The sequence below is a fragment of the Enhydra lutris genome, unplaced genomic scaffold (genome assembly GCF_002288905.1).
Source record: "Enhydra lutris kenyoni isolate GAN:26980312 unplaced genomic scaffold, ASM228890v2 scaffoldscaffold96, whole genome shotgun sequence".
NCBI lineage: Eukaryota > Metazoa > Chordata > Mammalia > Carnivora > Mustelidae > Enhydra > Enhydra lutris.
Window position 1 is genome coordinate 1,208,401 of NW_019154180.1, and position 72,089 is coordinate 1,280,489.

The window sequence follows — 72,089 nt, forward strand, 5'->3', positions numbered from 1 at the left end:
TAATAGGAAGCATTAATAAATTATAGTAGTTGTATAACAATGGGATCCTATTAGTAGATACAATAAATGCAGTTAGATTCAACAAAATAGATGAATCTCAGGAGCATCTCTAGCAAAAAAAGCAAAGTCACAACAATACATGTAGTACAGTACAACGTTTAAAAACAAACAAAACTCAGTAATATGCTGTTTTAAAGTAACTATAGGTGTTTATTTAAATAAAATCAAGGCGATAATAAACAAAAACCAAAAAATAGAATATTGGCTAGTCCTGAGATGGAAAGGAAAGAGATATATGTTTTAAAAAATAAACTGAGTAGTAGCTACATGGGTGTTCACTGAATTACTATTCTTTTTTTTTAAAATATTTATTTATTTATTTGACAGAGAGAGGGAACACAAGCAGGGGGGTGGGGGAGGGAGAAGCAGGCTTCCTGCTGAGCAGGGAGCCCAATGTGGGGCTCGAACTCAGGACGCTGGGATCATGACCTGAGCTGAAGGCAGACACTTAACGACTGAGCTACCCAGGCACCCCTGAATTACTATTCTTTTTATCTACACATACATTATAAATATTTTTTATTGACTCATTATTTTATTTTTAAATTATCTGTAAAAACTAGTCATTTGAAGAACAGGAAAGAAAGAGCTGTAATTAAACCCATAATCACAGTTCTTTATAAGAAACAATGAAAAGATTCTACATACTCTTGCAAGCTCTAAAATGCTCCCTAAACAACCTCACCTCCTTGTATCTGTGGCCTTTTGTAATCCCCTCTCCTTAAATCTGGGCCAGACTTAGTGACTCATTTCTAATAAATAGAATATGGCATGAGTGACAGGATGCCACTTCCAAGAGTAGGTACAAAAGGCCTGTGGCTTCTGTCTTGCTGGCTGTCTCCTGGTCTCTCAGTCCCTTGTTTCTTTGAAGGAAGTCATCTGCTATGTTGTGAACTGCCCCACAGGGATGCTCATGTGGCAAGAAACTGAGGACAGCCTCTGGTCAATGACTGGCCAGTGAGGAGCTGGGGCCCTCTGTGCAATGGCCTAGAAGGAATGAAATCCTGCCTACAATCATGTAAGTGAGCTGGGAAGCATATCTTCCCCCAGTCAAGCCTTGAGATGACTGTAGCTCCAGCCAACACTTGACTGTAGCCCTGTGAGAGACTCTAAGCCAGAAGGCCTAGTCAAGGCACACCTAGATTCCAGACCTACACAACCTATGAGACCATAAATGTTTGTTGTTTGGGTGCCTGGGTGGCTCAGTTGGTTAAGCATCTGCCTCCAGCTCAGGTCATGATCCTGGGGTCCTGAGATCAAGCCCCTGGTCTGTCAGGCTCCATGCTCAGTGGGAAGCCTGCTTCTCCCTCTCTCTCCCTTTGCTTGTCCTCCTGCTTGTGTGCTCTCTCTCTCTCTCTCTCTCTCTCAAATAAATAAATAAATAAATAAATAAAATCTTTTAAATACATAAATAAGTGTTTGTTGTTTTAAACCACTGAGTTTAGGGGTAATTTTTATGGCACAATACAGACAAATATAAGGTTGGCTTGCTGGATTTATCTAAAGAAATCAGACATCTCTATAAAGATGTATATACATATATACTGAGCATATTTATAATGGTGAAATGTAACCTAAAAGTTCAACAACAACAGAATGGTTAAATAAATTGTTACTTTACATAATGTGCTATCAGGCAACCATTAACAATAACAATATACCATAAACATTAACAGGATAATAAGGGACTACAAACCATACTCTGTGCCCATAAATTTCACAACTTCAATGAAACAGAAGTTGAAAAGACACAATCAGGAAACTCTACACCTACTAAGTGAATTGAAGGGAATTGAGTTAAAATCTTCCCACAAATTCAAGCACATGAATTCACTTTCACCTTCTACCAAACATTTAAGGAATATGTAATACTAATTCTACAAAAACTATTCCAGGAAAGAGAAGACAAGGGGATACTTCTTAAAGCATTATATGATACCAGCATTACTCCAACACCAAATCCAGACAACACTGTATAAGAAAAAAACTAAAGTAAACTAAAAGCCAATATGTCTTATGAACAGAATGTGAAAATCTTCAACAACATTAGCAAATGGATCAAATAATATATAAAAAAACAAGTGATGTTTACTCTGGCAATGCAAAGTTGGTTCAACATTCAAAAAGAAATCAATGTAATCCATCACACTAACGGTCTAAAGAAGCAAAAATCACATGATTACACATCCATTTGTAATAAAACTCTCAGCAAACTAGGAATAAAAGGGGATTTTCTCTTCTTGAAAAGGACATCTACAATAGCAACAACAACAACAACAACAGCAAAACCCAAACAGTACATCCCTAACATCATAATTAACAGTGAAAGACCAAATGCTTCCCCAATAAGATTTGGAGTATAAGAATGTGATGATGTCATCACTCGTACTCAACATCATATCCAAGGCCTTGGTTGATGCAGTAAGGCAAGGACAAGATATAGGAGGCTTCAGATTGGAATGGAGAAAATAAAGCCGTTTATATTCACAGGCAACATGATTGTGTATGTAGAGAATCCCAAGAAATCGACAGAAAAGCTACTGGAACAGAATACAAGGCCAATATACAAAAAGTCAATTGTGTTTCTATGTAGTAGCAAAAAAATAGCAAAAGTATGATTTCAAAAAAAGAACAGAGTTGGAGTATTCATACTGTTAAATTTCAAGATTTATTATAAAACTATGGTAATCAAGACAAGGTGGTATGGTGAAAGACCCAACACGTAGATCAACTGAATATAACTGGTTTTTGACAAGGTACAAAGGCAATTCAAAGGAGAAAGAATAGTTTTTTTTTACCAAATGGTCCTGGAACAATTGACCATTCACATGCAAAGTAATGAATTTGGACCTATGTCTTGTACCACTTACAAAAAACTAACTGAAAATCGTTCAATGGCGTAAATGTAAAACCTAAAACTATAAAATTTCTGGAAGTAAACATAAGAGAAAATCTTCATGACCTTGGCTTATGCAAAGATCATTTTGAGAGGATAAACAAAGTATAAGCCATAATAGAAAAAAAATTGATGACATTTATAAATTGGACTCCATCAAAACAAAAATTATAAAATTGTGTTCTTCAAGAGATCTGTTGAGAAAATGTAGAGATGAGCCGCAGGCAGGGAAAAAATATTTGCGAAGCACATATCTAATAAAAGACAGTGAATCAGAATCTGAAGAAGTCTCTAAGCTTGTATGGTAGGCTGAACGCTGTTCCCCAAAGTCATTCAGGTCCTAACCCCTGGAGCCTATGGATGTTACCTACTGTGACAAAAAGGGACTTTGCTAATGTGATGAAGTTAAGAATCTCGAGATGGAGAAATTATCCTGGACTATCTGATGGACCCTAAATGTCATCACAAGTGTCCTGATAAGAAGCAGGCAGGAGGAGATATGACTACAGAAAAGGAGAAGGCAATGGGACCACAGAGGCACAGACTGGAGCAATAAGGCCATGGAATTATCAGCAGCCACCAGAAGCTGGAAGAGGCAAGAACAGATTCTCCCTTGGAGGCCCCAGAAGGAACCAACTCTGCTGACACTTTGACACACATAAGACTCGGTTTGGACTTCTGCCTTCCAGAACTGTTAGAGAATTTATTTTGGTTGTTTTGAGCTGTTAAATGTGTGTTAATTTGTTACAGGAACCCTAGGAAATTAATGTAGCTCACCAGTAAGCAAACAGTCTAATTACAACATGGACAAAGATTTGAACTGACACTTCACCAAAGAGGAAGTAAGAATTTCAAATAAGCACATGAAAGAAGCTCAACAGCATTAGTCATTAGAGAAAAAATGAATTAAAACAACAGACAAACTGGTGTTGCCAGAAGGGAAGTGGGTGGCGAGAATGGGTCAAATAGGGGAAGGGGATTAAGAATAGACTTATCATGATGAGCACTGAGTAATGCATAGAAACATTGAATCATTATATTGCATCATGTGAAACAAACATAACACTGTATGTTGATTATGCTTCAGTAAAAATAATAAAATAAAATTTAAAACAATTTTTAAAAAACCAATGAGATACCACCACTTTTATTACAGTGGCTAAAAATTTACAAAGAAATAACCACGTGGAGCAACTAGACCTCTCATACTTTGCTGGTGGAAATGCAAAATGGTACAGATACTTTGGACAAAAGTTTGGCAGTTTCCTACAAAGTTAAACACACTTTTACCATACAATTTAGCAATCCCACTTCTAAGTATATACCCAAGAGAAATAAAGACATAACCATTTGGGAAAGAATCTTTACATGAATGCTTATAATAGCTTTATTTGTGACCACTAAAAGCTGGAAGCAACCCAAGTATCCCTCCACTAGTGAATGGATAAACAAATTGTGGTACATCCATATGATGGAGTGTTATTCAGGAATAAAAATAATAAATTACTGATATACAGGATTGTGGATGAAACCTCCGAAAGCATTATTCTAAGAGAACTAGGCTAGACACAAAGGTCTCCATACTATATGATTCCATTTATATGACGTTCTGAGAAAATCAAAACTATTTTGACAGAAATCAGACAACTGCTTGCCAGGAATCTGATCTGCAGGTGGGAGAAGGCAATTTGACTATAAAGGAGCAGAAAAGGACTATTTGGGATAATAGGGAAATTCACTCTCTCTCTCTCTCTCTCTCTTTTTAAAGATTCTATTTATTCATTTGACAGAGAGAGACACAGCAAGAGAGGGAACACAGGCAGGGGGAGTGGGAGAGGGAGAAGCAGGTTTCCTGCTGAGCAGGGAGCCCAACGCAGGGCTCCATCCCAGGACTCTGGGATCAGGACCTGAGTGGAAGGCAGACGCTTAATGACTGAGCCACCCAGGCACCCCTGGAAATTCACTCTCTTGATGGTAAATCTTACACGACTTAGTAAGTTTGTAAAAATTCATAGAACTGTCTACCTAAAAAGGATCAATTTTGCTGTAAGTAAATTATACCTCAATAAATAGATACTTCAAATTGGTACAAATATTAAGTTGAAAAAATGACAATGTAGATCAATGTTTACAGACATTGGAAATTGTCCTTGCATCCAGTTAGTAAAAAAAAAAAAAAAAAAATTTTTTTTTTTTTTTTTTTCAGAACAACAATTAAAGAAAAACAGTGTGTATGTACATGTGTCCATATGTTAATATATCTGAAAGAAAATACATAAAAATATCAATAGTGGTCATCCGTGGATATGAAGATCTCTCACTCATTCATTCCTTCCTCGATATATGCTTTGAAAAAGACATGTTCTCTCTTTTGACCTAAATTTCTGTAGTAGCTAGTTGATAATACTGTAATAGCATCTTTTTTTGGTCTCAGGGCCTTTGTACTTGCTGTTCCCTCCCTGTTCCTTTGCCTGGGACATGGCTTGGCCCATAGCTTCATTCAGATTGGGCTTAAATGACACCACCTCAGAAGCCTTCTCTGTCCCCCACGACTGGAAAGGACCCCATCATTCTTAGTCCCCTTACTCTGCTTTATTTCTTCTTAATGGCAGTGTTCACTGTGCTGACATTGTCTTATGTATGTATTATGTTCTTTGTTTGTTTGTCCCACTAGAATATGAGCTCTGTGAGGAAAGATCTTTGGTCTGTTTTCTTCACTGTTGTTTCCTCAGCATCGAGAACAATGCATGGCACTTAGTAGGCACTCAATAAGTATTTATTAAATAAATGGTTGAAAGCATGCTACAGTGTGAGGCTTCTAGAATTTGTCACCTTCTCAAAAACATTCATGACCTTGAGAAATTTATAATCCAACCGCAGGGAAACAACCCAAAGGTGAAACAGCTACCCCTTGAGCCTCTGCAAGCAGCATTGGGATAGAATGGAGGGGAGTTGTGGAGTCCAAAAGTGAAAAGGGGGAGTTGGGGTTGGCAAAGTGGCTTCTGAGGATGACCTTTGTGTGACTAGGGTTGCAGGAGTGTCAACTGAGAGGCCTCTCATAAGAAACCTTGCCCTGGGAAGACACCTTGAGCTTATAGCTCTTCCTGGAGTCATTGCCTCCAAGAAAACCAGAATCACCCACAGCAAAACCTGCTGTACTTCATGCATCATTAAGAATTCAGGGCCCTGGGGCACCTGGGTGGCTCAGTGGGTTGAAGCCTCTGCCTTCGGCTCAGGTCATGATCCCAGGGTCCTGGGATCGAGCCCCACATCGGGCTCTCTGCTCTGTGGGGAGCCTGCTTCCTCCTTTCTCTCTGCCTGCTTGTGATCTCTGTCTGTCAAATAAATAAAAATAAAATATTTAAAAAAAAAAAAAAAGAATTCAGGGCCCTCCCAGTCTGTTCCACCAGACCTTCCAGGTAAGAGGAAGCTGAGTTTAGGAAAAAAGTGATGTAGGTCCAGGGAGTCAAAGGCTGAGCCAAGCTTTGCACTGCAGGTCTTCATTAGCTAAGCTCCCTGAAGGGCTCTGGCTCCCTCAGCCACCTCTGTGCCAGCTGCAAGGGTCCAGTGTGCTCCTCAGAGGCCCAGCAGCAGCCAAACTTGGCCACAAGTGTTTACCTTGCAGACTTCCGCACCTCCTCTAGCTCAACAGCAAACAGCTTCTCACCCTCAAGGCACCCGGTCTCTGAGAATTCTCTCGAAAGATCTTTTCCTGGTCCCAAAAGACATTCCTGAGCACAAGCAACCTTGGGTGCCTTAGTGAGATTTGGATAGTGAGATGCCCTCCCCGCCAAGCTGCAGGTTCAAGTTGATGCAGTTGACAAACAGGTCTCTCTGCGAAACCCGCAGTGACCACAGTACCTAAAATTGCAAGGCCCCACCTGCCTACTCCCAGCTCTCCTGACTTACTTTTTTTTTTCATGATAATTTATTACCTCCTAATGTGATTGATTTCCTTTGTTGTTTCTGTCCATTGTCTATCTCTCTCCATTAGGATTTAAGCTCAATAGGGTAAAAAATTTGTAAGTTTTTTTCACTGATGTATATATTTGCAGTGCCTGAAGCAATCGCCAAGGTTAACATAGACTTTGTGCTTTGTGCAGATCACTGTTCAAAGCACTTGGTGTCAATTAAATCACTTAATTTTCACAAGAACCTTTAAGGAAGGTACCATTATGATCCCATTTCACAGGTAAAGAAACTGAGGCACAGAGAAGTTAAGTAACCTATTCAAGGTCACATAGCTAGTAAATGACTAGCTGGTATTTGAACCCATGTGTATCCTTAACCACTAGGCCATACCACCAAAAACCGAAACAAAACAGTACCGTGCCCATAGTAGGCCCTCAATTATTGAACAAATGATTGAATCAATGGACGGAACTGTGAAGTGTTCCCCCTCACGTGGGGAATCTGGTCTACTATTTTACCACCACTCCACCACCCTTTGTGTGTCTCTCTCTCTAGGAGGCTCTCTGGATAATAAAAGTCTGTGTGTTTTTTCAGTTCTCAACAATGCTTCCCCATCTCTTCCCTCCCCCTCCCTTCTTTTCTTGTCCTTCCCTCCCCTCCTTGCTCCCTCCTTCCTCTGGGCCTTGTCAGAAGCAGAGTGCTGTTTTGTGAAGGGGGTTAGGGTAGGCAGCAAGCCTCTACTTCAGCTCTACCTTTCTCTGGGTGTTCTGCTGGGATCTCTAAGCACCTACAGTCCCTGGGACTGGAGAAGCAGCAAGTATGCTTGCAGCAAGTTCTCTGAGTTTGGTAAGTGAACAGTGGGAAGGACAATCTGGGCAAGGGAGAGAGACCCAGCACACCAAACTGGTCCAAAGCAGACTGAGGTAAGTTGAAGAAGAGGACAACTAGGGTCTTGGAGATAAAGAAGTAGGACTTGGGCATTTAAAAATCCTTCTCAGAAGAGGTGGCATTTTAGCTGAACTTAATATTAGATGGGCAGGATTTCGAAAGTATCAGTGAGAAGCACATTCCAAGTGAAGACAAACTCAGGGAGCCCTGAAAGCTGTTGGATTTGTAAATTTGGGACACAGCATCCCCAGAAGGGGTGTTGTCCATGCAGTGCAGAGACAAGGCTGGGCTTTGTGGGGCCTGCTTGTTTGCCAGCACCTCCTCTACAAGGATGGTCTTTCCTTGGGCTTCCATGTCACCTCTGAGGGAGATGTGGGCTAGTGTTCTTAGTCGTCTCATGTCACCGTTTCATTTCCAGCTCCTGTCTAAATTGCTGTGTCATCTTCCAGCTGCCTTTGGGTCTAGTTTAAGCCCTGCTGCCTTGCCTGGGTGAAGGAGAAGGCCGATTTCTCACCCCACTCTGCCATTGCCTTGTTTGGCCCACTGTCAAGCAGGCAGCCAGCAAGGCTCTGGTAGGTTCTTTCCATGTGCCAGGCCTTAGGCCAGGAAAGACATGCTCCTCCCCTCGCCCCCAAGCCAGTGCCTTGGCTTTGCCATCTGGGAAATGAAAGGGATGGATTCTGTGATCTTGAAAGTTCCTTCCAGCTGCAACATTCTACGGGGATAGTTGAACGCCCTCGTTTTGAAGCTCCGAGTTCTGTAGGAAAATGATTATCATAAAAATGTTTCCAGGTTGGTGCACTGGCTTCTCTCAGGGCCTCACTGTTTGACAATCACTGTGAAGACTTAAGTGCTATTTACATGCAAAAATGTTTTACTGTGGGACACCATCGTTATCCCGGTGTCAGGGGCCAAGGAGAACACCCCATCACAGGCCTTCCCTGTTATATGAAGAAAGAAAGATTCATTCACTCATTCAGCTAAGCCCAACTGTGTACACAAATCTGGACTAGCTGCTATAAAAAAAATATGCCTGATCTCACCATGGGCTCAGAGAGCACAAAATCATCTGATTTGGGGAAGAAGGCCCCGGTCATCTAAAAGCAATACATCCTCCAGAACAGGGTGAACGTCCACCAAGGGTGCAGATACCTTTGTACATCAGCTCTAATAGGCCAACAGGTAGAAAGTGATTCTTTAGAATGAAAAGAAACAAACTTCCCATGGCTTCTGTTCTTGGGTCCTGGTTCTCCAGCCCCTACTGCTTTCTACTCAGTCCTAATTTCATCTTCCTTCCCTGTGAAAGCCCTTCAAATACCTGAAGGCCGAGCTCTCCCTGCTCTTTTCTTCCTCAGGCTACATAGCCTGCTCCTGAAGCCATTCATCAGGTGACACCTGTGTATGAGTCTTGCTGTTGTGTTTCATCCTCGAAATCTTTCTCTTGCAGCAGATCTCAAAGCTGCCAGTGGAACAAAGACAACCCAAGGGTTGTGCTGAGATTGTAAAACGAAGAAAGAAATGACTTGGTTCTTTGAAAAGGAAGTATACCCTCAAAAAAATAGACAGTTCTCCAACTGCCACTTTTCTTTGCATATCCCAGAAGGGGCAGAGAGTTCCCTTCAGTCCCACCCACATGTAGTTCTGACACCAACAGTTGGGTAAATAAGAGGTTTGCTCTAGGGCACATGGGAACCCCAGACAGAGTCACTCCCAGTCCAGCTCTCTTTCTCTTGTGCCACATTATAACCTTGCCATTAATTAGGTCATCAACTTCTCCTAACAAACCATTTCCAGGTAAGGTAAACTAATCCCCAGAAAGGGGTACCAACCTGTGTGTGGTCGCACAGCTAGGAAGTGGTGAAGGAACCCAGATTCATATCCAGGCTTTGGCTCCAAGTCCAGCTCTTTCCGGTGGTAATCCAGCTGTTTCCCCACTGGCCCTCTGTGTCTGCTTTGTCAATGCATAGGTGAGATGCCACAGTGACCAATGTGGGGACACACATTTGGCTCTAAAAATCCACCCAAGACAGTACAGAGAAGATCTGGCAGCACCTGCATAAAGAAGATTTGAGGGGCTTGTTGACAGATGAACATGTTCCAGCAGTAAAATGTGGTCACCAACAAGTGCAGGCAAGGTTAATAGAGGCCAGCGTTCACAGAGCAGAGGAGATAGTTAGGCTGCCCTCTGCTACTACAGAGGTTGGAAAAGCAAGTCAGGTGTCTTGGGAGGCACTGAGTTTCTTCTTTCTGGAGCTGGGGAATAAAGACTGGATAACCTGGCAGTTTGTGGTCCTTTTGTGATGCTGTAAGCCTCCCTTTGCCCGCACATTCCCAAGGACAACATTTGCTCCACTTTGTCTGTGGGGCTTGAAGGCTTTTTCTGAGAGAAGAGGTAGAGAATGATGGCTTTCTTGACCGGGCCCTGAGATATGTGGAAAGGCAGATGCTAGTGCCATGTGTCCAGAAAAAGCATGAGGCACTAAAGTTAAGGTAAAGTGGGTGATGGGCAGTTGTTCTTGGTGTAGAACTTCCTAGTTCTGGGGAAATCTTTTAACTACTATTCTCTCACAGTCAGATCTCAGCCTGACGTGGAATCAGAGGACTGAGTGCACAACTTCAGTAAATCATGATTTCTGAAAGAGCAGCTATTTTGTGGTGTAAACTTTGGCCTTCTCAGTTGACAAAGGCCCATGGATAGGCCTGCCCGGATGGACTTCTCCAAGAAGCTGGTTGCTCTTTCACCCACTCTGATTTCCTCGGGCCTGAAGTACCAGCCTGTCCACTACAGGGGAGTGTTGGACATAGTTTCTTGCAACAAAACCTAGATTTCCTAGGGCTTTACACAATGGGGTGCTCAGAGCCTAGAGGGTGGGAGACAAACTGGGAAAGCACCTGGCTTAGCCCTTAGGCATTTAAAGTGAACTTGGTCAGCTCTATACCCACTCTTAGGGGAACCACTCTGGGAACAGATCTTGTAAATCCTTATTCTACTGGCTTAATATTCTCACAGCAGAGTTTAGGGAGCTGAAAAACAGAAAGAGGGTGGGAGGGAGAAAGCCATAGAAATGGCCCTAGCAGGATTTTCAGTGCTGCTGACTGAGGGTGCAGGTTCAGTGCACCAGCCATGTCCCCTCTCACCATCTATGGTCTAGTGGATAAGACCGGATGCCCCAAGTACATTCATAGGGTACAGAAGACATCATAGACTATCATGTAGTCCCCAAATTCCACAGGAGATATTGAGAGGAAAATGGCATTTGGCAGGTGGCAGAAATGGGGGCAATGGCACTTCAGGTAGAGATGGCACAGGAGCTGCTTCCCAATCAGCATGTTTTCCATGTTTTCCAAAGTCATCCAGGGTGTTTGTGTGAGGGTGGGGAGAGGGAGAAGGAGGGAGTTTGGAGGGTATGATGAGGGGGGATAGGGAAAGGGGAGAGCACTCTGGAGGGGTGGGTATGGCAGAGCCATGTGGACTTGGGAACCAAAGGAGCCAGCAAAGAGCTTTGTCTTAGTGGCAGGTTCTCACATGTGTGTGTATGGGTGCACATACATGTACACAGGCAGACACATACACACACACACACACACACACACACACACACACACACTTCTTGGCCTTTAGCAATTTGATATAATAAGGGCAAACGCAAATTAAAAATAAGAAGTTACATTCTCCTTGTGGAAAAGCAACTGGAAGAGATTCCCTCCTTTTCTTTTCTTTCACACTCTCTTTCTCTGTCCTTTCAAATGTATGTAAATTTTTTAAGGGCTAAGCCCCCTTGCCCCCTCACAACTCAAGAAAGTTCCTTCAGGGGACTGGGAGCCAAACTCTTGCAATGTAATCCTCAAGGAAAATAATGTCCTGTCTTCCAGTTTTCTGGGAGATGAGCCTACCTTTGGCTGTTTCCTGACCACAAATTATTCAACCTATGAGATGTAATCGTTTGTATCCACTTAGCTAGATGATATTTTTGTCTTTGCAATCCCTTCAGCTGGTTGCCTGTGACAAGCAGCACATTCTGGTTTCACACCTATTCAGTGATACGGTTGTTAGATTTCTCTTAAGCCTTTGTGGAGAGGTTTCCCGGGCTGGGAGGAAACTATTTCTCCAGCATTGCACACACACACAACTGCCACACCCATACTCATGCACAGCCACAGCTTGAGTGCACCCGCACCCCCTCACTGCTCCCCTCCAGGTAGGTGGTTGGTGTCTTCTTCCCGGACAGGCTTGGGAAGAGCAGCCTGGCACTGCTCAGCCAGGAAGTCCTTGGCTATGTGAGGCCGGGCTGGCGTGCTTTCTTTGTCTTTTATTGTCTTTTCTATGTTTTTCACATGGCGCCCACCAGCTCTGAGTCTGGCTTCTTCAGGATTTCATTTACCTGCTGCTACTCCGTTTTTCCTTTCTCCAATGTTTCTTTTTTCAGCTCATTCATGGGAAATGAAGAAGTAAAAATGGAGAACACCAATCACTACGTTTTACACCTGAAACAAGCTTCATGTTATATACGTCAATTATACCTCAGTAAAAGAAAATACGGAGAATAGGAAACCAAAACCAAACAAAATCAAAAATGATTCCAAACAAAACTTAACTGCTCTTTCGCATTGTGAATCTGCTAGAACTTTGGGTTTCACTGGAACTTATCTCTTGCTCATTCATCAATTATGTATTAACTTTATTCAACGGATATTAGGAGTACAGCTTGGGCCGCGAGTGTCAGCTTTGTTGAATGAAAGAGCTCAGAGACCCAGATCTCAACCCAGGGACCCCATTTGGTGGCGGAGCGCTAACATTCCTTGGGCCTCAGGCTCCCATCCTGTCTCGCCTCGCCCTGCGGCTGGTGGCGGGACTTCCCTTCCGTCCAGGCCCCGCCCTCGGCTAGCCGCGGAAGGTGGTGCTGCTCCTGCGCAGTGCTGAAGTTGTCTTTGGACCAATCACAGCCCAGTAAAACTGAGGAGGGCCGCGCCCGCGCGCCCTCCACTGGCCCACATGGCGTTGCGGAGGACCACGTGGAAAGCGGACTCCGAGGTCTCAGGCCCAGTGGCCCGCAGGCTCTCCGTGTGCGGTGGTTCTGGTATTTCGGCATCTCAGGGTCTGGGCGAGACCCTGCTTCACTTCCTCCTCGCCGCGCACTGACCTCTTCATTCACCCAACGGATTACAAGTACCTCCTCCAAACCTGGCCCTTGTGGAGCACAAAGTATGTCTGTTTTGGGGTGTGGGCCTGTCCCGTCAGTCCTCAGGTCGCCTTTGCGGTGGCAGGCCTGTCTGGAAAGCTCTTGGACCAGGATCCTTCTCTTTGGTACTGGCAACTGGTGTCCTGCCGCTCCTCACGGGTTCCCTTCATAGTAAAAACCCTGTGATGTGCCAGGGGCTTCGGGCCTCTAGGCTGACCTGTACCATGCTTGGCAAGTGATGGGGCCTGTTTCACTGTTTCCCAGTGTCTACTTTCCCTTTGCTAGAAGATATCCCAGGGCTCCCTTTAGTGCTCTACAGTTGTCAACTCCAGGGCTCCAGATTCTGTGGGGGCAGCCGGGTGACAATAGTTTTCCTCCATGGGCCCCAAGTATTCCCTGGCTCCATTGGCAAGTCCCTTCACCAACTCTAAGATCCCAGCTTGGCTCTCCAGCGGATGACAGCGTTGGGAGAGATAGCCTGATGTAAATTTTAGGAAAGTGATTGAGAGCTGGGAGACAGGAGGTGCTGTGAGGTTTTCAACCAACTTCAAAATTTTCCTCGGCCTGAGTTTTTCCACCTATAAAATGTAGATGGTATATAAATTGTAGAGATTGTGAATAGGCTCTGTAAACTGAAGCAGCAGGCACACTGTTCTGTGCAGTGGTGGTGTCTGGAGGCCAGTGCAGATGAGATAATGAAAAGAGGCTGGATTCGAAGAAAAACTGTCACCCTTCAGTAAAACTTGTATTTCATTACTAAGTGTTTGTGAAATAAATTAGTTAATTTTCTGTTGCAAGAGACATCAACAAATAAGCAAATGACAACAAAACTTGCATTTCATTGCCCAGGGATTCCTGAAGGAAGAGTTTTTACTAGAATAACCCCAGCCAAAACCACTTATTTATTCTTTCTAGAAGTGGAACTAAGTTTTTTCACCAGGGGGCATATTTTACCAATTTGTATTAGAAAAAAAAAAATCACACCCTACATTATAAAGAAGCCAGAGTTTCTTTCTGTCCCTCTCCCACTCTCTCTTTGCCCACCCCCTTCTCAGGATGATTTTTTTTTTTGATTGTATGGTAGAGCTTATTTCTATTTTCCTTGTGGCTTAGTTTTTAAAATGTCACACTGTGCGAGGATTGGCTTCAGAAAGTGCCAGTTGGTGTTTCAAGTATGGCTATTCCCATCCAGCCCCACCACCAGCTACCTAAAGAAGGACTGGGGTGGGTCGGGTGGCAGGGTTGCTGTGTGAGTCAATAAAGAAAATGGAGGGATACTACCAAACTCAACTTTGGGTGTACACTTTTTCTGTCACTGGGTTTATAATACAGAGGTTTAAGACAATATGTACAATGGACAAAACATGGGACTGAGAGTTGGGAACTCTAAATTCTCAAATCCTGTCACTAATCCAGTGAGTCTGGGGCAAGTCCCTACCCATATTTAGCTCTGTTTTCTCAACTGAACTGAAAGGGCCAGACTGGGGCTTTTGCTATTTAAGAATCATTTTCTGATTCTTAGGGAATAAAGGAGGTGCCCCTTAGGGTTGCCTCCATCATGACCACGCCCCCAACATGCCATTTCATTCCCATGGCAACGGCTGTTTGAGCTTCACTGACCTCCAGTTCTTTAGCAGCTGCTGCAGGTAGGAGGTTGCAGGACTTTGTTTAGGGGCCAGAGTGCTAATTTCTTTTTTTCTCTTACAGATTGAATTTATTCTAAAAGTTCTATCTTCACCTCAGTGAGCTCACAGTAAATGCTGGAGGAGTGTGAAGTCAGCAACAAAAAGAGGTATGACATCTTTAGTTTGCTAAAAACCTTCAAACACTAATATGTAAATGAGATTATGCATTTTGTCCCACATCAGATCTCTTTTATGAATGATTATTGTCTAAGTTATTACACAAATGCCACGCAGGCTGCTGATGTGAGACTGTAAAAGTGCTGGTCTGGAGGCAGGATTTGATCTTGGCCCCACTAGATAAATGTGTGTTCTGATAACTCCCATCCCTCTCTGGAACACAGTTTCGTCATTTGTACAAGAAGGAGTTTAGACTAATGGTATGGGTTGAATTGTTTCTCTCTTGCTCCTAGCCCAAATCCTATGTTGAACTCCTAACCCCCAGTAACTCAGAATGGGACCTTATTTAGTAATTGGGTTGTAGGTGTGATTAGTTGAGTCATACTGGAATATGGTAGGCCCCTAATCTAATATGACTGGCATCTTGATAAAAAGAAGATATTTGGATACAGATACAGACACGGAGAATGCCATGCAAAGAGAAATGCAGAGATCCAGGGGATGCTTCTACAAATAAAGGATCACAAAAGATTGCCCACAAACTACCAGAAACTAGGTGAGAGGCACATAACAAATTCTCCCTCACCATCCTTAGAAGAAACCAACTTTGCTGACCCCTCAATTGCAGACTTTTAGCCTCCAGAACTATGTGACAATAAATTTCTGTTCTTTAACCATTCTGATAGAGTAATTTAGACATGAGCTGGAGACAAAGGTGGTGAAAGACACAGGACAAATTACAAGCCTGACGGCACAACATCCTGACTTTATGACTTTTAACATCCTGGTCTTAAGTCTTCTAATACCCTTGGGCTGACAGAACAAGAGCCACAGGTATAGAACTTGCACTCTTCTCTCCAACCTCGACCCCCAGGGTAACCTATAGTTTTACACTGTGGTTTCAATCCCCACCCCTGTGGAGGAAAATGGCCATGACAGTTCCAGCAAGAACCTTGTAGGGCCAGAAGACTCCCCCTCACAACTGGTAGGAGGAGTTACTGAGTTGTTACAAAACAACTTCAGTTGGAGACTCCCCCCTAGTTATGACCTATAACCTATGCAAACATAAAAAGAAGAGACCCCTAGCTCCAGTGCAGTTGCCACTTCTGGGCCCAACCGCCCTCCAAACTTGAGAATGCACTGTCCTTAAAAAACTGCTTTGTGCTAGGTACTTTCCTTCTGGCTATCTTTATTTGTGCACAGATCCTTTGTGGGGGATCCAAGAGACCTCCATGCACACAATGCAGACTCTCTCCCACCAGTAACAATTCAGTTTGCAGTTCATTGTTAAGGTAGCCCCAGCAAGCTAATACTACTATATCAGTGGCTTGCAGTCTTTTTGCTACCAAGAACCCTTTTGCTCTTTGATCTCCTGTGGACCCCGTTCATTCATTTAACAAATATTTATTGAGCACCTACTATATACCAGGCCCTTAATGTAGGCATTGGAAATACACAACGTCACAAAGCAAAGTTCCCTCCTCTTGAGCTCATTCTGTATGTTTTAAAAGATTTAGTCGGCGAAGTATATTACAGCTTAGTTTAGTAATAATTTGTATATTTTCTCACGGGATAACCAGGATTACCTCATCAATGTGATAGAATTAGTGCCTAAAATCAAAGAAAGGTCATATTCCAAGTAGCTGTTGATCTCTTATGGCAAGTAAATACGTGGAATTTTTTAGGGTTTTTCTTTTTAACATATTGAAAATTATTCTCAGAAACTCCAAGTATGGATCCCTAGGGGTACAAGAACTTCAGTATAGGGTGATTAGCTAGAGCAGGGGTGGCAAATTTTTCCTGTGAAGGGCCAGATATTAATGGACTATACAGTCTCTGTCACAAGTACATAATATTGCCATTGTAGTTTGAAAGCAGCTATAGATGATACAAACTGAGTATGGTGGAATTCCAATAAAATTGTATTTATGGACACTGAAATTTGAATTTCATACCATTTTCATGTGTGGCAAAATATTAACTCTTCTTTTGATTTTTTTCAACCATTGAAAAAGGAAAACCCTTTCTTAATTCACGAGCTGTAGGAAAAGTTTGCAGGCAGGCTGTATGTATTCACCCAGCTGGCCACAGTTTGCCAACTCCACAGTTAAATTTTAATTTTGCGCTAGTTCTGGAATTAGATGATTCTTATCCCCCTAAGGTTCTAGATGAGGGCCAGAGAGAAATCAGTTTGAACTCAAACCCAGGCTTCTTGCAGCCCAGCCCACAGTGCTTATCGCTGTTTTAAGCTGCCCTGTTTAGTTACGATTTCACATGCGGTCTTTGTATCCATGTGGTGCAGAAAATAGATGTGTGGTCAGTGGCCCTTTCCAGGCGTTGACCATGTAAGGGCTATCCTCTTACTAGCTGCCAGTGGCAACCCTATTTTGTCAAGCCTGACCCTATGCTTACCGCACTGTTTTCGTTTATACCTCTCTCGGGTTGCGCGGGCCCGGAAGGCCCATCTGTCCCTTACTATTTGAGTCCCTGTTGTGTCATTGGCAGCTTTCTGAGCAGCTGCAAAATGTTTTTAACCTGAAGTGGAAGTTGGGGTCACTGGCATCGTCAGGCCCGGACAGTCACTCCCAGCAAGGGCTCCTTCAGCTCTGACGTCGACTAGCTTACGGACTCCGGTGAGTGTTAAACTAACTCCTCCCACTTTCCCATGGCTGGACTTTCAGTGTTGGTAATAATTATGAGGCGTTTCTCAAGGGCTGGGAAATAATGTGCACTTCTTTTTTTGTGTTGTCTTCAGAAATTGCTTGGTTGCCTAGGACCACAGTCTTCTGCCTGGGCGTCCCTCTTTGCGGCTCATCTGCTCGGGTAGCCTCGACACCGCAGCTTGGCGACGCGGTTCCGGAGGGGGACCAGAGGTGCTCCCGCGCGTTCAGGGGGCGGCGGCACCGCCGTCCACCTCGGAGGATCATGCTGCGAGGCAAGTCCCGGCTCAACGTGGGGTGGCTCGGCTACTCGCCCGGCCTGCTCCTCGAGCACAGACAGCTCTTCACAGAGCGCGCGCCTCGGAGCCCTAGCCGGTAAGTCACGTGAACGCCGGCGCCGCTCAACGTCACCATGGCGCGCCGCACTTGCGCATTGCGTCCCGCCGCCCGGCTCTGGCCGGCACTTCCGGCGCGGCACTCCTCTACGGGTCGCCTACGGAGGGGAGTGAGTGCGGTCCTGGAGCCCAGCCCGCCTCCCAGCACCTGCTGCGGGCGCGGCTACACCATGGAGCGCCTTGATAAAGCGGCGCTAAATGCGCTGCAGCCACCCGACTTCAGGTAGTCCCGAGCGGGCCCCAGGCCGGGTAGGGGTCCTGACCGCAAGGCGACCTGGCCCTGGCCTGGAGTGGGGTGTAAAGGAAGGCCCGAACCGAGCGGGCTGGCCTGCAGTGGGCGTGAGGTCTGGACCCTCGGGGCCGGGCTGCGGGATGGGGGAGGGGGGAGGCAGGTTGGGGTCTGCATCGTCTACACGCACGGAAGCTGGGGCTTGGGGTCATAGGGTAGAGGTCGGCGCGCCTTCAGCTCATGCTTCTGTTCTAGCCCTTCCTTTCGCTGTCGTCTATTTTGCGATCTTGCTCTCTGCAATCTCTCCCCACTGCAGGGTGAGCTCCCTGAGGACAGGAACCCGGCCTTCTCCATCTACGTGTCCCCTACGGGGCCTGCATCGTCAGGGCTTAAATGTTTGTTGTATGAATGAACGAAGGGAAGAGAGTAGGGTTTGAGACTACTTCACTTGGGGGAATTAGTAGGATGAGGTTTGGTGGCTGAGTACAACGGCTGTTCTGGCCCACTGTGGCCCACTAGCCTAGCCAGTGATACCTGGGTAGGCAAAAGGGTGGGGAGGGATTTAGCTGCCATTTGATGGTGACCTACTGTGTGCCAGACTCAACTTAGGCTCTTTATTACATACCTTAGTAAAATTAAGAAAGTGTTGTTCCCCCTTAAAAAAAAAAAAAAGAAGATGAAGTTACTCAGGATAAGTGACTTGCCCAAGATCACACAGTTAGGACACACAATTAGTAACTGTTGAAGCTGGTATTTGACCAATCCCACTGATTCCAAAGCCTGTAATCTTTGGAGTCCCGTGATCCTTTTCTCTCTCTTATGATGTCAGTATAGATGTTTTTAAATTATTTTTTACTAGGATACCAACAGATAATTTTGTCAGGTACACTTAGAATACAGTGTAGCCCTCCTACACCCGATTCTCGTGTTTCATAATGGAATTTGCCGTGAAATCTACTTGCAGTGGAAGTCTTGATTGCCACAGAAGGGAAGTGGTAAGCTGTGTCTGCCTAGTGCTTGCTACAGAAGTTCATATCAAGTGGGTAAACTATAGGTGGTTTAAAGAGTGGGAGAGCAGTAAGATTCATCCTAAGTTATTTCTTTGTTTGAGGCCCACTTTAATTCTGGATTTTTCACGTTCTTTATTTCTAACAAGTCTCTGTAACACCCGATGAGAGAGTCGTAGAAGAAATCAGTTGAATGATACCAGTTACTTTGTTTTAGAATAATTCACCTGTTAACACCCAAGCTGGCTTGTGCCTGCAGAACTGCCAGCTGTGGTGGGGATGTGGCTGGAAGCCAAAGAGAAAATGTCTTGTAAACATTAGAGGAAGTTTGCTAGTTTTCAAAAGTCTGTGTGCTTAACTTGATACTTAGTCCCATATTTGTGAGGTCATAACCCAGAATAAAAAATTTTGGAGCTTAGGGTAAAAAAAGTGAAAAAGAGTTGAAAATAAACTGCAAATTGTTAAGCTGAGTCCATGCCTGGTATAACAGTGTGGGGCTAGAAATTAACATGTAGAAAAGAAAAGACTAGGTTTAAGTGGTGGGATTGTAAATGCTTTTGTTTGCCTTAACACATTTTTGTATGGTATTATAGCATCTTTTCAATAATGATGTTTTCTGAAGGCCAGGTGAGATACTACATATTTAAGAGAGATGATCTGAAGAACAAAAGAACCAGTTAACACTCCCTTTCTCTAGATTCTCAAGCTTTGTTTCTTCATCAGGTTAGATATTTTAACTTTGCATGCCTAAAACGCATACTTGAACTCACCATAGAAATACCCAGGTCATGTTTTTTGTTGGGATTCATGAAAGAAGTGGTCAAATACTTACGTTGAATTTTTATAGACCTACTGTAGAGCTACTCCTATTCTTCATGAGGATTACAGAATAAATTTCCCTAAAAGTTTACTACTAGGAAACAGTTTAAGGGAACATAACTATATTAGATGAGGATTGTGTAGCTCAGTGATCATCGTAGGAGGATGTGTTGAAAGATGATCCACTGAAGTAGGGAAAGAAAATATTACAACTTCTACATGAATTTATTTTAACCGTATCCTTTTTAGTATCTAGTTTTGCACATGTTTTATATTTTAAGTAATGAATTGATAATATGTGTGTAGATGATCTGTTCAAAAAAATCAGTATGCCCTTATATGGGCTTTGTGCTCAAAACTTATATTTAAGATGGATTAATAGTCAAAAAAGTTTGTAGACCATTGTTTATAAACCATAAACTTGAGATGTTCCCTTCCTTTCTGGGCTTCCAGAAACCTCCTTGCTAATCATTTACACAGTTAAAAGAACCCCTTTGCCTGGATTTTCTAGGGCTCCAGAGAAATGTGCAGGACTAATACAAAGCAAGGTGGCACATTAAGTCCTGTAATAATAGGTATGAGCTAAGTGTGATGGCATCCCAGAGCAATGAGTCATTTCAGGCAGAATGATCAGGAAAAATGCCTAGAGGATAGGCTCTTTTGAGGGGTACTTTGAAGGCTTGGTTATCTCCTTCCTAAAGATACGGACAGGGGCGCCTGGGTGGCTCAGTTGGTTAAGTGACTGCCTTCGGCTCAGGTCATTATCCTGGAGTCCCAGAATTGAGTCCGGCATCGGGCTCCCTGCTCTGCAGGGAGTCTGCTTCTCCCTCTGACCCTCCCCCCACCCCGACTCTCTCAAAAATAAACAAATAAAATCTTAAGAAAAGATACGGACAAAAACTGGAACCTCTGAGGATTACCAGAAAGAGAATTAAGTTCAAGCGTTGACAATAAGCATAAAGCATGAAGTGCGTTAAGGTAGTCTGATGATAGATTTAAGAGACAAAAAAGGACCTTAAGCTAAATGATTAAAGCTGTAGGGTATACTGCGTTTACAATGTACATGGTGGTATTGTATGAGGTACAGATGTGTCCAGGGTTGCTGGAAACCTACTGTCGCTTCACTTTGCAGTAGTGCTGCCCATTTGTAGCAATGTATAGGACAAATCCTGACATATATCTACTTACTGAAAAGTCAGTGAAACAACATTAAGGAACATTTTGAAAATGGGAAAATAACTTTATTTTTGTATATTAATCTGTAGTCCTTTTTTATTTGCACACATTTTTAACATAATTGGAATAGTATATGTCAGGGGTTGGTGAAGTTCTTCTGTAAAGGACTAGATAGCAAATATTTTTTTTTAAAGATTTTATTTATTTGACAGAGAGAAATCACAAGCAGGCAGAGAGGCAGGCAGAGAGAGAGGAGGAAGCAGGCTCCCCGCTGAGCAGAAAGCCCGATGCGGGGCTCGAACCCAGGACCTGGGATCATGACCTGAGCCAAAGGCAGTGGCTTAACCCACTGAGCCACCCAGGCGCCCCGATAGCAAATATTTTAAGTTTTGAGGGCCATATAGTTCGGTACCACTACTCAGCTTGTCCTTTGTAGCTCCAAAGCCACCTTAGATGATACATAAACAAATGGGTGTGTCTGTGTTCCAGTTAAACTTTATTTATAGAAATAGGCATTGGGCCCTTAGGCATTATTTTGCAGATCCCTGATACACATAATATGATGTAGTTTGCCTTGTTCATTTGTCACACAAGGACTTTCTGAGTAATGGTCAGAATTTTTTTTTGTTGGATCCATATATTGGTACACATCAATTGTGAAATCATTTTCTTATTATGGACATTTTTGTTGTATCCAGTTTCGTTTGTGCTTTTATGTTAATCTTTTTTATGTTAGTCTTTGTATTAATGTTTTAAGTAGCAGATTATCAGACTTGTTTTTCTTTAAGTATAAATTTGAAAAGCTTGATTCCGTTCTTCAGAATGGTTTTCTTGTATTCTGGATCAAAACTTTCTCCGTTGGAATATTTCCTTGATTTTAAAATAACCTCCGGACAAATAGAATTCACTGAATAGAAGGTGTTTTGACATTAATTTTTTTAAAATATTTTATTTATTTATTTGACAGACAGAGATCACAAGTAGGCGGAGAGGCAGGCAGAGAGAGAGGAGGAAGCAGGCTCCCCGCTGAGCAAAGAGCCGGATGTGGGGCTCGATCCCAGGATCCTGGTATCATGACCTGAGCTGAAGGCAGAGGCTTTACCCACTGAGCACCCAGGCGCCCCTTGACATTAAATTTTTAATGAGTCCATGTTGCATGAAGACTTATCTAAGTTGTACTATAGCTATTTACTTACAAAGAAATTAAGTTTCCTTCAGCTGCATCTAAATTGTTCTAGACTGCTTTTTCTCTGGAGATCTCTCATGCCTTGTTTGTACTGTATCCAGCTGGCCCTTGATAGTGTGCTTTGTGAAGGAACGTCATTAGTTGTTTTCTCTCTTCTTTACTGTCTCCATTATATATTCTGTAATTAGGGTGTGCTTGCAGAGCACTTTGGACACTACAAACCACTTTCATAGTTTGATGCTTCCTCTCACACTGGATCTGAATGGCAGTCTCTTGGGTGTTCTCTAGGTCTTTAGGATCTTCTCATTTTGAGTTCCTGACTCCTCTTCTCTGTCCAGTGCTTCCAAGGCAGGGGCAGGGTTTCCAGCATCTTTTCTGTGGACACAAAACCAGTTGGAAATGGCTGTGCAGGTTCTGATTTTCTCTTTGTTTACTTTCTTCCAGAAATGAAAGTTCATTAGCATCTACCCTGAAGACGCTCCTGTTCTTCACAGCTTTAATGATCACAGTACCTATTGGGTTATATTTCACGACTAAATCTTATGTTTTTGAAGGTAATCCTAAATGATAAAACAAGACATTTCCCCCTTAGTATTTTTAAGATTCTGTGTGTTTATGATCTCTTTATATCTGTAAGCTGGGTATTCTTAATTTGCTTCTTCCATCTGTTTCTGTTTTGCTTTTCAAAAATCATGTTGTTCAAGTGAGTCTTCCTTCATGAAATTAACTTGTTCATCATTGAGTCATTTTAGAGTGACAGTGTATTTGTTGATGGTTCTGTGAAATGGCTTGCAAGTCCTTTCTCTTACTATACCTCTGACAGCAAGACTTGGCTGACATGGGAGGAGGAGTTTGGGGCAATGTACCTTTGGTAGCAGACATTAGTAGAAAAAGAAAATTAAGTCCCCCTTTGTATGTTGAAGTCTGTAAGTGAAGTGATCATTACAGTTTTCACTCAGAATAATGTTCCTTGTGTATACGAGGTATTCAGATCTTTAAATGAATACTTGATTTATCACCATCCAAAGTATTCCTTTTTAATTGCCTGACTGGTTAAATAAATATATAGCTAATAAAAAGCAGTATGCTTTGTTTTTTGCACTTTGATAAATTTGGGAATAAAATGGAAACTTTTTTTCTCTTGATAGGCGCCTTTGGAATGTCCAATAGGGACAGCTATTTTTATGCTGCTATTGTTGCGGTGGTCGCCGTCCACGTGGTGTTGGCCCTCTTTGTTTATGTGGCCTGGAATGAAGGCTCACGACAGTGGCGTGAAGGCAAACAGGATTAAATTGAACATCACCTTTTGATAGCATTAAATTGATTTTTAAAAATGGTAAATGTATCTGGGGTATTAATGATTTCAATAAAGTTGAGAACATATTAAAATCAATCTGAAGGAGTCACATTTGACCTGTGTAAAATTTGATCCTTCTAATGCAATGATTTGTATCATCAGTTTTAACTGTACGAGCCTCTCATTTGCAAATGAGAATTTGTAACGTTAAGTTGGTCACAAATAAGTATGTTAACTTAATTATACATTTGGGAAGAATTTGATTATCTCACAACAAAAAATGTTTTACAGCATTTTGTCTTTTGGTTGGTTTTAAGGTTCACTTCTCTGGATTTGTTATACACAGTGAAGGAAATCTGAGCTGGGTTTCACTGGAGTGCTTTCCCTTACTATTACTGAAGTCCTGGGTCATTGGATTCTAGGTTATAAATTCCTGTGCGAAATTGCTTGAATTGTGGATTTTGGACTTCATCTGAATGTCACTGAAAATTTTGCATCGAGTGTAATTGCTAGTCAATAGGAATCTTTCTCATTACATTATTTCATGGGAAGACTAGGCCGGATCACACCCACACCCTTTTGTGGAAAAGGACTGGTTCATTGAAGGATCTAGACAGCAAAGCAAAAAGATAGCTACCTGGGCACTTAGCCTTTGCAGGCTACCCTGTGCTTTTAGGCTAACTTTTTAATGATCTGCTTTGCTCTGGCATTGAATAGTGAAGTAATGCTTTCATTACAGGGTTTGTGTAAACTCCCTTTCAGTTTGTTTTTCCTACTTTTCAATAGTGTATATGGTAGGGATTAACATTTAGGTGTGCCCATTTTCACATACTTCCTGAAAGTAGATTATTTTTATCATCCAGGAAGTATTCCTGGGATGGCTAGTCGAGTCTTTTTAAATCAGAGCTGTTATACCCCAGATGTATATAGTTATGTAATCCTGAGGTCCTATCTGACGGGAAAAGACCCTGTCGTTTTACTTCAGTACCCTTAGTCTGTTCTTTCCAGCTACTTGGTACTACTTGTGTGCAGTCTAAAAACACACCTGGAAAAATGTGTATTGAAACAGGAAGAGAATTTAAATTCCATGTGATGTTTCCACCTGGAGATAAACATTATTTCCTAATGCTAGTTCAGTACACTAAACATTTGGTTTAAGTTCAAATTCTGCCTGTGTTGCCTCATAGCTATTTACATTATTTTTCTGGATGAATGATTATTGGCCATTTTCTTGAAAAAGCACATTCTACCCTTACTCCTTTTTACTAGTCCAATTTCCTGTTACTGGCAATTCCTCATATAGCGGCCCTTGCTCTTTTTGCCATTACTGATTTTTCTGTTCACCCCTATTTTCGTTGTGCAGCTGGACTAAAGGAATAGGGAGGTGGTTAGGCATAAAAGTAAGTAGGCATTTGTGTTTAATTGTTGAGAAAAAGTGAAAGATGACTATTGTAGGACTCTTATTTTTGCTTATAGTTAAATATTGTCTGCAGTTTAAATATCTTTAAGCCATTATTTTAACTGTAAAGTGTTTTCTTAAAGATTACAGTTTTAGTATAAAATTGTACAAATTTAAAATAAAGTTGTAGAATACCCTGGTTTAAGTTTGGGGTACTGTGTGGTAGATTTCTAAATGGTTGTCCCTTTAGAAGCCTTGTTACACGTAGAATTGTTGTCCACCTAATTTCTTTTCTATAATGCCAAGGTTTTGTACTTTCGAGGTCTCATGCTGTTTGTAAAATAAGAATGTCCAATGTTAGATTATTCTGATTTCAGATGTTTGCTGAGTAGAAAATGATATGGGTATTTTTCTGCAAGGATTTAAACCAGAGATTAATGCAAAAGCAGTTGTAATTTACTCTTGGAAAAAGTACCAAGTGTTTGAAAGTTAGAATTGGATGCTAGAGTTGATACTTAAGATTGTTAAAGTACAGGCTTGTCTTCAAACCAGTTAATTTTTTCCTGGAGTTCTGTTAATTCACTACTTCGCTGCTGTTGAAGTGACATATGGTATTTGACATACCGATTTATTTTTCAAGATGTCCCACTGATTTCCTCTTGCACAATGTACGTACTTCAGGATGTATAGAAAGAAAAGCTACAATTGAGCCCTCGTATGTGTTTTAAGATAGGACTATGTTCCCTGTTGTTTGAAAAGGGATTGTAAGAATAACCTCAATTAGGAAGCATAACTTGAAGTGTCGGCACGAGCTACTGATAAACACATTGCCTTCCTCATCTCACCTCCCATCTTGCGCCCACCTGCCAGAATATATAATCTTTTCTTTCCTGTCGTGCTAGAAGATGAAGTGTGTTGTAGAATGCATCTGATGTTATTAGCTCTTCAAGTGGATAGACACTGTTTGACATATTAACAGCAGAATTCAGTTTTGAGCTGTTACCGAAGGAACTTAAACATCTTTTAAAAAACCTCCTATTTCATGGAAATCTAACATATACATTGTAATAATTAGGCTATTTTCATCATAAAAATCTCATTACCTTTTCCAAAAGAGCCAGCTGATTGACATGTTTGATATTTATCTGCCATTTTCATATAAATTTTATATGTACAGCTAAGAGTACCCAAGGAGACCAGTAAAAACAGTTAAATAAGGTGTGCGCAAGGAAAGATGATAGCCAGAGGTACATGAAACAATTATCTAGTGTGTATTTCTCATCTCTAGACAAGTTCATGTTTATTGTTTTATTTATGATCAAGTGAAGTCATAGACCATTGTTGGCCCACTTTATAAATGGTTCAGCAGTGGCACAGAATTCGTCACTTGTCTGGGGTCAGCAGCAGATTTTCTCGGCTGTCAAGCGATGTGTGTCCTCCAACAGAGGAGTACAACTGTATTGGTTCAGACTCTACTCTTATATTGAAGATGAGTTTTGCGAGAGCTGGCTGAAGCAACACATTGATAACTTGACAAGATTTCTTTCTTCATTTGGCAGAAGGGAAAAGGGTCACCTGAGAAGCTACATTATTTTCAGGGACTTTGGGAATCTAACAATAGCTAGTACATGTAATTTATGAATAGTCAAATCCTTTATATATTCAGTAAAATAGTCTGAAATTCCCCAATTTACCCTCATTCCTGGCCACACTTTCCTTTTCTGTTTCATTGCTTCATGTTCTTGACAATGGATTCTGCATTCCTTTTAAGGTATTCTGTCAGTCATATTTGTCAGTTATACATGCTAGTCTTCCTTTTTCTCAAGTTCAGTGAACTCTCACTGGACAATAATAGCAATAGCTAACAACATCTGCACAGCACCTTACAGTTTGCAAAGAACGTTCACATATTCTTGTTTGAGTTTTGCATAGTGAACCTGCTATGAGATGTCTCTTGACATCCTTGCCGAAGATGTTAGAATCTTTAACTCAGTAGAGTCGTTGAGTATGCTGTAGTCTTTGAATAGTGCTATTTTGAAAGCTGTGTGTAATTATTGAAATGGGGGGCTTGAGTTCTTTAGCCACTTGAACCAGATTTACTTTTGTAAGTGATACTTTTCTAACTGTTACCTGGATGGATTTTGTATCCATTATATTCCAGCCTGTAATTTGTATAAATTTACCGTCTGTTGTCATTAAAAAAGTGTTCGAAATGCGACTTTGATGTGTCCTGATTGAATGAATAGTAAGTTTATTAACATCTCTGTTTTTTAACACTTATTTGCTTTTGTTTATACCATATAAAATCTATAGAGTTGTCAAGGGTAAGCTTTTATGCAATACTTGTAGACCAGAGGTGCTCAAACTGGTGGGGGTCTCTGAGGGGTACCAAGACAGGAAGGGCTGGTTATACCCCCTCTGTGGTGGCCCCATCAGAAGTGGTGTGGCAGTGGGGAAAGAAAGCAGCATCTTGCCCTGTGGCTTTTTAAAGAAAATTCATTTGGGAGTGAATGTGCTTCAGATACTGCTAAAGGAGTAATATTTGTGGCTAAGTAATTAAGTAAGGGGGCAGTCAATTCCTTGCCCTGTCTAGCATGCTACCCCCTTCCTTGTGCCAGTCGCCTTTGTCTGTGGCCAACTACCTTTTGATGGTGCTCCAGCTAATGTCTGTGCTTCTAAGGGCTCTAGCTAGTTCTTAATAAATAAATACTGTCCTCCTCTAAAAAAGATTGGAGACATCTCAGTGTCAAAACATAAAGATGATATGCGATCATATATATATACAAAAGTACAGATTATAAAATGTCCGGGGAACTCAGGACACATAGAGTGGCATTTCAGAGACCACTGGAATCACCTTATAGGATTTACTGCCCAGACCTACCGAGTCAGAACCTCTGGGGGTGGGGCCTGGAATGGAAATAGTTGTCGGTAACAGGCCGTATCTGATGAAGCCAGTTTGAGAACTGCTGCTAGAGATTGGGAATTGTTAATGTTTGTTTTTAATGCTGGACTTGAAGATGTTTGTATAAAGCTGGCCTGAAATAGATACTTTAATAAGCAAAGGTAGAGTTCTGCATAATGCTATATATTGAAGGCTCCGCTTAAAATCAGGAGAGCTGGGGCGCCTGGGTGGCTCAGTGGGTTAAGCCTCTACCTTCAGCTCAGGTCATGATCCCAGGGTCCTGGGATCGAGCCCCACATCAGGCTCCTGCTCAGCAGGGAGCCTGCTTCTCCCTCTCTCTCTGCCTGCCTCTCTGCCTACTTCTGCCTACTTGTGATCTCTCTCTGTGTATGTCAAATAAATAAATAAATAATCTTAAAAAAAAAATCAGAGCTTTCTTGGGTACCTGACCATCATGTTGACTTTGCTTCACTGTTTAGGAATTCTATGAAAACTGGTGCAGGGGACAGCCCTCTTAGAAACAGCTTCAGCCTATTAGGAAATGGCCACTGCTGCTCCTCTGATGCCTTCCTCTTATTTGGAATTCTTTTTTTTTTTTTTTTAAAGATTTTATTTATTTGACAGAGAGAGATCACAAGTAGACAGAGAGGCAGGCAGAGAGAGAGAGGGAAGCAGGCTCCCTGCTGAGCAGAGAGCCTGATGCGGGACTCGATCCCAGGACCCTGAGATCATGACCTGAGCCGAAGGCAGCGACTTAACCCACTGAGCCACCAGGCGCCCTTATTTGGAATTCTTAAACTATTGTCTTTGAAGAGAGGGGAAAACCTAGCACAGGCATTTAAGAGACTCTGGTTTCAAAAGTAAAAGAGCTAAGGAGAAGACTGGAATAGGTTTCCTAGGCATATTTGCTCTATGAATAGTATAGTATAGTATAGTATATATATAGTATATATATGGTATAGTATAGTATATACAGTATACTATACTATACTATAATCGTATGACCCCTGCCACCACATACTCTTCCTGTCAGCGCTTGCATCTTCCACTTCACTTCCTGTACAGCCTGCTGTTCTGCCTATGCTCACTCCCACGCCACAGCTTTCTACTGGCTGTGCCCTCTGCCCAGGACGCTCTCCCTCAGATCCTCCCAGGGCTGGCTCTTTCTCACCCTTTAGGTCTCAGCTCTCATGTTGCCTCTCCAGAAAGGCGTCCTCCGTCCCTCTCACAACACAATATTGGATGAACTTGCCCTGTTTGTTGGCCTGCCTCCACTATGCTGTGTGCTTTGGTATGTCCCCTAAATCCCCGGAGCCTCACACTTAGTTTAGTAAGGATGTTCTTGGCCATCTGGAAGTAACAGAAACCACAGTTCAAACTGGCTTAAACAGTGGAAGAGGTCAGAGATGGGGCCAGTCTATTCGCATGGTTTAGAGTTCCTGTTCCATTTCTCTGTGATTCTCTCTGCATGTTGTTGGTGTGTTGGTGACACTCCTCCTCAGTGTGTTGGTGACAGCCTCAGGCTTCCCTGTCTCGTGATAACAGAACGGCCACAGCCATTCCGAGGCTTCATTTGTCCACCACAGATAGTCACCCGGCCACTCAACAACCTCCCTGGGCTTCCCATACCCACCTGTGAAACAATCAGTTTGGCCGGGCAGTGCCAAGCGTCGGCGGGTTCATGTCGGACGAGTGACCAGTCCCAAACCATCACTTGGTTAACTTGGGCCGCTCAGTGAGCACCCCTGAGGAAGGAGTTTGATGCTGGTGAGGGTCCCAGCGTGTTTGCTGCGGGCCTTAACAGATTCGCGAAGTGAAAATGGCAGCACACAGTGTGCGCACACACGCGAAGCTATCGACATAGGTGTAGATAGGGATATCGACGGATATGGACGCAGGGATGGGAGTCATGCACTTCGGAGCATGGGACCAGTGTCATTGTCAGGAAATGGCAGGACCTGGCGTGGGGCCATCCTCCAGAGGACCTTACAGCTGCATCAGGGCTGGGCACCTAGTAAGTGGCAAAATATCAGCACAGTCCCTCTGTACCAAATTTTGTGAGTTCTGCCTTAGGAAGAAAACTGAAATAGTTGGAGAGTCATCAAAATCTTTCTGCCATCTGTCTCTGTGGCTTTCCGTTTCCAGGACTCTGCACTGTGCTCTGAAGCCCTAAAACATCCCTTCTCTCAACCCCTCCCCATCTTACCCCTCCCCACCACCACATCTGTGGTTCTTCAAAAACACAGGTAGCCAGGGGCAGATGCTTTGTGCCTGCATCCAAGCGAAGCAGCAGTGCGGCTGGATGTGTTCTTTGTGAGTATGGCACCTGGGGGTTTCCTGTTTAACCAGGTTTCACGGAACGTAGTAAATGCAGTCATTCACCTAGGATCCTGCTTCACACATGTCCCAGTGATGGTAGCAAGAGGCAGCCTAGCACCTGGGTCTGGGACCACTGGCCAGTGCTCTGCTGTGTAATTCTGCAATTATCAGCAATGTCATCAAGTTTACCCCTGGCCTGTTAATGTGCGCAAAGACAACAAAAGTAGAATAGAAATAATCTGATTTTTCTCAGCTATATGTAACTATAGAAATACTTGTTTTAAAGGAAAGTGTATATTGCATAGCCTGATGTTACTGCTTTAAAAATATTCACAATAGAAAATGAACATGTTTGGGGGCTGTGAAAAATGAAGTCTGCTCACAATTCTGTATTCCATTTCTTTCCTAAAAATTGGATGTAGAACACGCCAAAGGCACCATGCCTCCCCCTCACCCCCAGTATTTCTTTTCTCTTTTTTTTTCTTCTGTTTTTTTTTGTTTGTTTGTTTGTTTTGTTTTGATAGTGGCATGGAGCCCATTGTGGGGCTTAAACTCACAGCCCTGAGATCAAGACCTGAGCTGAGATCAAGAGACACTTAACTGACTGAGCCACCAAGGTGCCCCTCCCCTAGTATTTCTACTGCTTCTACTTAAATATGCAGTGCTCTGCCTCCACTCTTTGCTCAGTCCTCCCTCCTGACCCATCTTGGACCAACTAGAATTGGGACTGAAAGTTGAATGGGAAATGAATAGAAAGCTCAGTAAAATGGAATAAGCAAGAGAAGTTAAACCATTTTTTTCCAACTGACGTGGCAGAGGCTCTGGTGAGAATTGCCGTGTGTGGTAGGTAGGATTCTAAGGTGCCCCCGAGAATGCCACTGCCTCGTGTACGTGGCTTATATCTTGTCTACCTCTTGACTATGGATGGAACTTGTGAATGTGATGGGGTAGTAACTCTCTGGGTTAGATTAGTGCATGAATTTGCTCAGGCCACCATAACCAAGTACCACAGGCCATGTGGCTTAAACAACAGAAACATTGTCGCGCAGTTCTTCTGGAGGCCAGAAGTCCAAGATCCAGGTGTTGGCAGAACTGAAGAACCTTGGCTTATAGATGGCCATCTTCTCCCTGTGTCTTCACATGCTTTTCCCTCTGTATGCCCATGGCCTAATCTTTTCTTATGAGGACATGAGTTGTAATGGACTAGAGTTCACCCTGATAACCTCATTTTAACTAATTGCCTCTTTAAAGACTGGATCTCCAAATACCTTCACGTTCTGAAATATCGGGGGTTAGGACTTCAACATAGGGATTGAATTCGGCCCTGTAATATTTCCTTATATAGTCTCCTAGGCAGAATAATGACTCCCCATATATGGTCACATCTTAATCCTGAGAAATTGTGAAAAAAGAAGTAAAGGTGCAGGTAGACGGAAGTTTGCTATTTAGCCAACTTTAGGAGGAGAATATCCTGGATTATCTGGATGGGCTCAATATTATCACAGGGATTTTGTGGTAGACTAAAAAAATAACATTCCAAAGATGTACTCACCGATTCCTACATCCTGTGAATATTACTTTGTATGTCAAGAGTGAATATCACTTTACATGGAGAAAGATGTGATTAAATTAAGGATCTTGAAAGGAGGAGTTTACCTAGATTATTTTGGTAGGTGATCTTTGATAATCCTTCATAACCTTAATGCAGTCGTCACATGTATCCTTACAAGATAGAGGCAGGGGGAGTTTGAAACAGGCCCATGCAGAGGAGAAGGCCATGTGAAGACAGAGGCAGAGACCGCAGTGATGTGACCACAAGCTAAGGAGGCCTGGGGCCCACAGAAACTGGAAGAGACGGGAGGATCCTCCCCTAGAGCCTCCAGAGGGAGTGTGGCTGTGCCCACGCCTTGATTTTGGACTTCTAACTTCCACCTGGAACCCCATGATTGCAGTTCCTTGGGTAAGTCACCAGCTTCTCAAAACACCAAGAGCCCAATGGTGACCAAGAGAGTTGTAGGGGGAGCTTCACAATTTGGTTCTCAACTGGCCTGACTCCCACCCCTAATTTCCACCTGGGTGAGCGCTAGAGATCTAAGCATTTCCATGCAGGTAAGCATCGTATCAGCCAATTGTGCTGACACTGTATGCCCAGAGCACTGCCTTGTGCCTACCACAGAATAGGTATACAGTGGATGTGTTGAGTGAATGAATGCCATTCCATATTGTGTCCTTTTTTAGAATTCTTTCTATTGAGTTTGATATTAACGTATGCTTTCTGTTTGCTTGAGTCCTTGAGGCAGCTAGACCTGCAATGGAGAGGGAGTCCACTGGGGGGACAGGAGCAGCTCTGCTCAACCCACATTAGTGACAGGGAAACCTCCAGACTTTGACCGTCTATCTATCCTTAACACAATGTTTTCTACAGAATGCCCATTATTCATCTTTTATATCATCCAAACAAATGGTTCTTTATTTAACAGAAATAGATGTAGCTTTCTTTCTAGAAGGTGTGTGTTCTTTCTGTTAATATGGTGGGTTTTAAAAGTTTAACTTGGGGTGCCTGGGTGTCTCAGTCAGTTAAACATCTGCTTTCAGCTCAGGTCATGATCTCAGGGTGCTGGGATCAAGGCCTGCATCGGGCTTCTGCTCAGTGTGGGACTCTGCTTCTCCCTTTCTGCCCCTCATCCCTACTCTTTCTCTCTCTCAAATAAATACAATCTTAAAAGCAAACAAAAACAAAAAAAGTTTAACTATAACAATTCCATAATAACAAATGATTTTTATGTTTTTACCTGTTTCATTTAGCTTTGATTTTACTACTAATGATCCATTAGATTTTTTTAAATTTTATTAGGTTATGTTAGTCAGCATACTTAGCAATAATCTGTTTCTTACTTATAATAACCTTCAGATAACTTCATGATTATCTCCAGTGCAGGAAGTGTAGCCCAGACCACTGGGGTGACTCTTTGAGCAGGATCCCTGTAACCAGAAACAACAAAAGATTTAATTGTCACACGGAACTCAAGGAGCAAGCTTCCTGAACTCTGATCACATGTTAAAATGCACATAATTCCTTTAACAAAATAAGCATCAGTATGTTCAATATTTAATTATTTTCATTGTGAATATGCAGTGTGGGTTTTGGTGCTTAAAGAGATCTTCTCTCGGGCGCCTGGGTGGCTCAGTGAATTAAAAGCCTCTGCCTTCGGCTCAGGTCATGATCCCAGGGTCCTGGGATCGAGCCCCGCATCGGGCTCTCTGCTCCGCGGGGAGCCTGCTTCCTCCTCTCTCTCTCTCTCTCTCTGCCTGCCTCTCTGCCTACTTGCGATCTCTGTCAAATAAATAAATAAAATCTTTAAAAAAAAAGAGAGAGATCTTCTCTCTGCATTAAGCTGCAACTTCTTTGGTGTAATGTCATTATGTTTCATGTTCTGAAGAATTTTTACTGGGTTTTCTGAGAATCTGTCAGACTGTATGTATCTTGCAAACTAGCTCAATGTGTGTGTTGAACTTCTCATTCCCAAATCTATGAGTTGTAAAAGTTCCTAAATGAGAACTATAGCACATTAAAAATTTTTAAATTGACTTTATTTTTTTAGAAAAATTTTAAGTATACAGCAAAACTGAGTGGAAAGAATAGAGAGTTCCCATGTATCCCCTTAACCCCCCCACTCCCCAGAGCCTCCCCTGCCATCAGCATCTCAAACCGTAGTGGTGCATTCACTATAATCAATGAGCCGACACTGACGCATCATCATCACCCAAAGTCCATAGTCCACATTAGGCTTTACTCTTGGTGGAATGCATTCCACAGGTTTGGACAAAAGTATAATAACATGTATCCACTATTGTAGTATCACACAAAATAGTCTCACTGTCTTTTTTCTTTTTTAAAGATTTTATTTATTTATTTGACAGGGAGAGAGAGATCACAAGTAGGCCGAGAGGCAGGCAGGGAGAGAGGGAGAAGTAGCCTCCCCGCTGAGCAGAGATGCAGGGCTTGATCCCAGGACCCTGAGATCCTGACCTGAGCCAAAAGCAGAGCATTAATCCACTGAGCCACCCAGGCGCCCCAAATAGTCTCACTGTCTTAAAACGACCTCTGTACTGAACATATTCATCCTTCCTCCATCCCAACCCCTGGCAACCACTGATCTTTTTACTGTCTCCATAGTTTTGCCTTTTCCAGGATGATACAGAGTTGGAATCATTAAGTATGTAATATTTTCATATTGACTTATTTCACTTAATATATGTTGAAGTTTCCTCTGTGTCCTTTCATGGCTTGATAGCTCATTTTTTAAAATTTTATTTGTTTTTTTTTCTCATGTTTATTATTTATTTAATTTTTACTGAAGTATAGTTAACATACAGTGTTATATTAGTTTCAGTTGTACAGTATAATGATTCATCAATTCTCTACATTTCTCAGTGCTCATCAAGATAAGTGTACTCTCGATCCCCCTCATCTATTTCACCAATCCCCCACCTACCTCCCCTCTGGCAACCACCTGTTTGTTCACTATATTTAAGTCTATTTTGTTGTTTCTTTTTTCTTTGTTCATTTTTGTTTCTTAAATTCCATACATGAGTGAAATCATATGGTATTTATCTTTCTCTATCTGACTTACTTCACTTAGCGTTATACCCTCTAGGTCCATCCATATTGTTGCTCGTGGCAAGATTGCATTCTTTTTTATAACTGAGTAATATTCCATTGTGGGTGTGTATGTATATGGATATGGATATATACCACAGATACACACAGTGTACACACATACACCACCACCTTCTTTATTCATTCATCTATGGGTTGCTTCCATCTCATGGCTATTGAAAATAATGCTGCAGTAAACGTAGGCGTGCATGTATCTTTTTGAATTAATGTTTTTGTTCTCTTTGGGTCAGTACCCAGTGGTGGAATTACTGGATCATATGGTAATGCTATTTTTCATATTTTAAGAAAACTTCATACTGTTTCCATAGTGGCTGCACCAATGTGCATTCCCACCAATAGTGCATGAGGGTTCCTTTTTCTCCACATCCTTGCCAATACTTGTTATTTCTGGTGTTTATGATTTAGCCATTCTGACAGGTATGAGTTGATATCTCATTGTAGTTTTGATTTACATTTCCCTCGTGATTAGTGATGTTGAACATCTTTTCATATGTCCATTGGCCATCTGTATGTCCTCTTAGGAAAAAATGTCTGTTCAGGTCCTCTGCTCTTTTTTTAACTGGATTATTTCTTTTTCTTGGTGTTGACTTGTTTAAGTTCTTTATATGTTTTGGATACTAACCCTTAATCAAATATGTCATTTGCAAATATCTTTTCCCATTACGTAGATTGCCTTTTTGTTTTATTGATGGTTTCCTTCACTGTGCAAAAGCTTTATTTTGGTGTAGTCCCAATAGTTTAGTTTTGCTTTTGATTCCCTTGCCTGAGGAGACCTATCTAGAAAATGTTGCTACAACTGTTGTCTTCTAGGAGTTTTATGGTGTCAGGTCTCAAATTTAGGTCTTTAATCCATTTTGAGTTTATTTTTGTATATGGCATAATAAAGTGGTCCAGTTTCATTCTTTCACATGTAGCTGTCCAGTTTTCCCAACATCATTTGTTGAAGAGATTATCTTTTCCCATTGCTTCCTTTGTCATGGATTCATTGGCCATGGATGCATTTCTGTTCCATGGATCTATTCTGTTTCAGTGATCTTTGGTCTCTTTTTGTGCCAGTACCATATTGCTTTGATTACTACAGCTTTGGTATATCTTGAAATCTGGGATTGTGATGCCTCCGGCATTGCTCTTTCTGAAGATTGCTTTGGCTATTTGGGGTCTCTTGTGGCTACATAGAGATTTTAGTATTATTTGTTTTAGTTGTGTGAAAAACGCTGTTGGTATTTTGATAGGGATTGCACTGAATCTGTAGATTGCTTTGGGTAGTGTGGACATTTTAATAATACTGGTTCTTCCAATCCATGAGCATGGAATATCTTTGTGTCATCTTCCGTTTCTTCCATCAATGTTTTTATAGTTTTTGAAGTGCAGGTCTTTCACCTCCTGGCTTAAGTTTATTCCTAGGTATTTTATTGCTTTTAATGTAATTACAAATGAAAGTGTCTTCTTAATTTCTCTTTCGGCTACTTTATTATTAGTGTATAGATGTGCAATAGATTTCTATGTATTAAGTGTCCTGTGACTTTACTGAATTCTTTCTTCAGTTCTAGTAGTTTTTGGTGGAATCTTTTCTATATACGGTATTACGTCACCTGCAAATAGTGAAAATTTTACTGCTTCCTTACCAGTTTGGATTCCTTTTATTTCTTTCTGTGGTCTGATTGCTAGGATTTCCAGTGCTATGTTGAATAAAAGTGGTGAGAGTAGACATCCTTGTCTTGTTCTTGATCTTAGAGGAAAAGCTCTCAGTTTTTCACCATTGGGTATGATGTTAGCTGTGGGTTTCTCTTTTTGTTCTTTTTTAAAATTAACGCATAATGTATTATTTGCTTCAGGGGTACAGGTCTGTGAATCGTCAGGCTTACACACTTAACAGTACTCACCATAGCACATACCCTCCCCAGTGTCAATAACCCAACCACCCTCTCCCTACCCCCCTTCCCCCGGCAACCGTCAGTTTGTTCTGTGATATTAAGAGTCTCTTAAAGTTTTGTCTCCCTCCCGATCCCATCTTGTTTATTTTTTCCTTCCCTACCCCCCAAATCCCCCACCCTGTCTCTCAAATTCCTCACATCAGGGAGATCATATAATAATTGTCTTTCTCTGATTGACTTATTTCACTCAGCATAATACCCTCTAGTTCCATCCACGTCCTTGCAAATGGCAAGATTTCATTTCTTTTGATGGCTGCATAGTATTCCATTGTGTATATACACCACATCTTCTTTATCCATTCATCTGTTGATGGACATCTAGGCTCTTTCCATAGTTTGGCTATTGTGGACATTGCTGCTATAAACACTGTGGTGCACGTGCCCCTTCGGATCACTACATTTGTGTCTTTAGGGTAAATACCCAGTAGTGCGATTGCTGGTTCATAGGGTAGTTCTATTTTCAACTGTATGAGGAACCTCCATGCTGTTTTCCAGAGTGGCTGCACCAGCTTGCATTCCCACCAACAGCGTAGGAGGCTCCCCTTTCTCTGCAACCTACTTTGCCGAGAGTTTTTATCATGAATGGGTGTTGTACTTTGTCACATGCTTTTTCTGCATCTGTTGAAATGATCATATGTTCTTTTTTTATTAACATATAATGTATTATTTGCCCCAGGGATACAGGTCTGTGAATCATCCGGCTTACACATTTCACAGCACTCACCATAATACATACCCTCCCCAATGTCCATAACCCAGCCACCCTATCCCTAACCCCCTACCCTCCAACAACCCTCAGTGTGTTTTGTGATATTAAGAGTCTCTTATGGTTTGTCTCCCTCCCTGGTCCCATCTTGTCTCATTTTTCCCTTCCCTACCCCACCCTGCCTCTCAAATTCCTCATATCGGAGAGATCATATGATAATTGTCTTTCTCTGATTGACTTATTTTGCTCAGCATAATACCCCCTAGTTCAATCCATCTCGCTGCAAATGGCAGGGTTTCTTTTTTTTTTTTTTATGGCTGCATAGTGTGGGTTTTTCATATATGGCCTTTATTATGTTGACCAAGTACAAAATCCATTCATGATAAAAACTCACAACAAAGTAGGTTTAGAGGGTTAGCTCATTTTTAAAAATGCTAAATAACATTCTATTCTCTGAGTGTACCACAGTTTGTTCATTCACATATTGCTTCCAAGTTTCAGCAATTATGAATAGAGCTGCTATAAATGTCCATGTGCAGGTTTTGTGTTGGCATAAGTTTTCAACTTGTTTGGGTAAATACCAAGGAGTATGGTTGCTGTATGGTATGGTAAGAGTATGTTTCGTTTTGTAAGAAACTGCCAAACTGTCTTCCGAAGTGGCTGCACCATTTTGCATTTGCACCAGCATTCCCACCAGAGGTTCCTGTTGCTCCATATACTTGCCAGCATTTGGTGTTCTTAGTGTTTGGCATTTGGGCCGTTCTACTAGGTGTGTAGGTTGTATCTCATTGTTTTTTATTTGCAGTTCTCTAATGACATGTGATTTTGAGCTTCTTATTTCTTTTCCATTTGTCTATCTTACTTGGTAAAGTGTTAAAGCACATCTTTATAATAAATATTTTATTAAAGATAGAAAGCCTGACAAACTTTTCAAATTTTTTTTAAAAAGTCATCGTGTTCACTTGGCTGCTGCTTCCCCTTACCACAAATAGGGGCTATTTTGCAGAATCTAAAGTCTGTAAACTAAACATATAAATCAAGCATGCCCATTTTGGAGAAGCCCACTGGTCAAGGAGACAGAACGTCTGGTTTCTGATTTCTTCTTGCCACTAAACATGTCATCTTAGGCAAGTCACTTCCCTTTCTGAATTCTCAGTGTCTTCTATAAAATAAGGGGAATGGCTAAGATGATTTCTAAAGTTCTTGCAACTCTGGCTTTCTTTTTGTATTTTATGTTAGTCACTAGAGTAGCCCATGTCAGTATGCAAACATCTGAGCCCTTTGCCTCATGGTAAATTTAATATTATCATCTTGAAAATTTTCCATATTTCTTTCTGTACTGAAATGAAGAGCTCTGAGCAAGGCTGAAACCTAGCAACCAGCTCTCCTGAAATATCTCATTGAATATGTTGTACGTAGAGTGTTATCAGGCGAGAGTATATACAGCAAAAATGGTAACCACGCTTCAGCATTAATTTCATTTGGTGACTCACCCACTCTGTCATCCGAAGATGGCATTGATCTAAATTGTGACCTTTTCTTCTAACTCGCATCATTAGAATAATGCCAGTAAAAGGGCAGTGACTCACCACTGGAGCAGATTCTTCTTGAGAAAATTAGCAGAGCTTTGTCATGGAAATCTTGGTCAAAGGGTCTTTTATTAACTTCACCTGGTGAGCAAGCCCATTTTTTTGCCCAGCCCGTTAAGGGCCTCTTCTATAATATGTTGTGTGGATTCAATCTAGCCTGACCATGTTATTTTGTTGATTCTTTCCCCTTCTGGCTGTACTTCAGGCTTTGAATGCACAAAATAATTTTTCCACTGAATCAGTTGTTAATCACCATTGCCTCTATAATTTGAAAGGGCTTAGGAGGCTTGTTTTGTAGTCTGAAATATTTTTCATATATCATTTGTGGGCCCAAATCCCCCTGTTGATATATATTAATTGTGTAACTGCACTGTCTCGTAGAAACGGATACTCAGAGTGACAGGGTTGTTGAAATTACTGTTTCCCAGTTGCCAAATGAGCACATCAGGGAGAAGAAAAATCCAGGAGTTTTGGTATTAAAAATAAAGCCTAGTAATTAGACACAGCTTGCTTATTAATTCAACATATCCTGGTGTTATTAAATTACATGTCTCTTATATTTAATCCACACTTCTTTAGCCTACCAAATTCTGGAAGACACTGGGTGTAACTGCTTGAATTCCTTCTGTAAAATACTAACAAAATTGCATGTGCTTGAAATCTTGATAAATACCTCCCAAAGCTGGAAGCAACCATCCACAGTTCTCTAGTTTAACTATTCAGTGTTTGTTTGAGGCCCAGAAAGGGGAAGTAGCTTGCTGAAGGTCACACAGCAAGTCATGGAAAAGCAGAGATAGCACCTCGGTTCTCCATTTTCCAGGCCGGTCCCCTTGGTGTCTCAGTAGCCCCTTGCTGTCAGAGTTCCTGAGGATAGCGTGAGTGGTCAATAGAGTGTTCAATGATATTCTGTGCCCATTGCTTTAGAAGTATATAGTATATTTAGAAGCATTGCTTTCCCAAATGGGCTCAGCATATAAGCTCTAGGATTTGAAGAGAGATAAATTAAGATGTTTTTTGAATTCCCTTCTATGGGCCCTCTTGGTGTTCAGTGGACAAGATGCAAGATTGATTTCCACAAGACACAGGAGAAATTTAATGTTATAACTTCATGTGTGGACTTCTGCTTTGGCGTAAAGTACTGAGAGTAACAGAAATAAAAGTACTGCTAATGTGTAATTATTGGAACGGATCCTTCTGGTGAATAAGGGGCCAATGATTAGCTTCTGGAGGTAATATTAGCTTTTTTATCTCTGGGTTAGGTTACTAGTTAATGTTTAGTCATCATTTTTATAAATTCATTTCCTAGTAGATGTAGATTTTCTTCTCTCTGCAAGTTTATATACTTTCACCAGAAGCCTGCCGAACTAAAAGTAAGTAACTGAGTTTATGTTTCAGAATAGCTTTAAAAGAATTTTAAGAAAACTTAGGGCAGTTCAATAATTGGCTGAATCATCAAGCTAAAGTTGAGCTTCAGAGGCTATAAATAGCAGTATTTCCTGGTTTCAAATATCCATGGGGAAGAGCCAGTTGAATTGGGTTCTGTCAGTCACATCCCAGTCTGTGTAATTCTTGGGATCAGTCACGTAGAGCCATCTTTTTATTCATTTATCCAGATATTACCCCATTAATATTTAGTGAATATTTTCTATGTGCCAAATCCAAGGAGGACAGAGAGGCATGAAGGACATGGTGCCCGGATACAAATAGACCCCATACTGGAGAGGGGAAATGGCAAGTTAAGTAGGGACACCCGCTTTATGGAGGTGCTTGGATAGTTGTCAGCACACAGGAGCCACCTCCTGGCAGGGTCAGGAAAGGTCACTGAAAGTTTCTTAGATGAGGTGACGCCTAGCTGTGTGGGGAAAGCTGTGATGGGGCCGTGGGGTAGGGCTGGGGCTGGGAGGAGGGCATGTGGGGCACTGGCCAGAGCAGCGCATGTGATATCTGGGTGGGAAAGGATGAGAGGGTCTGGGTGAGGAGGTGGCAGGCTCAGCACAAAGAGGGCCTTGTGAGCACTGTGCTTGGCCAAAGGAAAAGCATGTGCCAAGGCCCAGAGGTGGAAGGGAGTTCAGTAGGGCCAGAGCAGAGCTGCAAAGCTTCAAAGGCAGAAAGTAGAGGCAGAAACACAGGGCTAAAGGTCAGAAGATTGGGCAACAGAAGGCTAGCAAAAGATTTTCAGTAGGAGAGGGACACAATCAAGCCTATGCTGTTAGAAAGCTCCCTTGCCAACAGTGAGAAGTGACACGATACACCCTTCTGTAAGTCTCTTTGGGTATAAGTGAAACCATAAAAAAACAAAACAAAAACAAAACTAACTTCCCCTTCCCAGCTGGGGAGTAGCTGGATGAATTGTGACTTATTCACACAGTGGCAAAAGTGAATGAACCAGCTCTACGTGCATCAACATGGATAATAACAGAAAACAATAGGGCCTATTGTTTATGGATACACAAGTGCATGGACATACCCAGAGTGCATAGAAGAGCACACACCTATCTCAGGGTATTTGGTACCTCCATAGGAGGAGCAGGGGATCATCTCCAGCTGTTTGGTAAGGCTTTATTTATTTAAAAAAATGTTATTTGAAGCAAGTATGGTAATATGTTAATGTCAGTTTTATCTGGGTAGTGGGGACATGTGTGCATATTACATTTTTGTGCATGTTTTCGTATGTTTCAAATATTTCAAAAATAAAAATTTTAAGTAAAAAAAGGGAAAAAGGATATTGTGTCAATTCATGTACTCTTGGCTGCAAGTAAGAGAATAAGAATTAAATTAAAAAAAATAAACTAATATGTGCATCACTGTCAAAAAAAATAAGAGGCCTAAAGTAGGTTTTTTATTATCCCATCAAGGGTTGATAAACTACAGTCTGTTGTGGGCCATACCTGGCCCATTACCTGTTTTTATATGACCTGTGAGTTGAGAATGTGGTTTACATTCTTTCTTCTATTTATTTAATTTTTTGGAACTGTAATAATAAGTATTTATTATTACTATTACTATTATTATTTTTATTATTATGTTCAGTTAGCCAACATATAGTATGTGTTTTTTACATTTTTAAGTGGTTGAAAAAAATCAAGACTATTCCAGGGGCGCCTGGGTGGCTCAGTTGGTGAAGTGTCTGCCTTCGGCTGAGGTCTGATCTAAGGGCCTGGTATTGAGCCCCCCACATCATCAGGCTCCCTGCTAAGCAGGGAGCCTGCATCTCCCAACCCCTCTGTCCTCCCACCTGCTTGTGCTCTCACTCGCTCTCTCTGTCTCAAATGAATAAATAAAAAATCTTTAAAAAAAGAAGAATATTCTGGGATACTTGAAAATTACATGAATTTCCAACTTCAGTATCTGTAAATAAAGTTTTATTGGTAGACAGCCATGTCCTTTCGTCTAAGTATTGGCTGTGGCTATTCTTGCACTGCAGAGGGAGCTGAGTTGAGACAAAGATGGACCACAAAGCTTAAACCATCTACTGTCTGGCCTTTCAAGAAAGAATCAGATGGCTGATTTCCTGCCATTTAACAAAAGAGCCCAAAGCTAAGTGGTTCCAGGATTGGTTAACTCAGTAGTATGATGATTTGGGGACTCTAAGTGGTTCTCTATGTGCATGGCTGCCATATCTCTGCCACATCTATGGTTGCCATTAGCTCCAAGCATCAGGTATCATACGACAATGTTCAAAGGCTGTGGTGGGTAAGGGGACTTGCCTCATATGTCTCTCCCTTTTTTTCTTCTTGTCTGTGTGTGTGTGTGTGTGTGTGTGTGTGTAACTTTTTAACAGAAAGGCTATGCTTCCTGAGACAGTGTAAATTCGGAAATGAAAAAAATTGGATTAAAAGTGGCAAGAGGGGAGACCACTTAGGAGTCCAGGGGGCAGTGCATCCATTTGGGAGAGACATGAAGTGACAGGAGCTTGGACCAGGGCCATTGCATAGAGTGGAGGTAGTTGGCTTCTGGGTATATTTTGAAAGATGACTCAGTGGACTGGATGTTGGAGGAAAGAGTTGAATCAAGCGGGACTCCAAGGTTTCTGACTTGGACAACTGGGTGTCTGTCATTCCAGGAGATGGGGCAGACAGTTTTGATGTACAGATGGGGATCACGTCTTAATGTCTTTGCTGTTTTGCCATATTTCTAAGTAATAAGAGGTAAGAAAATAAAGCAGAAACAGTGTTTTTACTTAAAAGATCTATAACTCAAAAGTGTTATTTTTCTACTCTGATTAAAAAGAGAGTTGCAAGTTTAGAAAGTATTTCCATACCCACTTTTTCATTTGACCCTCAACTCCGGAAATCAGAGTGACAGGAATCCTCCTCATTTTACAGATGAGAAAACTGGGATGCAGAGAGGGGGAGTCCAAAGGCTGCAATGGAAGGTGTATCCTTCTCTGGGTCAGAAGAGAGCTGTTAAAACTGACCCTTATCTTTCCTGGGCGGCGTGTTTGCTTTTGTTTACCTTTGACGTACAAATGGCTAAAACTACACTCTGTTTTTTCCCTTTTTAATATTACACACAAACATCATTTTATATTTTAAAGTTATCTTCCTATTATGTTAGTATTTTCATAAAAAAAAACCAGACAGTAATTTGCGTTGTTTGCTTATTTTTAGATGATCTCACATAAGTGTTTTGAATCATCTCTGAAAGCTTATTTCCACAGCACATAACAAAATTAATTAAATTGCCTTTTGAAGCAGGGTTGCTTTGTTTCCCACTGAAACAATGACTCATGAGGTCTGATTGAGTCTCATTTATATTCCTCCTTCAGCAAGTAATTTAAATGTGAGTTATATAGAAAGGAAAGCAGAAACAGAACTACTCCTTGCTTACCTCTTTGACAAGTTATCAGTTATCCTGGATGTGGAGTTACGTAGGTGAAAGCTGCCACACTTTGTTGGTACAAGACGTTGCTATTGACAGCACCATTGATAACTGACAGCTGTGTGTCCTGGGTTGTGTAAATGGGGCAGGGAAGGTAGAGTTTGGCCCAATACAAGGGAGCATTTTCTGATCCGCTGAGATGCCCAGCATTAGTACCTTCTGGGTTGGGAGGCAGTGAGTTTCTTGATGCATGGATGTGAGAAGAGAAAGCTGCTTGGTGGGAGAAGTGGGGGTAGAGGAGTTTTTATTTAACAGCCAATCTGAACCATGGAAGACCGGGAGGAGGTAGGGTTGAGTAGTGTGTTGTGGCATGATGATGGAGCGTATCGTGAAGTAAATGCTTATTTTGACACTTTTTATTTTACAGTTAGAAACTTTATAGCAGCTGGACACATAGCACTTAGCACATAACAGGCATGTGATGGACATTTGCTGAATGCTCACCTACAGGGATCGGGAAGAGGAGCAATGGCTGAAGGGATAGGCACATGCATGACCAAGTATGGAGGAGCAAACTGCAATAGGAAGGATTTGAGATGCCTTTATGTGAACTTCGAAGACTGGCTTTGAACTCAGGAGAACTTGGAGCCTGCATTCTGTGTGAACACTGTGGCTTAGCCTCAAACCTGTGTTCTTTGAGTTATGGGCCAAGCGAGCATTTCACCTGGTGTTTCTTCTGGTGTGGGTGGGCATTGGGAGATTGTCCAAACAGGCTTTTTGGTCTTTTTGTTATTTTTCCAGAAAGCCAGCAAAGTAGGCCCCTTGTAATATATTGCTGTTCCCCTCCTACCTGTCCCACCACTTCAAGGGCTCCCCACCAACACACAGATTGGATTTTAATGCCAACAGCCGAAATGCAGCCAGTTAATTTACTTGCTTTTTGTTGAGACATACTTTGTTCCTTACTCCAGTAAATTTGCTAGCAATTTTGCTAATAGAAAGGGAAGGAGGACCCACAGAGAACGTGGACAGGTGGCTCATAGAGGTGGCACAGGTTTGCTCAATTTGTTTTATAAAACAATAGGCAATTACAAACTCCTACCTACAGATGTATTTCTCCTTGATTTTCAGAAATACCAGGGTGGGTAGTGCCCAGGGACTGAAGCTAGATGAAGGTGATTTGGGTCCATTTTAATGTTTTCCGTTCTCAAGAGATGTGTCTCATGGAAAAGCAATAACATTAGGGAAAGTATATTGTGAGTTTTGAGGGATGCTTTTGGCTAATTCCCATAATCACTCTGTGCCTTTATGTCCTCATAAGTGAGTGGAGACAGCACCTGCCCATTGAATGGCTTTGTGCAAAGGCCAGCCAGATGAGACTTGTTTTGTGCATGCACGGTTGAATTCAAGGTGCCCTTATTTAGGTTATTACTCCTATTTGCTGATTAATGGTGGTTATTGTAAAACTGATTCTGGAAGAAGCACCCAAACAAAATAACAGTCCGCTCCCATTGTTAGCGTGGTCTGCTTTGGGAAATGACAGATTCTACTCAAAGGCTACATTCCATAGAAAATAACTGCAATTTAAACATATGAGCCTCTAATGGAACCACCTTCCAGACTGTACCCATTTCATCTCTCTTCCAGCCACAACATAGTGACCTCCTGAGCTGTTTGCTAACAACATTTATTAACCACGGGCCTGGAGACAGACAAACCCAAGTCAGAACGCTTTACCAGGCCCAACACTCAGATGATGAGCAGAAATTTTTCTCTTATGATTTCCACGGGTCACTGCTCAAGCAGAGTTTAAAAGAAGCCCAACATTTTTAGACCTATAGAAAACATTTCCGGGGGCGCCTGGATGGCTCAGTCATTAAGTGTCTGCCTTCAGCTCAGGTCATGATCCCAGGGTCCTGGGATCCAGCCTGAGTCCCTCATCAGGCTCCCTGCTTGGCAGGAAGGCTGCCTCTCTCTGTCCCACTCCCCCTGCTTGTGTTCTTTCTCTCACTGTGTCTCTGTCTGTCAAATAAATAAAATCTTTTAATTTCTTCCCAAGAGAGTGTTCAGCTATTTCCTCCCCCATCTATGTCTTCTAGCTAACACCTTCCTCTTTGCCTTGCACATGTTTTCTTCGACACAGCTACTGAGTCCAGTGGGCTCTGCTTTTGTCTGCACCTAGCAAACTTGAGCAGTGTACCTCACCACCACTGCAGGTCAAGTCAAGATCTATAACTGCCACTTATTGGGGATTAGCTACCTAAGTTCCAGAGACACCTTCTTATTGTTTAAAGTCCAACATTCTTTCTTACCAAGATACCTACAAACTGTAAATAAAAAAAGATTCATAATATAATAACTATCTCCTCATTATTCCTTAATCTTTTATTAATCTCCCTTATTATGAATTAGGGGAACATGCTAAAAAAGAAGATATTATTCTTTCTGTCTCTATAACAAACAACAATAATTATCTGGTGGAATGCATCCTACTTCTCTGCAGGGAATGACTGTTTGCTTCAGGACTGAACAAAATGAGAAATTATGACATAACTGAATCCACTTTTAAAATTAGTATGAAGCACTTGTCATGAAAATATGGATCTTCCCAATGGGAAAAAATATGACTAATAACAACTGAATCAGAAATATGAAAGTGTCAGGCTGTCACTTACCTGAGCTTTGTCTTGGTTCTATACAAGGGAGCCTTGGAGGCACTTGGCAATCGTGAAAAGAAACACAAAGACAAATAAGAACAAAAATCAAAACTTTAAAAACCAAAAGAGTTGCCACCTAAATTTTTAGTAGCTACCCGTATTTTCACTGACTTTGTATCTGAGTATGGAACCAACAAAGCTTCAGAAGAGATCATAGAATCTTAGAACTCTGAGTCCAGAAGTTTCTTAACATTCTTTTTCTTTTTCAAAAACAACACCTTTTTCTACTAAAATTTAACGTGGAAGGTCATCATGGGAAATTTTTGCGAGCACAGCTGTCCTGGTTGAAGTGCATGAGCTCATGGCCTTGAGGAGTTTAGAAACAAGACCAGTCCATCCTACACTCCTCTGGTGATAAAGGACTCAGAGTCTCAGAGCTGGACCTGAGGCAGGCCTGAGGTCACCCAGGCAAACCGGAGCCATTGGAGAGCTGAGTCCGCCAAGACAGGCCTAGGCACCCCATGTGGGGAGCTTGAGCTGAGCTGTGGAAATCTTGTCACACTTACTTTTTTCTTGCCTCCTTTGCCTGAGCAAAATTTGCCTGGCTACTAAAGAGTATTGCTATCATTAGCCAGCTCCACATTACAGTTGTTCAGAAACTTCCTTGCTCTGATGTTAATGTGGATCCAGTTAGAACTGAGTTTTAGACATGAAAAATCTATGATCCTTTTGTCCTTGATGAATTTAGTGACTTTCTAGAAAGGAAGCTTAGAACCTTGAAACATCCTTGCTCATTAATAATATACTTTTCCTTTTGATAATATAAACATAATTCAAGACCCAATTAAAATGTCCCAAATTTTTGCCAGTAAGGAAAGAACATTCATAACTCAACTTTGCCATATGTTCTTGTCCCAAGTGCTTGTCATCTCAATTAAATTGCTCATAACTGTATACAGTGTGAAAACTTTGGCAGAGTTGGGCAGCCATATTTCAGAGCCTGATCTGATCTGTTAGCCTGAGTGTTGGTGAAGGAGTTGACTTGGATACTGGGTCATGTGCTATTTGTAGTGCATTTTGAGGCATTATTCATCAAATTCAGTTGATCTCTGCTTCAACTCAAGTTCATGGCCTGCCATCATTTAATTGATGAAACCTGGGACAGAACTGAAGGCTATCAAACTGATGCTCACGTTAAATCTGTGGGTCAGTCTACTGTCTTGAAACTAAACAGCAGGATTAATAACATCCCTCCAGTTCATTTCTCTTGCTAAGAGCCACTAAACAGATAATGTGAGATGGTCTTGCCTCAAGTCTGGAGCCATTCCAGAGGGAAGGGCTAGGGTGTGGGCTAGAAGCACAGCAGACTCATCCCACTCCATCCGAGGTGCTCTGGCTCTTCCCAGGAGAGCCTCGCAGAGTCCTAATGGTGCCCAACCTGTGCACACCAGCTTACTTGCCTTTAGGTAAGCGGTGTGTCCACTTTCATTTGGCAAATCACACTGACTGCATGTGGTTTGCCAGGCCCTCTATGTGGCAACATAAGATACAGTGTACCCTGAGCGTAGTGGGGGTGTGTGAAAGGACAGAGGCATAGACAGGTAGCCCAATACTATTTAGAAAGTGCCCCAAAGGAGGTTTGGACAGGGTGCTTTGTGTGCATGAAAAGGAAGCAACTAACTCAGGCTGGATGGTGAGAACAGCACCATCAGGGACTAGGGGAATCTTCTGGGCGGAGGATGCTCGAGCTAAGTCTTATAAAAATGAAAGCATATCATTTTTTTCCTATGATCAGAGGATATGTATTTGTTGTAGGAAACAATTACTACTTACAAAAATAAAACAATAAAAATCATTGTAGAGGCCCTTGGGTGGCTCAGTTGGTTAAGCATCTGCCTTTGGCTCAGATCATGATCCCAGGGTCCTGGGATTGAGCCCTGCATTGGGCTTCCTGCTCTGTAGGGAATCTGCTTCTCCTTCTCCCACCCACTCATGCTCCTCCCCTCAAATAAATAAATAAAATCTTTTAAATAATCATTTTAATACCACCACCAGAGGAAAGCACTGCTTACGTTATATCCTTTCAGTCTCTCTATCATCTATGTCTATACACAAATGCTTTAAAACTGTTCTCAAATAGTGAGTGGCTGATTTGTTACTTCCATTTTTTAAAAAAGCCTAACAATACACAATGAATTTTTCATGTCACTAAAATTCTTCTCCATAATATTGCATTGCAATGTACTTAATTCTTTTTTATGGGAATTTAAGCTGTTTCAAAATTTTCACTAACTATGGTGAAATCCTTACACTTAAATCTTTTTACAGATCTATAATTATTTCCTTAGGACAGATCCCTAGAATGAAAATCGCTGGGTCAGAGGTTATGCACATTTGAGGCTAAATACCAAGTGGTGTCCGAGACACCCCCAATGATCTTTGCTGCCTGATGCTCATTCACACCTCTGTGCATCCCTTCTCATAAGAAATAGGGGTGTTCTATAAGACCAATGGGATATTGCAGAAGCGACAGGTATTTACTTCTTTTTAAAAAGTTAAAAAAATTTTGAGATGTTTTTCTTTTTTTCCTTTTTTTGTAGCCGTATTGAGGCATAATTAACAAAAACTGCATATACTTAAAGTATACAATTTGATGCTTTGATATATGTATACATTATATCATTGTGTGATCACCAAAATCAAGTTGATTAACACTTCCATCACTTTACATAGTGTGTGCATGTATGTGGGTATGTGCACGTGCATGTGTACACCCACACACACATGTTTGTGTGTGTGTGAGTGTGTGTGTGTGTGGTGAGTCACTTAAGATCTACCCTCTTGGCAAATTCCAATATACAATGAAGTATTGTTAAGTATAGTCACACTGCTCATTTTGCATAACTGACATTTTATATCCTTTGACTATCACCTCCTCTTTTCTCCCAACCCAACCCCCAGCCCCTGGCAACCACCATTCTACCATTTGCTTCTATAAATTTAACTATTTTATTTTATTTATTTATTTGACAGAGAGAGCGTGCATAAATAGGCAGAGTGGCAGGCAGAAGGAGAGGGAGAAGCAGACTCCCTAATGAACAAGGAGCCGGATGTGGGACTCTATCCAGGGACCTTGGGATCATGACCTGAGCTGAAGGCATATGCTTAACTGACTGAGCCACCTAGGCACCCCTAAATTTAATTATTTTAGATTCTACATATAAGTGAAATCATACAGTACTTGTCTTTCTGTTTCTGTATTATTTCACTTGGTATAATGTCCAACAGTTTCATCCATGTTGTTACAAATGGCAATATTTCCTTCCTCTAGAAGGTTGCATGATATTCCACTGTATATATAAGGTATGTACTTCTGAGACTAGGCCATAAACAACATTGCCACTCTGCCTTGCTCTTTTGGGTTACTTGTTCTGGGGGGAAGCCAACACTGTTTCATGAGGCCACTCAGGCAGAACTATGGGAACCCATATGGTATAGAACTGAGGCCTCCTGCCAACCACCACCACCAACTTGCCAGCCATGTGAGTGAATCACCTTGGAAGCAGGTCCTCCAGTCTCATTAGCCTTAAAATGGGTGTAGTCCCTGCAGTCATCTTGACAAAGAGGCCCTGAGCCAGAAACACCCAGGTGAGCCATTCCCAAACTCCTGAACCACAAGAACTGTGAGATAATCAGTAATTATTGTTTCTGTAAACTGGTTAGTTTGGGAGTTATTTGTTATACAGCAATAGATAGCCAATGCAGTATATATCATTTTTGCTGTACTTTTAAAACTTCTTTGATTTTTTTTTTTTTTAGTGAGGTTTATGGGTTTGTTTGTTTTTTTTAAATCTTATTGATCATTTTATTTTATGTTGCTTCTCTAATTTATGTTCTTTGAATTGTATGTTTAGGTTGTTGGTTTTTTTTTTCTATTTAAGATCTATTATATTAAGAATAGTTTTTGCCTGTCATAAACCCAATATTTCCCCTCAGTGTTTATTTTCCTGAAGTGAGGTAGAAAGGCATAAGGCAAGATTGGATGATGGGGCGAGGCCATGAGATGGCAGGCAGAGGAGCATCATGGTACCTGTGGGGAAATTATAGGAGGTAGATGAGAATAATGAGGGAGACAGAAGTGTCAGGAAACTAGACAAGTGCTTCTCAAATTAAGTGTTCATGACAGCACATGGAAATCTGCTTTAAAAGGCCAATTCAGGGGGCGCCTGGGTGGCTCAGTGGGTTGAGGCCTCTGCCTTCGGCTCAGGTCATGATCCCAGGGTCCTGGGATCGAGCCCCGCATCGGGCTCTCTGCTCAGCAGGGAGCCTGCTTCCCTTCCTCTCTCTGCCTGCCTCTCTGCCTACCTGTGATCTCTGTCTGTCAAATGAATAGGTGAAATCTTTAAAAAAAAAAAAAGTCCAATTCAGTAGGCCTGGGATCAAGCCGGAAGTTCCCAGGTGATGCTGCTGCTGCTGATATGGAGACCACAATTTGAATAGCGAGGATTTAGAGAGATAGTTAGGAAATATTTGTGGAGGAAATCTTAGAAAATAGCAACAAGTGAAAAGGAAAAGTTAAAATGTTCTCCTGAAGATCGAAAGTGACACTAACAAGGTTTGTCGCCAGCCTGACTGCGCTGAGAGAGAGAGGGAATGGAGGACTTCAGGTTTCTGGTGTACGTAGCTGAAATGGTGATGATTAGGGGTGAGGCAGGTGTTTTGCGGGGATTGGGGAGAGAAGGCTGCTTGAGACCTTCACTAAACTGGAGGTACTTGCCAGGATATTGAAGGGGTGGGAAGAGGCCCAGTTTGTTGTTGGTGGGTCTAGAGCTCAGGAGACAGGGCAAGCCTAGAGTATAGTAGACTTTGGAGAGAAGAGCACGTGCCACGGTGGAGAGGTAAAGCCTGGGTGTTTGTGAACTGCCCAGGGTGACTGTGTAGCTTGTGGGAGAGGAGGATCCAGTAGAGAGCCTCTGAGCCCGGGCTTTACGGGGCGGGTAGAGGATGAGGAGTCCAGGAAGAAGACCAAGAGGGTTGAGAGCCAGAGTGTGTGGCTTCACATAAATGTCAAAGGATGTTTCAAGAGCTATTAGGATCAGGGCTGAAAAGTGGCCATTCCTCCACATCCAGCTGGGGTTAGGGCTAGAGGGAGAGAGACGAACATGGATGGCAGGCAGCTGGGCTGGGAGGTGGGGAGATATGAATGAGAAGCAGCAGTGGCTGGGCAATGAAAGGGGAAATTCCATGTATCTTAGAATTCAAGGATTTATTTTTCTCTGAGCTTTGGTAATATAAACATGGCATGACATATTTCTCAGATAATACACTAAATCCTGTTTTTTTTTTTTTTCATCAAGATTAGCTAATAAGATTTGACACACTGAGCTTTAACTCTGTGCCAGGTGATATGTACATAGATGCTCATTTTTACTCTCCCAATACCTTGGGAAGTATAACCTACTTTAAAAATGAAGAAACTGAGGGTCAGAGAGGAACTCAGGCAGCATGTCCAAGGTCACAAGGCCAGTCTGTGGCAGAGCTGAAGTTTGGGCCTAGTTATGACTGATACCTAAAATCCCTGCTCAGCTTTTCAGCTCTATCCCTTCCATGAGCACTCACTGGTGAGAAAGAGCCAGAGACAACAGTAGCACAGTTGTTTTGCTTACAACACTTGAATCAGGAGTAGCACCACCACATTTTTGTTCATTGTGAAAGATTTTTTTCCTATAATTCAGTCACATGCTCTGTTATGGTGGTGTACATTAGACAGGTCTTTGAAATAAACAGGTTGCATTTTCTTCCTTGGCTTCTGGAGCTCCAAAGTCCTCTGGCTTTCACACTGGCTGCTTCTTCCTCTCCTTTGACAGTTTCTCCTCATCTACTCTTAAGGTTAGAGGGTCCTCAGCAACCTCCTTTCCCTCCTTGCCACTCATTGCCTTTCTGATCTTACTCAAAATCATGGCCTTAAGAGCCATGTATGTGCTCCTTCCATATTTAAATTTCCAGTCTGGACCTCTCCCTTGAACCCCAGACTTGAACACCTGACTGTGAACTTTGTAGCCTTTGGGGTGTGCAGTAGACATTTCCACCCAAACCCCCCATCTCCTTCCCTAACCTGCTCTTCCTTTTGACTCCTAAATCTCAGTAAATAGCAGTTGCTCAAGCCAAAACCTTGGAGTTTAACTTGGTATTGCTTTCTTCTACCGTAAATCTAATTCTTCAACAAACTCTGTCCATATTTACTAAATATAGCCACTTCTCACTATCATCATGGTTTCCACCCCAGTCCTCCTCCTCTTCCTCCTCTTTATCATCATCATTTCTTGCTGGAATCACTACAGTAGCTTCCTGTTTGCTTTTCCTCCTTCTGCCCTTGTCCCATTCCATATATTCTCCACACAGTTGCTAAATGAAGTTCTAAGAGTAAAACTTCGATCATGTCACTCTTCTGCCCAAAACTCTTACATAGAGTAAACCCAGAAGTCCTGCATAATCTTCCTTCTATCCCCACCTCCTATTCTTTATCCCCTTACGTAATGAACAAGGTTGGGAGAGGGGATATAATTTGCTTCAAAAAGAAGTAAGGCCCATGTAGTGTAACATTAGACATAAATGAGAAAAAAGACTGGTTTTGGGTATGGAGACAGGCATTGTTATACTGAGCTTGGGTGTGTTGTAATTTTTGCTTGCTTGTTTGGTATTGTTTTGAGTCTTAATCCCTTAGGATGTGCCGCAGAAAACTGTAATAATCAGGGGCGCCTGGGTGGCTCAGTGGGTTAAAGCCTCTGCCTTCCGCTCAGGTCATGATCTCAGGGTCCTGGGATCGAGCCCCACATTGGGCTCTGGTCAGCAGGGAGCCTGCTTCCTCCCTCTCTCTGCCTGCCTCTCTGCCTACTTGTGATCTCTCTCTGTCAAATAAATAAATAAAATCTTTAAAAAAAAAGAAAAAGAAAACTGTAATAATCAAATACAGGCTGCGAGCACAAAAATCAGAGGGCTACTTGTCTTGATTACAATATTCTTGAACCTAATTTAAAAAAACAGTGGCAATTTTAGACGCTGATAGAATCTGGGATCAACTGCTCCAATGTCCCCTCATTTTGTAGATTGGGCAGTGACTAAGAGAAGTTACCTTATGCATATCACCCAGGCCACGAAGCCCCATCCTGTCTCCTATTGAGCAGTATTGATTGGCATTTGTGATGAAGGCTCCCAGCAATTATGTTTTGGGGACTCAGTAAGGTACTCTGTGAAGGATTTTCTGAATTTCAATGATCTTGAAGATGGGTTCACTATTTTCTAATTTCACATGGAGTCGAAGTATTTATTTTAGAGGGTAAGTGCTCTAATCACCTACAGTATGCTCCATGAGAGGTTGTGATTTAAGTCTTGTCAGTTGATTTCTGCCAAGGTGGTATTTTGAAATCAGTACATTATTTTTAGTGCTGGTAGAACATAGGGCTCTATTGTATCTGTCTGTTCTGCTGTCATGTGAAGTATAAAAGCTCCTAGTGGATCAACAGATTTTGAGTGAAATAGAAACCATTTAAAACTTTATGCAAAAATGGGTCAGAAAATAAAGTCATAATAGAAACCTGAAAGTGATTATAGATCCACAAGACTAAATGGACTAAAATTGCATGGACACATCTAATTATGGTATACTACCTTGCAACTTTTCAAATAGAACTTTCAGTTGTTAATTTTTGAAACTCCGCTTGCATTTTGGGAGAAAATTACACACCTGACTGAACCAGGTCACATTAATCCACACATGTTAGTGAGAAGCATTTTGGGAGAAAATTACACACCTGACTGAACCAGGTCACATTAATCCACACATGTTAGTGAGAAGCCTGGGCTGCCATTGAATCTGGATGGTGTCATGCATTTCACACCTGAGGAAAGAGTCAGACATGTGCAAGTACATGTGACCCTTGAACAACATGGGTCCACGTATATATGTGATTTTTCAAAAATACAGGACCGTACTATATTTTCTCTTCCTTATAACTTTCTTAATAACATTTTCATTTCTCTAGCTTACCTTTTTGTAAGAATACAGTATAGAATACACATAATATATAAAATATGTGTTAATTGACTGTTTATGTTATTGGCAAGGCTGCCAGTCAACAGTAGCCATTAGTAGTTAAGTTTTGGGGTAATAAAAAGTTATACTCAAATTTTCAACCGTACAGGAGATTGAAGCCCCTAACCCACATGTTGTTCAAGGGTTAACTATACAGACAAGTTCAAGAAGTATTCTGAAAGTGCCTACTGTGTGCCCTAGCACTTTCTGACAATGTGTGGGTGTCAAAGTGGAAGTCATGCTTGGTCTGGTAGGAAGACATGAACCAAAAAGCATGACTAGGTCTGCAGTCAAGTTTGAGACGAAGAGAGTATGGGTTTTGGAAGAAGAGTGCCCTGAGTTCAAAGCCTGCCTCTATCATGTGTTAGCCATAAACTTGGATAATTATTCTAACCTTTTTGAGCCTTGGTTTTCTCATTTTGGGATTAATAATTGTGGCCACCATAGTGAGGATGTGAGTCTCTGCACTTAGCATGACACTGGGTAAGTGTTGGTTATTTCCCTTTTCCTGTTTAGCTCCTGTGTATGGTATAGTACTGACATTCAGAATAAGGCAGTTAATGGGTATCTTTTCATCTGAACCCTGAGGAGGGGGAAATCAATGTGTCCTTGAGTACTGGCCTGGAAATGACAAAGGAGATTGCACAGATGAGTTAGGAATAGATAAGGTTGACACAGTCAGAAGCAAAGACAACTCATAATTCAGAGCTTTCCAATTATTTTTCACAGAAAGACCTTCTTAGAAAATGATAATAACATTGACGTTGGACAAAGAAGGCTGTTCGCAGCTTCAAATGTCTTGCCCACAGGTTGAGCCCCTGCCCCAGGCTCTGCCAGCCAATGGAACAGCTGAGGGGATCACTACCCATATAAATCTGTGACTAATTTGTAGTGCACTGGGTGGGAAGCTGTGGTATAGAGAACTTAAAGGTTCAGTGATGGGGTGAATGAATGGGACCTCAATCAGTCTATCTCCCACACTTGGCTTTGCAGCAGCCGAGGTACAGTGTCAGGGAGTGAGGAGAGGAGGCCACATGTACACAAGGAGTAAAGGCCAAATGGGTGGATATTTTTGGTGCCCTCCCCTTGCTTCCCTGCCTTCTGTAGGTTTGTTCATTGCACTGATCTGCTCTGCACCGCCAAAGTTCTCTCTGCATAGGTTGAGGTGCTTTGTGTATCAGCACTCAATATATGTGTGTTGAATTGGATTGAATACATCAGGCTGCTGGCCAAAGACCCTGCCCTGCAAGTTTGGGCTAGTGCCCTAAACAGATACAACTGTCATGGCAGGGGAGCCTCTGAGCTTACCACATCTCTGTTCTTCTTTACCCTTGTCTCCAAGCCTTGCTCATTGAACCCAAGATTCACTTCCAAACACAATGACTTTCTAGTTACAGTTACACTTGGTCCAAGTGGCCTCCCCCAACTAAAAACGATCCAGTGACCATGTTTTTAAAACCAGACTATATATATATCTCTATTATATATATATAGTATCTATAGTATACAGTATATAGTATATATAGTATGTAGTATATAGTATATATATAGTATATAGTGTATATATAATATATATATAATCTATTATAGTATATAAATATATTTATATATAAATATAAATATATAAACTATATAAATAGCTAATATTTCTATTTATATAAATATTTCTATTTATATAAATATAGGTATTTTTATTTATTATTAAATATTTCTATTTATATAAATAAAAATATTTATATAAATAGATATTTATTTATAAATATATTTATAAATTTATAAATAGAGATATAAATTTAATATAATATAATATATTAATAAATATTAAATAAGAAATATTTAAAAATAACATAATAAATTTAATATATAATAAATTTAATAATATAATAAATTTATAGATAGAAATATTTATATAAATAGATATTTATATAAATGGAAATATTTGTATAAATAGATATATTAGCTATTTGTATACTATAATAGATATATTATCTATATATAGTAATATTTTATATATTAAATATTTAATAATATATTATTATATATAATATATTATAACATAATCTATATATATATATCATATATATATAAAACGTGGATATTCTGACAATTGCTACATTGTGGATAAACATTGAGGACATTATGCCCAGTGAAATAAGCCAGTCACAATAGGACAAAAACTGTGTGATTCCACTTAGATGAGTTGTTGCCTAGAGCAGTCAGATTCACAGAGACAGAAAGTAGGATGGTGGTTGCTAGGGGCTGGGAAGGGGAGGGAGGAATTATGGTCTAATGGTCTAATTGCATTTCAGTTTGGGAAGTTACAAAAGTTCTGGAGATGGATGGGGATGATAGCCACACAATAGTGCAGATGTACATAATGTCACTGAATGTCAAACTGAAGAATGGTTAAGATGGTAACTTGTATGTTATGTATGTACTTCACCACAGTTATTTAAAGAAGGGAAAAAGGGGTAAGAGTCTGATGTGCAGACCTCAGTAAGAGAAAACTTCATGAAGTTGAAGCTATAAATTTGACCTTCATTTTATTATTAAAAGAGGAAGCTCTGTGTAAGTTCAAGTTATTATAATTTTCAATCACATTTTTTAATGAGCTGAGTCACTTCTTTTTCCTCCTCCTGTCTTCTCTCTTTCAGTTTTGAAATGGATTTAAAAGTAACTTGGATAGGTGAGAGAACCTGTGTAAGTTGAACTCACTGCAGGCCTCATGGCCATCAGGAATGGATGAGGGCAGTATGGAGGGCAGACAACAACAGAAGGAGAAATGTGGCCAGGAGTGCCACTAACTCACCATCAGAGGAAACCCTCAGGGAGGGGCTCTTGCTCTGTGGGTTAATTCTCGGGAATGAAGTGGGGGAAATTGGGGGCAGGGGTGAACCTTGTGAGACTATGGACTCTGGGAAACAAACTGAGGGTTTGTTGGGGGTTAATGGGTGAGCCCAGTGCTGGGTATTAAGGAGGGTATGTACTGCGTATTAAGGAGGGCACATATTGCATGGAGCGCTGGGTGTTATATGTAAACAATGAATCATGTAACTCTACATCAAAAACTAATGATGTACTGTATGGTGACTAACATAACATTAAAAAAAAATGTTTGGGAAGGGGTACTCCTTATGATATCTTCCCCATGGCTTCTGCCTGAGGCTTCTGGCCATTTCTAAGAACTGGGTTATGGCCTCTACTGAGCCACTGACTTTTGAATTTGAACCAGTCCCATATGGGACTGCATGGTCTCTTGGGGCCCCTGTAGCCCTGTCAGTGCACTGGTCGAAGCTTCCAAGTCTCTCTCTCTCTTTTTTTTTTTTCAATTTTTTTTAAAATTTTCAGCATAACAGTATTCATTGTTTTTGCACCACACCCAGTACTCCATGCAATCCGTGCCCTCTCCAATACCCACCACCTGGTTCCCCCAACCTCCCACCCCCCGCCCCTTCAACCCCCTCAGATTGTTTTTCAGAGTCCATAGTCTCTCATGGTTCCCCTCCCCTTCCAATTTCCCTCAACTCCCTTCTCCTCTCTAACTCCCCTTGTCCTTCATGTTATTTGTTATGCTCCACAAATAAGTGAAACCATATGATAATTGACTCTCTCTGCTTGATTTATTTCACTCAGCATAATCTCTTCCAGTCCTGTCCATGTTGCTACAAAAGTTGGGTATTCATCCTGTCTGATGGAGGCATAACACTCCATAGTGTATATGGACCACATCTTCCTTATCCATTCGTCCATTGAAGGGCATCTTGGTTCTTTCCACAGTTTGGCGACCGTGACCATTGCTGCTATAAACATTGGGGTACATATGGCCCTTCTTTTCACTACATCTGTATCTTTGGGGTAAATACCCAGTAGTGCAATTGCAGGGTCATAGGGAAGTTCTATTTTTAATTTCTTGAGGAATCTCCACACTGTTCTCCAAAGTGGCTGCACCAACTTGCAGTCCCACCAACAGTGTAAGAGGGTTCCCCTTTCTCCACATCCCCTCCAACACATGTTGTTTCCTGTCTTGCTAATTTTGACCATTCTAACTGGTGTAAGGTGATATCTCAATGTGGTTTTAATTTGAATCTCCCTGATGGCTAGTGATGATGAACATTTTTTCATTTGTCTGATAGCCATTTGTATGTCTTCACTGGAGAAGTGTCTGTTCATATCTTCTGCCCATTTTTTGATATGATTATCTGTTTTGTGTGTGTTGAGTTTGAGGAGTTCTTTATAGATCCTGGATATCAACCTTTTGTCTGTACTGTCATTTGCAAATATCTTCTCCCATTCTGTGGGTTGCCTCTTTGTTTTCTTGACTGTTTCCTTTGCTGTGCAGAAGCTTTTGATTTTGATGAAGTCCCAAAAGTTTATTTTTGCTTTTGTTTCCTTTGCCTTTGGAGACATATCTTGAAAGAAGTTGCTGTGGCTGATATCGAAGAGGTTACTGCCTATGTTCTCCTCTAGGATTCTGATGGATTCCTGTCTCACGTTGAGGTCTTTTAACCATTTTGAGTTTATCTTTGTGTACGGTGTAAGAGAATGGTCGAGTTTCATTCTTCTACATATAGCTGTCCAGTTTTCCCAGCACCATTTATTGAAGAGACTGTCTTTTTTCCACTGTATATTTTTTCCTGTTTTGTCAAAGATTGTTTGACCATAGAGTTGAGGGTCCATATCTGGGCTCTCTACTCTGTTCCACTGGTCTATGTGTCTGTTTTTATGCCAGTACCATGCTGTCTTGGTGATCACAGCTTTGTAGTAAAGCATTCGCAAATCAATCAATGTGATAGAACAAATTAATATGAGAAGAGAGAAGAACCACATGGTCCTCTCAATTGATGCAGAAAAAGCATTTGACAAAATCCAGCATCCTTTCCTGATTAAAATGCTTCAAAGTATAGGGATAGAGGGAACATTCCTGAACTTCATCAAATCTATCTATGAAAGACCCACAGCAAATATCATCCTCAATGGAAAAAGCTTGCAGCTTTCCTGATGAGGTCAGGAACACAACAAGGATGCCCACTCTCACCACTCTTGTTCAACATAGTGTTAGAAGTCCTAGCAACAGCAATCAGACAACAAAGAGAAATAAAACGTATCCAAATTGGCAATGAAGAAGTCAAACTCTCTCTCTTTGCAGATGACATGATTCTTTATATGGAAAACCCAAAAGACTCCACCCCCAAAACTCCTAGAACTCATACAGCAATTCAGTAACGTGGCAGGATACAAAGTCAACATACAGAAATCAGTGGCTTTCTTATACACTAACAATGAAAATACAGAAAGGGAAATTAGAGAATCGATTCCATTTACTATAGCACCAAGAACCATAAGATACCTGGGAATAAACCTAACCAAAGAGGTAAAGGATCTGTACTCGAGGAACTACAGAACACTCACGAAAGAAATTGAAGAAGACACGAAAAGATGGAAGACCATTCCATGCTCTTGGATCGGAAGAATAAACGTTGTTAAAATGTGTATACTGCCTAGAGCAATTGATACTTTTAATGCCATTCCGATCAAAATTCCACCGGTATTTTTCAAAGAGCTGGAGCAAATAATCCAGAAATTTGTATGGAACCAGAAGAGACCCCGAATCGCTAAGGAAATGTTGAAAAACAAAAATAAAACTGGGGGCATCACGTTACCTGATTTCAAGCCTCCATGTCTCTTAACAGCAGTAGGTCTCACAATGTAGGAACAGTCCTTTCCCTGGGACCAGATTACATGTTTCATAGGTATTACAGGTTGAATTCTGTCTGTTTCTGTACCCCCCCAACACCAAAAAAAAAAAAAAAAAAAGATTTTTTGAAATCCAAACCTTAGAATGTGACTTTATTTGAAGGTAGTGTTTTTTTTTTTTTAAAGATTTTATTTAATTATTTGTCAGAGAGAGAGAGGGAGAGAGAGCAAGCAAAGGCAGACAGAATGGCAGGCAGAGGCAGAGGGAGAAGCAGGCTCCCCGATGAGCAAGGAGCCCGATGTGGGACTCGATCCCAGGATGCCGGGATCATGACCTGAGCCGAAGGCAGCTGCTCAACCAACTGAGCCACCCAGGCGTCCCGAAGGTAGTGTTTTTATAGAGGTAATCAAGTTAAAATGGAGTCATTAGTGTGGGCTCTAATCTAATAACATGGAAAATTGGACACAGACACAGACATACACACATAAAGACAGAGAGAGAAGATGGCTATCTGCAAGTCATGGAGAGAAGCCTGGAATACACCCTTCCCTCACAGCTCTCAGAAGGAACCAACCCTGCTGACACCTGGATATTGGAGTTTCAGCCTCCAGACTGAGACGCCCCCTCCCCAAAATATATAGATATAGATATAGATATAGATATAGATATAGATATATAAATTGATGGATATCTGCTATTGAAACCATCTAGTTTGTTGGTACTTTTTAATTTTTACAACAGCTCTAGAAAATCAATACAGCAGGTAAAGAAGATTTTCCCCAGATTTCCTTCACTGGGAGCTGACAGTGTGACATACAGCTGTTTCTAGTTACTGAGGTCCTCCGAGAATTCCTTTCATCTCATTTCCCCGAGCAGGCATCAGAGGCCCAGGGAGAGGGAGCCACTGTCTCAGTGGTCACTCCGGTTTCTTTATCAGAAGGCTTTAAGTACCTTTACTGGAACAGGGACTCAAGTGTCCTCACCTCAAGTACTCATCTCCAGAGACTACCTGGGAGAGGGAAACTTTTCTGATACACACAGCCCCTCTTCATGCATTCTTGTCACTTAAAAGGGAAGTAAACTTCAATGCTGAGGTGCTAGGCTTAGTCATATGTCCTCTCGACGCTCTCTAATCAGTATCACTTCACCATCGCTAAAGTTTTTCTAAGTCCATCAACAGCCTCTCACCTCCTCTCAGTTCATTATCTCATATAGTTAGAGGGCCTATTATAGGAAATACGTACTGTCATCGGCAACTTAGTCATAAATTTATGCTCTGTATATAGTTGGTCAAAGTGCCTCTACTCAGCTCATCACAATTTTCCCACTAGGACCAAGGAAATTGCTGTCTGATTATTCTCTCCAGCCCCATCGGTTAAGGAGCCTTTTCTAATCCAGTGTCTAAAGACTTGACCAAAATAGGTTTTTGTCTAAAAAGGTTGATCCTGAAAAATGAGATGAAGAGCTGTTCAAAGTGGTTTAGGGAACAAACTTCATTTCATCACAGTACACTGTCTTCCTCAACAAATCCTTTTTGGTTTAATTTCTCTGCATTAAGTTCCACTGCCCGAATTTGTGTAAAACATATAGCAGCTGTGGTAGCAAAGATGTCGTACTGGAAATTAAATGAAATTTATTGATTTTCCACTGAGATCCTGGCATTTTTTCTTAAAGTTTTTTGCTTTTTAAAATTATTATTATTTCAGAGAACTGTTACAGGGAAGCAGCAAGATGAACATTGAACACAAAATTACCTAATCCTGTGTTTCCTAAGTTGTTATGTCCTCATGGTCAGTCCTCTTCTGTCTTTACCCTGTCTCTTGGGCCATTTTGTCCACACCCATTGCCAAAACTTTTCTCCAGGCCAGACCTCTCTTGTGAATGCCAGATCTTAGAGCCACGTGCCTCTTGGACACCTCCACTCAGTTGTCCCCCAGACTCCTCAAACTCTTCCTGTACAGGCAAGTAAAAAAAGTGGAAATCATTATCATCTTATCCCACCAACATTTGCTTCCTCTTCACTACGTGGCATCTTGGGGACTGGCACCAACTGATTGGCCAAACTCTGCAACTCCTCCTTCAGTCCTATATCAGTAGCTTAATCTTGTCAACTCAATCTTCTAAATCTTTTCTACCCTTTCTAGCCTCACCAGCTCTCCAGTGATGTAATGGTGTTCTCATTATATACGCTGCTTTATAACGTTATGCCGTGAAACCTCATTCCATATTTTGTTTTGAGTGCTCCTGGTTTGCAAACTGTCTTTTTCGTGTGTGCACAATAGACTTTTACTAAGTACCACTTCAGTGATTTGTTGGTTTTGCTTCTGTTTTATGAACTTTTGACACCTCCTTAGACTTTATGGCTTGAATGCGGTCATTGTAGATTCCCATGCAATTTTGAGAAATAATACAGGGATCTCATATTGCGGAATCTGTCCAGAAACTCTTTCTAGTTTCCCTCATATTAACACTTTGCAGAATTATGATATAATTTCACAGCCAGGATATTAACATGGTTACAATCCACTTTTCCAGATTTTTCCAGTTTTACTTGTGCCTGTGCACATGTGCTTCTGTGTGTGGTACATGAAACTCTATACCATGTTGTCCCCTAGTAGGCTCATGTAACCACCCCCCCAAGACACTGAATGGTTCTTCCATCACCACACCCACCTCACCCCAGTATCCATATTCTGGTCCCATCTCTAACCCCTGGAAACCCCTAATCTGTTCTTCATCTCTGTAACGTTGTCATTTCAAGAATGTGACATAAATGGAATCATACAGTATGCAGGTTAGTTCATTCCTCATTATTGGTCAGTAGAATCCTACATCATGACAGCTAACCTCAGTTTGTTTATCTGTTCACACACTGGAGGACATCTCAGTTGTTTCCAGTTTGGGACTATTACAAATAAAGCTTCTATAAACATTTATGCATGGGGTTTTCTATGAACACAAGTTTTAAAGTCCCTGGAATAAATGTCTAGGAGTGCAGTTGCTGCAGTGTATGGAAGTTGCATGTTTAGTTTTATAAGAAACTCCCAAATCGTTTTCCAGAGTGACTGTACACTCCTGCTAGCAAAGTGTGGGTGATCCAGTTTCTCCACATCCTCCCTAGTATTTGATGGCATCACTAATTTTATTCTAGCCATTTGGATAAGTGTGTAGTGATATCTCGTTGTGGTTGTAATTTGCATTCCTTGATGGCTAATGACCTTGAGCATCTTGTGCTTTTTGCAATCTGCATATGCTCTTGGGGGAAATATATCCTCACATCTCTTGCCCATTTTCTAATTGGCTTGTTATTTTTTTTACTTTTTACTTTTACTATGACAGAGCATGTCATATATGCTACATACAAGTCCTTTGATAGATATGTGCTTTGCACATATTTTCTTCCAGTCTGCAGTTAGTCTTTTCGTTCTCCACATGGGCTTTCGAAGACCAAGTTTTACAATTTTGCCAGGTCCAATTTATTGATTTTTCCTTTTACAGATCATCCTTCTGGTTTCAATTCTAAGAACTCTTTGCCTATTCCCGAATCACAAAGATTTTGTCCTTTTTCCTCCTAAAACCTTTATAGTTTTATGTTTTACATTTAAATCCATGATCCATTTTCAGTTCATTTTTGTATAAGGTGTGAGGCTTTGGTCTATGTTCATTTTTTTGCCTATGAATGTCCAATTGCTCCAAAACCATTTGTTGAAAAGGCCATCCTCCCTCCACTGGATTTATTTTGTGCACTTCCTTGGGTTTGTAACCTTTTTAAAGCTTTAACTGGTAGGTCCCAATATGCCTTGCCTTAATTTCCTCTGAGGTATATAAAAAGTGAATCATCATTTTGTAATGACACTAACATTATAATTAACAAGGATTTTGCAACAATATCAAATTAAGCATTAATCGTGCCATATGAATTTAACTTGATCATTGTGATCTTCAAGGGGCTAATTCCAACAATTAAATTAGCCTGAAGCCATAGAGAATTGTGAGATGAATCAGAACTAACAGGGGAAGCTTCAAACCTATTAGATCATAGTAGCAGCTGGGAGTGACCTGGCTATGAGGTTCTGCTGGAAAATGCAACTAAAGTTCTTTTTCTATTCCATCTACTAGGTGGCCCTTTAATTATTAATGGTTTGTTTCCCTACACAGTTGTGTTCTTAGAAATGTGTGTTCATGTCACCCTCCACCATATAATGTACTAGAAAGAGCCTTCCTTAGACTGGGAGACAGTGGACCTGGCATCTAATCCCAGTTGTGCCTCTAACCCACTATGTGACCTAAGACAATCCTTACCTGTCTAGATGTTTTTCAGCTCTATGAAGTACAGTTCAATTTAGCAATATCTTCTTTTTTTTAGATTTTATTTATTCATCTGACACAAAGAGAGAGATCACAAGCAGGGAGAGCTGCAGAGAGAGAGGGGAGAAGCAGGCTCCTCTCAGCACAGAGCCGGATGCAGGGCTCAATCCCAGGACCCTGAGATCATGACCTGAGCTGAAGGCAGAGGGCTAACCCACTGAGCCACCCAGGTGCCCCATTAGCAATATCTTCTGAGTGCCAACTCCGTGACAGGTCTTGTGAGATATACTGAGATGAGCAAAATGCAAATCTTGCTCTCAAGTTACTTTCTCCCTTGTAGGCTATACCTGCAATTTATTAAGCACTTAGAATATTAGGTCAGCTGCTATGCTAAGCACTTTACCTGTCATACTTCCTTCAATCCTTGAATGATCTTGGAGGTAAGAGAGAATATAATCCCCATTTTACAAATGTGGAAACTACAACTTCGAGAGGTTAAGTAGCTTGTCAAAGGTCATACTGTTGATGGCGCTTTAACCACCACATCATATCAATTGATGTCTAGGGACAGAGTTCAGGTGGGCTTCACATATTAATCCAGTAGGACTGAAGGTAGAATTTTGAGAGGGAAGAAAAATAGAAGATATATTTATTAGCACTTTACATGTTGAGAAGCTGAAGTTTAAAGAAGTGCTATGTCTTGCCCGAAGTCACAAGATAGATAGTCCAGGACTCAGACCTATACTGTTCTTTCTTATGAGAGTGGAATAAGATTCCTTCCCTAGGCAAAGGCCAGCCTTTCACCTTGTGCAGTGGGTCCCATCTCTTTCTCCTTCTTGGGGATCTGTCTCTTCATCAATTACTCCCTGTCATCTATGGTAATGACCTCTTCTCGGCTATCTCTTTTGTCCCAGCAATTAAATGTGTCCAAAAATCTTCCTGCATTAGAAATCTTTCCCCATATCCAACTTAGTTGCCTTTCAAGCTAGTGAAATCTCTCTCTCCCACTCTCACAGCCATCCTTATGGAAAGAGTTGTCTATACTCAATGTCTTAACTTCCTGTCCTCTCACTCACTCCCGTCCCACTGTAATCTGGCTTCTGTTTCCAACACCTCTCCTCTACTGCTCTTACCAAAGTCATCAATGACATCCTTGTCCCTAAGCAATGCTTCCTTTCTCATCTTACTTGGCTTCTCTACAACAGTTAATGAACTTGGCTAATACCTCCTTACCTGAGGGTTTTAACCTTGGCTTATAAGACATGGTGTTCTTCTTCTTTCTTTTTTCCCTATCTCTTTCTTTTCTTCCATGTCTCCTTTATAGGTTCACTGTCTTCCCACTTAGTTATACCATATTATTCTTTTACTGTATTTGCTAGATTCAATCTATTATTATTTTGTAAGGGACTCACGTGTTTGCTCATGAAGGATATTGGTCTATAGTTTTCTTTCCTTATAATGTTTTTGTTTGGTGTTGGTATCATGGTAACACCAGCTTCATACAGCTAATAAGAAAGTGTTTATCCTCTTCTAATTACTGGAAAAGATTGTCTAGAATTTATATTAATTCTCCCTTAAATGTTTGGTTAGTTTTTCCTGGGAAGCTGTATGGGCCTGGACATTTCTTTCTTGGGAGATTTTTAAATTATAGATTTATTTGATAGTTACAGGATTATTAAAATTATATATTCCATATTGAGTGAATCACAGTTTTTTTTTATGTTTTTCAAAGAACTGGTCCATTTGGGTCTAAGTCATCAATGTATGTATGTAGAGTTGTCTGTATGCCCTTATTATCATTTTGATGTCTTCAGGGTCTGTTATGATATCCCCAGTTTCATTCCTGATATTGGTCATTTGTGTTTTTTGTCTATATATTTTTTGTCAGTCTTGCTAGAATTTTGTCAGTTTTATTGATATTTAAAGAACCAGCTCCTTCTTTCATTAATTAAAACTTTTTTCTGCTTTCAATTTTATCAACTTCTGCTCTTATCTTTATTATTTCCTTCCTCTGCTTGCTTGGGATTTATTTTGCTTTTCTATTTCTAGGTTCTTGAGGTGAGAGCTTAGATTATTTATTTGAGACTTTTCCTTTTTTTGTGCATTTAATGCCATAAATTTCCCTCTTGGCACTGCTTCAGCTGTGTCCCACACATTTTGGTATGTTGTATTTTCATTTACATTCAGCTCAATATATTTTTTTATTTCCCTGAGACTTCCTCTTTGAGCCATGCATTATTTAGAAGTGTGTTAACGTCTTTGTGTTCATAGCATTACCTATTATCTTTCTGTTATTGACATCTAGTTTGATTTCATTTTGGTCACAAAATATATCCTATATGATTATAATGTATGTGTGTATGTATTTTCTATGGGCCCTTGAAATCAGATAATGTAAGTCTGACTTTGTTCTCTTTCCTTAAAATTTTTTGGTTCTTCTAGTTCCTTTATCTATCTATATGAACTTTACAACTTTTTTTTTACATCTACTGTATGTAGTAAAAGATTTTCTGGGATTCTTACTGTCATTGCTTTGAATCTATAGATCAATTTGGGAGAGATTTGACATCTTAACAATATTGTCTTTCAAACCATGGACATGGTATATCAATACATTTTGTTAGGATTTCTTTCACTTACTTCTTTTTTCAAAGGTTCATTCATTCATTTATTTGTCCATTCAATAATTTATTCATTCAGTGTCAGCATTGTGGCAGATGCTGGGGATAGAGTAGTGACTAAAGCTGTTGAGACCTCAGACCTTCTGGTGAGGCAGACAATAAACAATGACAATGGAACCAGGAGGGACACACAAAGGATGGGTACCTCACCTAGTAGGGAGCTGCAGGGGAAATTCAGGATGAGGACACCTTGAAGACCTCCATGCGAAAGAACCATCCAAGCTGGGATCTGAAGGATAAGTAGGAGTTAGCCAGGTGTAGGGGGGAAAGCCATTATAGACAGAGGCAGTAGGGGTTCCCAGGCTTTCTTCCAACATTCAGCCCCATTATGGGCAATCTTGTTTCATGGGACACTAGCCTTTGGGGTGGGGAGAGCTCCTAGGCACTAGTTTTTAGAGAGAAACTCTGAAGCCATGCAGGTATGGTTGTGCATGAGCTGTTAGGAGAGCGTGGTTTCCGTCAAGTCTGGGGGTTGATAGGATGTTAGAAGCAGAAAGGAGGGATGTGAGAGTGTATATGTGTGTCCCCATCTGCCTTAGGGAGGGGGACTGGATTTTGAGTTTGAAAAAGTAAATTGGAAAAGGCCTGTGAAGCCTTGAATGCCAAGATAGCAAGTTTGGACCTTAGCCTGAAGGTTGTGTGGTAGTAACCTGAAAGGATAGATATGTGTTTTAGAAAGAGAAGCTGGCTGTAGTGTGAGAATGGTTTGAACAGCAGGCTTAACCCTTGTCTCTTCTAGAATGTAAGTTCTATGGGACGAGGGACTTGATATGTTTTGTGATTATTGAATCTTTAGCACAGTGACTAGCACATGGTAAAACCTCAATAAATGCTGGTTGAATAAATGAACAAATGAAGTCACAGCAAATGTTCAGACAAGAGATGGGTGAGGCTGAACTCTGTGGTGACAAGTTTCATATGATATCAAGGAGATAATATCAAAAGGATTAGGTAATCAAAATATATATAAACTACATAGCACTGGCCTTATCATAAGGTGAGCAAGCTTAGTATCAGTGTGAAATCTAGGCTTCTTCCCAGGTTTCTCACTTGGGGTTGTAGGAACACCAGCAGCTACTGAGATAGAAGCAGATGTGGAAGTGGGTGAGTGTGAAAGTGTAGATAATGAATTTAGAGACACTGAATTTTGAGGAACTGTCATGAGATTATTGACAGTGATGATCCAGGAGGCACTGTAGACAATACTTAGATACTCTGTACTCAGCTTTACCATGAGGCAACCAGGACCCAAACAACAACAACAACAACAACAACAACAACTAAAACAAAACAAAATGCAAAGGCCACTGTCATCCTGAAGACTTGGATCTGATTTGGGCATGGAGCAGTGTGGTTCTCAGGAGCTTATAGTTAGGAGAGGCTCTTTATGGGTCAACTAGACCAGCTTCTTGCTGCTGTTTTGAGGTGCTTGAGAATTTTTTTTTTTTTGTTAGAGCTTGGAAAACCGGGAATAATGTGGAGTTTGAGTAGTCAAAGTCATTGGGAAGAGGTTTACTAAAGAGGCTTACCCGTGGTCCAGGCTCAGCAGACTGAAGTCCTACTTCTTCTAACTCCCAGGACAAAATAAAGAACAGAAACTTGACACCTAATACTCTTTTGAGTCTTCAAAACATCTGAAGATTTTTCAACAACTGCAAATATCTAGACTGGATTCAAGTCTGCTTGTGAGCAAATGATTGAGTTCAGTCTTCTTCCCTCCTAGCCAACTGGCTCCCTCTGGTCCCTGTTCTTCCCATTCCCAATAGGTCCTTGGGTACCAAGCTAGAGCCCATGCCTGCCAGCACACCTGCCCCACTGCCCACCCACCTGGCCAACTGGCTGTCCGGGCTCTCAAGGCCCCTTAGACTGCTTCATTTCTGGTTGACTGTGGCTGCCTACACCAGAGGAATAGCCACAAAAAAAGATTCCTTCTGTGGCAATTTACTTTTGAGTCTTCTGGTGAAGGGAATGAGTCATACAACAAAGAAGATCTTGTCAACTAGCCAATTCTGTTCTTTGTAGTTCCTCAGGCATTAGATTTAGATATTTTAAGAATCACCAAGCTGTTTGAGCCCAGGAGTAATAGCTTGTTCCTCTGGGGCTTCTGCAAAGACCACTCTGGGCAAGAAATGAGAGAACCTGTCTCAGAAGGAAGATGACCAGGGTGGATTGTGCCACCCTCCTCTCCATGGGAGATTGGTATTTTCTGCCCAAAAAACATGTTACCACTACTTGCCATTGAGTGGTCAACAACAGAAAGACCTGGCCCTTCCAGGAGCCATCCAGATTGGTTGGGCTTATGGACATCCTCCTTTGGTCCTGGACACACAAGGTAAGTGCCTCATTTGTAATCATGATCAAACTGAATCCTACTCTTAAATCAAATGTTGGCCTCAGTTATTAGCTCTTATCTTTGCATTCTTTTAAAAAGATTCTATTGTTTGGCTTTTATCAAAACACCTATAGGGGAAATTTGATGTGTGACTGGTACCTCGCTGTCTATCTGGTCATACTGAATTCTGTGAATCCTTGGGCCTGGTGATACCTTAGCTCTTATTCTCAAGGAACTCATTAAATTAAATTCACATTGACTGCATTACAGTTTTTTAAGGCATTTTGACAGCCACTAAAACACTGCACAACAATCCAGTGAAGGCCACACAATGCAGGAATTATTATCCCACTTTATAGGTATGGAAGCTGAAGCTGAGGGTGGTGAAACAGCCCAAAAGTGGGTGGGTTGAGACCTGAACTTAGATTATTTACTTTGTAGGTCAATACTTGTTTTATTCCCTCACACTAGAAGGTACTTTGCCTATAAGGGATCATGTGAAGCCACTTGGCAAATGAAATTCATGAGTCAGGTTGGAGAGGGGTGGCAGCTGAACTGGGCTTGATGTTTTGCTTTGCTGTGTTGCAACTTCACTCAAATGGTGTGGGATTGGGCTTCATTGGTTTAGAGCTTTTCAAGAGGTTAGTTATGTCAAATATCTGTGCCTTCTACAGATCAGTTAATGTACAAGTATGTCCTCTAGTCTTGGAAATTCAAATCAGAGTAGTTTGGTTTTCACTAAGAAGACCTGACTTCTTTTATATCTAGAAATATAGAATCTGAGAGCTAGAAAGTAACTTAGATTATTAATCCTTTTTCTTTCAATCAATAGACGAGGAAATCAAGGCTCAGAAGGAGTAACAGTCAAGGTAACACAGCTAGTTAATGGCAGAAAAAAATCTGCAGAGGCAATTTCAGAAGAGCTGTCATGTGGTAGATGGAGCAGCTTTTTCCCTATGAATCTTGAAATCTTGGGAGTAGGACCCATGGCAAATTTGGGTAGGCTCTGAGGAAACCATCCACTCTGTTAATTTTTTACTCTGGGCTTCTTTAAATTAGAACCATGCAGGGGAAATGGTTGCTAAGGAGTCAGAGAAGGCTATGAACTGTGTCATGGAAGTCATATAACACTGAGCAAGAAGCCATGATCCACCATTTAGGAGCTCTATGACTCTGGACAAGTGACTTAACTAAAAGTTTTTGCCTCTGAGCCCTCACTTATCTATAAGATGGGTATAACAACATACATATGAGTGTGTGTGTGTGTGTGTGTGTGTGTGTGTGTGTGTGTGTATGAGAGAGACATACATCTGTATGTGTATATCAGAACACACAGATAGATTGATAGATAAAAGTAGATAAATTACAGATAGATGGTGGATAGATAGAGAACCCATGGAGAGATATCCCACTCTGTAAATGGACAGTCCACAAGGTCCATGAGAACAGGTCCTTCTTGACAATGTTACAACCATACTTCATTTTTCAAATGACATCAGCAACTGAGAAGCATTAGCATTAACACTGAAATGCATGTATGTTCTGGGTCTGTATATAGATGATATCATTAACTGTCAAGGCTGTTATAAGGATTTGGTGAAGAAAATAACGCTGATGTATTTGACACATATTTGGATAGAATAGATCTCCCAGGGTCTGGCCCATAGGTGACCTTCAAAAAAACATGGAAAGCCAAAAATTTGTGGAATGAAAGGAAGCTCTGAGTGCATCAGGCAGTCCTGTCAGTGGCCAGTATTGCCCATGTGCTCAGATGAGTTGAACAGTGGTATTATATTGGTATTTATGAAGAGTACCATAAGTTTTTTAGATCTTATTCATTTATTTGTCAGAGAGAGAGAGAGAGAGAACACACAACAGGGAGTGGCAGGCAGAGGGAAAAGCAGGCTCCCCACTGAGCAAGGAGCCAGATGCAGGACTTGGGTTCCAGAACCCTGGAATCATGGCCTAAGCCAAAGGCAGATGCTTAACTGACTGAGCCACCCAGGCATTTCAAGAGTACCATAATCTTAATAACTATAGCTCTCTGGGATCACTTATAAGATCCTAGAATGAGTGGGTTATATGGCTAAGAGGGAAGAGCATTCAAATCAAAGACTCTGTGGTGGTAACTAGTTGAACTCGGCTGGCAATTAAATATGGGCACAGATGTGGTCTGTTTCCATTTTTTTTCCATGACCTGGCAACTTATATGACTGAATCTAGGAGCACAGATGCCACTTGTACTAATTGGAATTTTCCCAGGCTCTGGGCCCTGAGGTTGGTAGATGACTGCACTGGTAACATGATGGTGAAACAACTGGGAAATTGCAATGTTTCAGGGGTGGGAGGAAAGTAGCTTGAGGCTTCTGTGGGGTCACCTGTCTATGGAGGAATCAACCAGATTCAGGTAGAGTCACAGGGAAGGTGGAGGAGGGGGTGTTGTGTCTCTCTGTGCCATAAAGA

The 72,089-nt window shown here is 41.3% G+C and overlaps 1 protein-coding gene across 1 annotated transcript; it reads left to right on the forward strand.

Moving 5' to 3' along the window:
* Positions 1–17,874: 17,874 nt before the first annotated feature.
* LOC111139145 (VMA21, vacuolar ATPase assembly factor) lies at positions 17,875–27,124 on the forward strand. The gene is made up of 3 exons (XM_022491299.1): positions 17,875–18,016; positions 22,655–22,764; positions 23,359–27,124. The coding sequence occupies exons 1-3, from the start codon at positions 17,964–17,966 to the stop codon at positions 23,499–23,501; spliced, it is 306 nt and encodes a 101-aa protein (XP_022347007.1). The 5' UTR covers positions 17,875–17,963; the 3' UTR covers positions 23,502–27,124.
* The last annotated feature ends 44,965 nt before the right edge of the window (positions 27,125–72,089 follow it).

What these genes read in the sequence shown, in the direction of transcription:
- LOC111139145 (XM_022491299.1), top strand. Translation starts at nt 17,964, where the DNA reads ATGGAGCGCCTTGATAAAGCGGCGCTAAATGCGCTGCAGCCACCCGAC. An exon ending in CTGCAGCCACCCGACTTCAG is followed by an intron (nt 18,017 to 22,654) that starts GTAGTCCCGAGC and finishes ACTTTCTTCCAG; the next exon opens with AAATGAAAGTTCATTAGCAT. An exon ending in TAAATCTTATGTTTTTGAAG is followed by an intron (nt 22,765 to 23,358) that starts GTAATCCTAAAT and finishes TTCTCTTGATAG; the next exon opens with GCGCCTTTGGAATGTCCAAT.